The 72,089-nt window shown below is 38.6% G+C and overlaps 1 protein-coding gene across 1 annotated transcript; it reads left to right on the top strand.

Annotated features, from left to right (window-relative positions):
• The first annotated feature begins 34,594 nt into the window (after window positions 1–34,594).
• OPRK1 (opioid receptor kappa 1) lies at window positions 34,595–61,186 on the top strand. The gene is made up of 3 exons (XM_008706685.1): window positions 34,595–34,851; window positions 49,850–50,202; window positions 60,654–61,186. Exons 1-3 carry the CDS (start codon window positions 34,595–34,597, stop codon window positions 61,184–61,186), a joined length of 1,143 nt encoding a protein of 380 aa, XP_008704907.1.
• The last annotated feature ends 10,903 nt before the right edge of the window (window positions 61,187–72,089 follow it).

The following is a 72,089-nucleotide window of genomic DNA, read 5'->3' as shown; positions in this document are numbered from 1 at the left end:
GAAATGTTTTCTTTTATTTCTAGAAAGTTTTGGATGTTATTCTTTTATATTTTATATTTTAAAACATAATTTCTGTTCCATTGTCTTGTTCATCTTCGGCAGGGACTCTGTGCATAAATTATGTCTTCAGTTTAAGCACTTTCTCTCAGACACGTTTTACTTCTTATTTTGTCTCGTTTTCATTTTTTTGAATATGCTCCCTGCTTATTTTTAGTGCCCTGTATTAACTTTTCACCTAGAATTAATCATTTTTGGCCACCTCATTTGGCCCTCATAATTTTTTATTTATTTTATTTTTTTTATTATATTATGTTAGTCACCATACAGTACATCCCTGGTTTTTGATGTAAAGTTCGATGTTTCATTAGTTGCGTATGACACCCAGTGCACCATGCAATACGTGCCCTCCTTACTACGCATCGCCAGCCTATCCCATTCCCCTAACCCCCTTCCCTCTGAAGCCCTCAGTTTGTTTCTCAGAGTCCATAGTCTCTCATGCTACATTCCCCCTTCTGATTACCTCCCTTTCTTTATCCCTTTCTTCCCCTACCGATCTTCCTAGTTCTTATGTTCCATAGATGAGAGAAATCATATGATAATTGTCTTTCTCTGCTTGACTTATTTCTCTTAGCATTATCTCCTCTAGTGCCGTCCATGTTGCAGCAAATGTTGAGAACTCGTTCTTTCTGATAGCTGAGTAATATTCCATTGTATATATGGACCACAACTTCTTAATGCAGTCATCTGTTGAATGGGGCCCTCATAATTGATAGGATTCCACCGTTTTCTTCTTTTTATGTTCTGCATTCAAAGAACTCTCATTGCTTTTCTTTTTACATTTTTTCCATTTTGATTCTTGCTTTTTTGAATTTCATATTCAAGATGTTTTCACATGCCCCAATTCTCATATGGGATTAGTTAATTCAGTTTGGAGTAGATAGTTATATTTTTTTTTTCTGATACTGTTTGGCGAATGGATAGGTAATTTCTATTGAATGAATTATTTTAAAAAATCTTTCTCTGTTTTATTTTTATAATCAGTTTGAATGTATATGATGCTTGCTTTTATTTCTACATTTCTGCTAAGGGAACTGGGTTGCTTAAGGGTGGTTTATAAGATTTTTAATTTAAGAATGTTCTCTTTTTGTCAGTGTAGCAAAGTATGGTTTCTTTATCCGATGGCTTTTGGGGAAGATTTAGTGGTGGAAGGAATTGTGTGTCCTTTACTAAGAATGTTTTTCCTTGAGGGATCCTACATTTCCTCTGGTGCTTTAATTTCTCATTACCACACTGTGTCCAAAGGTGCTTCTCCCTTCCTTTTTACATTCTCTCTAAACTTTTTCTCCCCCAAAGTGTTCCTTTTTCAAGAATTATTTATCATGTCCTGTGTGCGTGGTTTTTTTTTTTTTTTTGAAGATTTATTTGCTTGTTTAATATCTATCTATATATATATAAAGACAGAGAGAGGGAGTACGAACTGGTGGAGGGGGAGGGGCAGAGGGAAAGGGAGATAAAGAATCTCAAGCGGACTCCCTCCTGAGTGTGGAGGCTGCTGTGGGGCTGGATCTCAAGACTCTGAGAACATGACCTGAGCTGAAATCGAGAGTCAACCGCTTAAATGACTCTGCCACCCAGGCGTCCCCTGTATGCACAATCCCTTCTCCATGGTGGATTCTAACCTATTAGAGTTCTTTTTCAGCACTTTCACAATGAGGGTTGCCTCTGTCTGTCTGGTGGGGATTTGGGATCACTCTTAGGCTTGTCACTACCTTTCAGTCTTGTCTTTTTCTCACAGATATTCCCAGGCTACCCTTGCTTTCTGAGTGTGGTAGGAGCAGTAGAGTTAAACTACTGGATTTATTGTTGACTTCTCTGCTTTCAGGTGATTTGAAATTTGGATGTTCTTCTAGTTCAACTGAGGATGTAGGTTGTAGTCCTACTGGTGTTTCTTGTTGTCATCGTTGTTATTGTTCTTCCAGCCACATTGGGATATTTTAATTTAAGAAGTTGCCATTTCTTTGGCTACTATTTATTACCTTCCCTTTTTAAATTAAAAATTATTCATCAGCTCACATAGCTTATAGCATTCAGATATATGGGAATATAGCACCATTTTTTCTTTTCCCTAGAAGAGTTTACATAGAACCTAGAGCCAGGGTTGGCAAACTTTTTCTATAAAGAGACATATATAAATAGTTTTCACTTCACAGGTCATATGGCCTTCATAACAGTTATTCAAATCCCACAATGTGGTGTGAAAGCAGCTGTAGGGTAGCACCCTCAGCTGACCTGCAGACGTGGAACTGTAGATGGTTTCCACCAACCCACAGATGCATGGTGTGTTATACTAAACAATTCTTGTATTAAGTTACTTACTTCTTTTTGGGGTGATTTGTTTATAGCAATAGATAACTGGATAAGCCCATTAGAATAGATATATTCATAATATACATAATATATTTATATTTATACGTAGATCCTTGAGCAACATGTGTTTGAACTGTGTGGATCCACATATATGTGGATTTTTTAAAATATACACAATATAATACTGTAAATATATTTTCTTTTCCTTATGATTTCCTTACTAACACCTTCTTTTCTCCAGTTATTGTAAGAATACCATGTATATTACATATAACATACAAACCGTGTTAATTGACTGTTTATGCTATCAGTAAGGCTTCTAATCAACACTGAGCTATTAATAGCTAAGTTTTAGGAGAGGCAAAAGTTATACACAGATTTTCAACTGTGCAGGGATTTGGTACCCCTAACCTGCTTTGTTTAAGGGTAAACTGTATACAACACACCAGGTTGGTGCTAGAAAAAAGGAATGCCATTTACTCATTTTTTTAATTCATTCATTTCTTGTTAGAACTTCTTATATATTAAGGATTGGCTTTGCATTTTTTAATAATACTAAACAATCTCAAAAGATACAGAATTCATATGTCAAAAAAGTTTCTATTCATTTTGAAGTTGAATAATGTATTATTCCAATAAAATATTTACACAAAATTTAGTTATTTCTAAGGACATATTCACTTTGCATGACTTTCTGAAATGATCACAGAAATTTCAGTATTGGAAGGGAACTGGAGGGAACTTCAAAGTCAGTAATGATGAATATTTTCTTCATTCTTTGGACAATTAAATGAATTTCTCTTTCCAGAAAGAAAACACTGAAATTATTTTGCACACATCTAAGTTGGGGGGGGGGCATTGTGGAGCTCCTGAAGCTCATGTGTGCACCATGGGTTCAAACACTTTTGGTTCAATGACTAGCAACACAGAGCCCCTTTTTACAGATGAAACCAACATTCGTGGAAAGTAAGGGAAGTACACAGCTGTCCAAACAAACAAAAAACCCATAATAGGTGATGAATTTGAACTAAGTAGATTATTGGTTTTTGATTATTTGGGCTAAACTCTTCTTTAGTCTGAACTAAACATAATTTCTTCAACTCTCTGCTGCACTTCAGTGGCATAGATAAAGTTAGAGAGCTACCTTAAGGTTCATTTAATTCCCTCTGCAAAGAGCCAGCTCATAAAATAGAGTGATTCTTCACTCTCTTCAGAACACTTTCTCTGGCTTACATTTTTCTTTCTGACAATTTCCTGGGCAGTAACTTCATGAACATATAGAGTGCTGCAAAGGTGAATGTGGGTGAGAATCTATGTGTGAAAATCCCAAATGACCCAAAATATTGTTTGTAGCCAGAGGAACAAATTCAAGAGGACTTGGCACCATCCAGACGTATCTTATCAGATTTTGTTGTCATAGTCAAACCTGACATAATAAAATATCAAAGGTCTGTTATTTGAATAAAACATTTTACTTTATGATTTTTGTTAATATTGCCTAATTTTCATGTTTTATTTCATATTTTTGATATATCGTGGAAAGGGGAAGAACATGTAAAAATAGAGATTTTCTTCTTGGAAGAAAAAAGGAAATCCGTGGATAATCATTTCCCAGGGCCACACAGTGTTTCACAGATTTAATGCAATTGTTCTCAACATTAGACTGACTTGGGAATGTTTAGCAATACGTCCATACTCAGCCCCACACAGACTCAGCTCTTACTAGGTATGAGACATTATGCTAAACTCAAAGATAGAGGAACAAGACCTAGACACTCTTTTCAGAACATCATATTCTAGGCCAGAGGCCATAAAATTGGCACCAATTTGGCCTGAAGATGTCCATTATGTTAGCCCATACAGAGTTAGACTCCCAAAATTTAAATTAGTGGCAAATTCATTTCATGTTAAGCTACAGTTTTCAGCCTTAAAAAATCAGAATATATAGCAACATTAAGGCCATGTTACACATGACAACTATCAGCTGGGTGGGACTGCTCCTTTAGAAGGTATGAACCCTTGCCTAATTCTACCTGATCCATACATTCATGCTGTTTGTGGGACCTTGTAAGCACTTGAGTCTGAGACATGTGGTCAAGTTGAAATAGAAAAAAATGTAGACCTGTCAGTAATTAACATTGTGTGAGAAAGGCTATAATAGATGCCCTTATACGAATCCACAGGATATGGTATATGGTGTTTTGGGGGAGTATTTCTGGAAATATTTTATTGACATCTTATGCTAAGTTTCATTTGTTTGTGAGATTGATTTCCTGGTCATCTAACAATATCTTAAGAAGAAAACCTCATAGCAAACTGTGAACTCCATCAAGCATAATATAGGCACCTGCTCCTTTATGTTGCCAATCCATAATTCCATTCATTGTTTCCTGAGTACATATAATGAGCCATCCACTCATTTACACACTGGATTTTGAGGTCATTCTGGTGATTGGTTTTAGTGACATTCTCCTCTCTGCCCAAGTATCTCTCCAGTTCTCATATCCATGGTCTTACTCAGGTAGGATCACTTTTTAAGTGGTGGTAATGATTTTATCTCTTGTTACTATCTCAGAGGTCTATGAATTTTTACTAGGGGGCACTTGAAGTCTGAAATACCTGCACAACTGAAAAGATTAGAGTCCTAACAGTAAAATGCTCTTCATTATAAGAAGCCAATATTTAGAAGCAGGTATCCATTGAATTATGTCATATAGACTTGAATGTTCATCTTACTTTTGAGATAAGCCTTGACTGAGTACTCAGAAAGCATGATAGATGAACTGAGGGAGAGAGAAAGGAAAGCAAAAGAATAACTAGATTATACAGTGCTCTAGGATGCTCTGGGCTACCCTGGGACAGGGGGCAGCAAGATGCATGTGACTGTGCAGCTGTGATAATGAAGAAAGGACATGTGGGAAGAAGGAATTAACAATTTAGACTGGAACTTCACCTGCACCTGACCTTGTTCTGCTGTTCTTGGCATTTAACAAAAGCGATCATCTGCACATTTGAGAAATACAGTGGCAAATAAGATGTTTGCTTGCCAATAAGCTCCATGTATATTTGTGTCCTCAAAAAACCCAAGTAATTAACTCTGAGGTTTCAATCCAGGAGAATCATTTAAATGACATGATATTCATGACTATGGAATGAGATATTGATGCTTCATATGAAATATAAAAGGCCCCAGGAAAATAAAAGCCAAAGCATTTTCTTATTTTCCTTTGATACCAACCAGATTAATGTAAGCAAAATAAATGAATAATGGAAATAACGAATTATGCTGTTTAAATCTATTTCCATTAAAGAAAAATGCATTGCGTCAGAAACCTGAGTATTCTAGATGGATTGTCTATATTGGTAAAAATCATTACATTACTGCTTGATTCTACATTTCATCATACCTGTTGAAAAAAGCCATGTCACAAACAGCCACATATTTAGTCCTGCTTCCCTTTTCTTTGTGATTTATTATTTCTCTGCAATTAGTCTATTTTATACTGCCATTAAAAGAAAAAAAAATACAGAGAAAGGACAGTACTTAATTTCCTGCATAGGCAGGTGGTGTTGACTGCCAAAGATGAAGGGCCCTGCAGGAATCAGCTTTAGACTTGAAATTTAATATCTCTATCAATTTATTAGTTACCTTGAAAAAGTAGCATATTGCCTTCTAATTTCAAAATTGCAATTACAAAGGATAATCGATTAGCAATGGAACAACCGAGTTGAGAACAGCTAAAATGCAAAAAAGGCAAGAATTTGTAGGCATATCCAGAGGGGAAAAAAGTTTATACAGAATAAAAAGGTGAAAATTAATTCTAGATCTCCACTGCTTAGAAAATTAAAGAAAAAATATAAATTTACAACCTTATTCATTGTAATGTCACCAAATAATGATAAATAAATGTGATTTTTCAGTAAGACAGGGGGACAAAACATCCTGAGATGTGCTTCTTTCCACTGTCCCTAATCTACCCGATGATTGATTGGGATGCTTTAGTTTTTAGTCCTGAATTCCATCTTAAAAAGTAATTACTCTCTGGGTGCCTGGCTGACTCAGTCGGTAGACCATGTGGCTCTTGATCGCAGGGTTGTGAGTTTGAACCCCATGTGGGGCATAGAGCTTACTTAAAAAAAAAAAGTATAGAGGATCCTTAAAAAAAAAGTGATTACCCTCTCTTTTGTTATGACAATTCCTGTGCCAGAGATACTGTATGGAAACCTTAAGAAGATACTGCTGAAAAGTAAATGATCATCAAATCCCCCAAAACACACCCACACACACTTGGGATGGGGGGAGAAGAGAGGAAGAGAGAGAGAGAGAGAATTCATGGCAACTGCCTTAGCTTGGGTTACCTCCCCAAAACAAAGCCTAGGACAAGGGTTTGTATCTTTGGAAACTTGGAAACAGTTCCTGAGGTGTAGATTTGTGCTGAATGGGTTTTCCAAATGAACAAGTATGGGAGAAGCAGGTTTGGACAAATGGAGAAGTTGAACTGTGATGTCCTGCCAATAGAGGCCTCAGCCAATCCTATAGACGGCTCTGAATCTGAGATGGCCTTGCAGAGTTGTTCCAAACCAGGGAAGGGGTCTAGGCCTTTGTACTCCAATACCGACCAGTCCTTGGATATTAAGTCACCCCAGGAAAGTAGGCTAGCCTTGAGTAATGCAGCTCTTTCAGTGAGAAGTGATTCTCAGAGAGCCATCAAAAAACAATACTTCCAAGATTGTGACTTGAGTGCCTTTGATCTCACAGGAGGGCTGGGCGGAGCACTATAGCAACCAGTGTAGCTTGCCTGAAGGTAGACTGTTTTGGAAAGAGATCACAAGGAGGAAGATGGGGGTGAGAGGCTGTGAAGAATAAAATGGAGAGGAGGCATTAGTTCATTATTGAGCTAGCTGGTCACAGCTGTGGACAACTGGGGCTCCTGCTGAGAATACTCCAAAGAACTTTGTGGAATGCACAGAAACATCCATCTGAGACACAGAAAATGGGAACTTTTATTGATTGGCTTTATTCCCCAGTGGGCAAGGGTTGCTGCAGGGCTGTTAACTGTCTCACACTTCTAGTTTTGTGCTTGTGCCAGAATAGCTGAGCATTCTCCTGCAGGAATTCCACATAATGGTAGCTAAAACATCATGGCAGAAGGCAAGAGCCACGTGGTGTAATTGAGGTAAGGTGCTCTCAGGCTACACCTGATGGTGGCTGGTTGCCAGAGCAGGGGCCAGAGCAAAAGGGTGGTAGGCTGAGATGATATTCAATGGAGAGTAAATCATAGTAGCTTTGCCTTTTCCATTCTTAATAGCTACCTGTCATAGGATCTTCAGTCTTTCTTGCTTATTTGGCAAACTCATACCTGGGTATCAATATTTATTGGCTTTATGTCCACTTGCATTTCGCCACATATATTACCACCAGGAATAATCTGCCATATTTGGACAAGCGTGATGAAAATCTTTAGAACAATGTTGAACTGCAATCTAAGAGCTTTAACCTTTTTTCTCTTTAGATCAAAGCAAAAAATATTAAGCTTTTTATATTGCTTTTTATAATGAGTTTGGTAGTATGTGTTTCCTCATTTATTCAGCAGCCTCAAGAAAGTATGCAATACCCATACATTCTTGAAATTTTTCAAGAAATTTCTAGAATCCTAGAAAGGGATGTCATATTAGAGAACATCTAATGAAATTCACCTTGTTTACAGTAGATTGAACTAATGCCAACCAGAATAAGTCACCTTGATTATGGCACACTATTCATTAGTGACTGGACTGAGTAGAGCCCAAGTTCACACCTGCAGTCCTGCAGTCCAGTACCTCTTCCATCCAATACTTCATTTCCTCCCAAACTACATGTTCCCCACATTTTTACTCCTAACTATGACTAAACACATTACTTGGCTCCTACACTTTTTAAGCAGAATACACTGAACATTATCTATTATGTAAAATGTTAATTTCATTACAAGACTGTGAATGAAGTATAAGCTCCTCTTTTCTCTCTAAACCAAATCAGAGAAATGATTCTTGTTTTATAGAAAGTAAATATAAAGCTTTGCTCAGAAATAGGAGTTTTTATCTGAAAACCAGGAGACTTTCATCTCTGAAAGACCAGCGTGGGTAGGATTGGGCCGCAGAAGGAGACAAGGGCGAAGGACGTGTAAGAGAGCAGAGTATAGCCACAAGTGTGGAAGTGCCATCAGGGGAGGGTCAGATCCGGGTGGCCATAGAATAGAGAGTGAAGGAGGGCCAACGACACCCTGAAGCAGGCAATTAGTTGGGGCACCAAAGCCAGAGCAGGTGCATTATGCCCACTGCCCACTCACTCAGCCTAGCTTCCCAACTGGCTGCCACAGAACTGTTGCCTCCAGGAAGCAGAACTCAGGACAGAGGGACAGGCAGTGTCTTGGGACAGAAGAAACCTGCCAGCAGGCAAAAGGAGCTGACAGAATAACTTGCCTGTTTTGCCCATAGCTCTAGATTGAAAAATACTTTTTTCTCTGGAGAATTTGTACCCTGAAAATGCCCTTATATATTTTTGGAATTTAAATTATGTTACCTTTGTGGTTCAGATAATTATAAGCTAAGGATAAATTTAAAACATGCTTAGAATGATAATATCCTGGATACTTGTAGAAGAAAACAATTGCATGGTGAAAATATTCTCCATTCAGCCTCCTTCAGGAGTTAGTTAAGTTCTGTTGGGTTCCCACAGTAAAAATTACAGGACACTGCAGCAGAGACAACAGTGATAGTGGAAGACTCTAAGAAGCACAGACATTGGGATTATTTGCTAGAGAGCACTAAAAAAAAGCAGCACTAAAATTGGTTGATAAAATGAAGGAGGAAATACAAATATCAGAAAGAAAAGATATTGTCAAATAAGAAAAGGCAGGGGTGCCTGGTGGTGCAATCAGTTGAGTGTCTGTCTCTTCGTTTTGGCTCAGGTCATGATCTCACGGTTTTGAGATTGAATCCTGCATTGGTCTCTGAGATCAGCAGGGAGTCTGCTTGAGATTCTCTCCCCCTTTCCCTCTACCCTTCCCAGTCATGCTCTCTCTCTCTCTCTCTCTAAAATAAATAAATAAATAAAATCTTAAAAAAATAAGAAAAGGCAGATTTGAAAAGTAACAGAATAAAAACATTACAAACGAAAAACAATCCTTGTAGTTAAATGCGCTGCTGTTCAACAGCAGATTAGATACAATTTAGAGGGAATTAGCAAACTACGAAAGTGGTTTGAAAGTACTTATAGAAAGTACTTATAGTAAGAAAATATGTCTAAGAAGTTACAAGACAGAATAGGAAAAGTTGTCCTAATAGGCACTCAACATTCCAGGAGGAAAAAATAGAGAAAGTGAAGAGGGAACATTTATTGCTGAGAAGTTTAAAAAATTGATAGAAGGTCTACAGAATTATAATCAAGAGGAACATGGAATATTCTCAGCAAGGTAAATTATTTTTTCTCAAAAGCCTCAGATAGTTCTTGTTACAGAGCTGAAAGAGGAAAGAAAAAGATCTTACAAGCTGGTCAAGAGGAAAGACAGATTTCACCAGAGGAATGATGTTTAGACCAAGATGATGGAACAAGGAACAAGAGTAATCATATCTACAAGGGGCTCAGGGATGATAACTATCACTCTACAATTATGTGGTCAGCCTAACTTTTGTTGCAGAATTAGTACAAAAAAAAGACATTTCCAAACAAAAATTGAAGGCATTCATAGCCACCAGCCTCAGTGAAAGAAGTTGTGAAGTAATTTGATGAAGAAAAACAATGGTCCAGAATAGAAGGTCTGGGGTACAAAAAGATTCTTTCCACTGTAGAGAATATAGTCAATAATATTGCAATAATTCTGTATGGTGACAGACGGTAACTAGACTTAGCAAGGGGGTTATTTCATAATGTATAAAATATCAAATCACAATGATGTTCACCCAAAACTAATAGGATATTGTATGCTAGTTATACTTCAATTAAAAACAAGATCCTTTGAAACCAATAAATGGTTAAAAAAGAAAGTACTGATGTTTATTTAGAGTGATTAAAATACAAAGAAAATGCTGATAGTAATATTACATAAGTTACCATGGAGTCATATTGAATGTGCTCTAGTTTGTTTCCATATCTTATCTGAGAGAAAGAGGTGGATTTACTCTAGAATTCAAATATGCATGTGTGCTAGACACCCCCCATTTACCACTCAGCCATCTCTCCATCATCCTGCTCTTTGCCTGGGAAGGGGACCCTTGTGGCTGCTCCATGGGTCCCCTTGCCCTTTGGATTTCAGTTGGTTTAGAGGTGACAGAAGAGTGAAGTGGAGATATTTATTTGCCTGGCTCCCTCGCAATTGGGTCACAGGTGGGCTGCATCCCTTTTCCAAAGACAGAGTCTGTTGGACAGGGCTCTTTTAATGCTCTTATGGCTGCATCTCCCCTTCCTGGGCTTGGAAACCATTATACCTCCCTTGCCCTTTGAAACCTCCAAGAGCTAATGACCACTCACCATTCTTCACAAAACCCTGCTATACCCTACTATACCTCAGGAAAAATCCCTTTATTAAGATATCCTCATTTAAGTGTTTAGTTTCCTGAAAGTGCCCTGACTTACATAGCATGCTGACATTATATGGACAACTGCTGAGTAAATAAGAACACAGTGTAAAACTTGTGAAAGAGTAGAGGTTGAAAAATATCTAGAGGGGCGCCTGGGTGGCGCAGTCATTAAGCGTCTGCCTTCAGCTCAGGGCGTGATCCCAGAGTCCTAGAATCAAGCCCCACATCAGGCTCCTCCACTAGGAGCCTGCTTCTTCCTCTCCCACTCCCCCTGCTTGTGTTCCCTCTCTCACTGGCTGTCTCTCTCTGTCAAATAAATAAAAAATCTTAAAAAAAAAAGAAAAAAAATTTTAGTAACCAAGTCAATCTGAAAGAAGAAACAAAACAGAAGAAAATATTTAAAAATCTGGAAATATAGAAAGACAAAATGATAGCACTAAATTCAAATATATCAATAATAACAAAAATATAAATGGACTAATCCCAACAATGAGAAGATACAGAATGTCATATTGGATAGAATAACAAAATACAGCTCAATATATTCTTACAGGGCATACACCTATAACTTCACAAACATTTTTAAAATAAAAGGCTAAAAACAACAAAGCTGTCATTGCTATATTAATAAAAGACAAACTAGGCTTTTGGTCAAAAAATATCATTAAGGATACAAAGGATTCAATAAGTAATGATAAGTAAAGGATCAAATATATGGAATATAAAAAACAATTTTGAATTTGAATGAATTTATAATATTACCTCAAAAGACCTAAACTGAAAATGAATAGAGGGGCACCTGGGTGGCTCAGTTGGTTAAGAAGCTGCCTTCAGCTCAGGTCATGTTCTCAGGGTCCTGAGATCAAGCCCAGATTCAGGCTCCCTCCTCGGTGGGGAGCCTGCTTCTTCCCCTTCCTCCTCCCCCCCGCTTGTGCTCTTTCCCTCTCTCTCTCAAATAAATGAATAAAATCTTTTAAAAAAGAAAATGAATTGAAGCTAAGGAGAAACTGATAAATTTAACATCAATTTCAAAAACTGATAGATTAGGTAAGCAAAAATAATTAATAATAGTATTGATGATGTGAACAACACAATTAGTGAGTTTAATATAATGGGTGCATGCAGAATCCTATATTCACTTGTTAAGAATATACATTTTATAGAACATCTGGGCTGTTCATATAAAAATGGACTGTGTACTAAGCCTTAAAAAAACTGTCAGCAAATTTCAAAGTCTTGATATTAGAGAGACTGCATTCTGAAATCAAAGTTGACTAAGTTGGAAAGCAATTATAAACATATAACTAGGTTGCTAGCCATAAGAAATTAGGTAAAATCAGATTTATATCCTGTCCTAAACAACTATTAACACCTGGAAAAATATATTTAAAAAGAACCTCTTTCAGGCATTGGAAAGCAATGGAAAAGCAATTACAAGCAGGCTTGTAATGCTGGAAACACAGGGGTACACAGGGTGAACTGCAAATTCACCCAGGCTTGCATCCTGGGGACATACTTCCAGGCCATGATTCAGGGAAAATGAGCCCAAGAAGGAAGCAGTGGTCCTGCTGGTGGAAGTGACAGAGAAGAGTTCAAAGTACTAAGGTGACTGAGATTTGGGGGACAGATTGACAGAGGGTGGGCCTAATATGAGTGGAAACTCATCTTAGGTCCGTGGATGACTTGTAGCTGTGTGAGAACATAGAAGAATGCAGCCGCTGGGAGGCCAAGAACTAAGTGAAAGTTCTGAAAAGCATACATTTCTGGGAAGGCATTAAAATTCAAGCTTAGAGTGGAGAGATTTGGAGGGAGGGATATCTCTCCCATACCTTCAGAAAACCCAAAAAGACCACATATTATGAGAAAGGATAACACCCTAGCAGTAAGGGCTATGCCTTAAGAATAAACACAGAACTACAGTTAAAAATGCTCTCTTAAATTTAAATATAGTTGATACCTTACATTAGTTTCAGCTGTACAGCTTAGTGATTTGACAAGTTTATACATTACGCTATGTTCACTGCCAGTGTAGCTATCATCTGTCCCATTACATCGCTATTACGATATCATTGACTGTATTCCTTATCCTGTGCCTTTTATTCCAGTGACTTATTCATTCCATAATTGGAGGCCTGTATCTCCCATTTCCCTTCCCCCCTTTTGACCATTCCCTCACTCCCTCCCCTCTGGCAACCATCAGTTTGCTTTCTGTATTTGTAGATCTAATTCTGCTCTTTGTTTATTCTTTTTTTTTAAGATTCCATTTATAAGTGGAATCATATGGGATTTGTTTTCTCAGTATGACTTATTTCATTTAAGCATAGTACCCTGATCATAAAGATATTCACTGGGCTGGAGAAAAGAGTGGAAGAACTCAGTGAGACCTTCAACACAAAACGACATTTCAAGTGACAGCATGACAGGATATAGATGATCTACCAGCAATTTATCTACCTGTCAGAACAAAACCCAGACTCTTGAGAAGGGGCTAGCGTAATTCCCAGTGTTTATAACATATCATCTACAATGTCTAGCATTCAGTTACTAAATACTTAGATACTTAAATAAGCAGGAAAAGGAATCAATAATCAAAAGATAATTCTGCCAGTATAAGGATGCCAAAAATGATCTAGATTTTTGAAATAATATAGAAGGCTCTAATATAACTATTATTACAATGTTAAAAAAAAGATAAAAAAAAAAAACCTGGACCAAAAACGGATGAAAGAGGAGTATTTCAACAAAGAATTAGAATTTATAAATAAATCCAATGAGTGTTACAGAACTAAAATATAATATCCTAAGAACTCACTCAATAGGCTTAACAACAGACTGGATGCAGCAGAAGTTAGCATTAGTAAACAGGAAGGCAGGCTTATTGAATATATATATCCAAAAGGAAGCAAAAAGAGAAAGCAAACAAACAAAAAACAGGACAGAGTATGCAAAAGATACAGTGGGGTATGATATAAAGGTGTAACATATGTGTAATTGGAGTCCTAGAATGATAGGCAGGAAAAATGGAGGGGAAAAATTTTGAAGAAATAATGGTTGGAATATTTCTAAAATCTCATAAAAAGTCCAGAGAAACACAGAAAGTCTTGAAAATAGGACAGGAAGAGTATTAGCAGCAAATTTCTAGTGTAGTTTTTCATGTGACAAATGCTCAATGTCTCTTCAATTAGTGCTCTGCAATGCACCCATACAAAGGAGATCAGACATGGGAATATCTGTCTCAAATGTTCTCCATGAATCCCTCAACCAAAAGGATTTTATGCTGAATTTTTCCTACAAGCCAATCAAGCTCCTCCCAGAATGACACAAGCTCTATCTGTGCTTTCTCTTTTGTCTAATCCTGTGGCTCTGCATTACCATTTAAGTGTCAATGACCTCTAAATGTATCTCTCTAGTACTCCCTTCAGTGATTAATAGAATTATTTCCAATTGAATAAAATACTTTCATTTGGATGCTTAAAAATGATAGATAATTAGCTTGTCCAAAGCATCATTAATGACAGCTCAGCTCTGAAACTCCCCTACATTAGTAAACTGGCACCCCAGTTATTCAAAACAAAAATCTAGAAACTACCCTTGATTTCTTTCTTTACTTCATCCCCTACATTCATTCTATTAGCACTTTTTGTTAAGTTCTACATAATCTTCAAATTCATTCATTTCTGTCTATTTCCACCACTAGCCCATGGTCCATACCACTGTCATCTCTGCCTGGACTACTACAATATCTTCTTAGTTTGCCTTCCTACATTCACTCTTGTTTCCCCATCACCATAATATTTTGCAAATACAGCAGTATGAGTAATGTTTTTGAAAAAAAAATGAGATCATGCCACTCTTTGGTTTAAATTTTCTACAGTTTAAGGTTTAACTTTTCATTATACTTGGGATAAGATTCCTTAGCCCTCTCTGAGACCCTGTGTCATCAGGCACCTGCTTTTTCTTCAGCCTCATCTCTCATCCTTCCCTCCTTTATCATTATAATGCCTCCAGCTACTGCTTTTTTTTCTGTTCCTTGGAGCAATCAGGCTGCCAGGCTGGCCCTGATGGCTGGCTCCTGGCTGTCCTTCAGACCCCAATTCGAGTGTGGAGACTTCAGACGCCTTGCTGAACAGTCTCTCTCTCTCTCTCTCACAGCCCTGTTTTATGTTTATTTATGCGTTTACTTGTTTATTGCCTGTCTTCCTCATTGTAAGTTTCATGAGGCACAAGATGTTTTTCTTCCCGGAGACTAGAATTGAGCCTGCATGTAGTATGTGCTCAATTATCTGTGGAACAAATGAACATACATACAGAAATGTCGACGTCCAAAGCAGTCTTGTTTTCAAAGTTCCATGCTAGGGACATTGAGCAAGCATTTACTAGTTTGCTGTCTGGTACATTCCACACATGACATTTCCTCTATATTGCAAGGAATATATTTCCATGCTTTGTCACATTCTGGCTTCCCAGCAGTTTAACCAACAGGGGGCCCAGGAGAAGTTTGGGTTTGAGAGGAATGAGAGGCCAGAATGTTCCTTTCCCAGGTTCCCTGTTTCAAGGGGCATCTTTAGCAGTAGCTACACTACCCTGTGGCTCCAGCTGCACCAGGGCGGCAGGTTGGGGTGGAGTGGAGAAGCAGTCCTTCACAATGGGGTCTGAGCTCCCTTTGGGCAGCCCCTCCTGTTGTTTTATCTCTTGCCATTAATATATTCCCAGATCCTGCCTGGGCTCTACGAATCTCATTTCCCGAAGTCCTTCAGTCTCAAGCTGGTACAACTTCATTCTATTCACTGGTCCCCTGTCTCCTGTTTGTCTCTTCATCTATGTAACCAGTTCCCAGGATTAAATATTCTTGTTTGCAATACCTGCAGTGGTTTCTCTTTTTTGAGTGGACTTATACTGATCCAAGCACATATTTCCAAAATGCTGTCATTGCTAAGAACACTTTGGTGCTCCTCTTATATAACTGTTATCATATCGTGTTTTATGAACCATCCAAAACAATAGTTTGATTAATTTGATTCACTGTACAAGCCTAGAAGTCACTTTGACTATTACCAAATATCTGAATGATATTTAAATTTTTAAAAACCCACTATTTCCACATGTACTAAAGTTTCTGGATGGAATTATAAAAGGGACATGTAAATTTTTTTTAGAAACTACTATATTGTTGGCATAACCATATCCTTCTAAACACATCTATGTATTCTGTGTCCCTCTCTCTCATTCTTTCTCTCTCTCTTCTTGCCCCTTCTTTCTTTCTTAGATCAATGATGGTACTTTAAAGTTATAGCAACTCACTTTTGCCCTTACAGATCCAAAATAGTATGGCCTGTGGTTAGATATTGGCATATGTATGATAATTTTAAAAGTTGATTTATCAGCAATTCTAAACAAAGAAGTGAAGAGAGACGGGAAATTTCAATTGCATTTTATAGTCTATATGTTCATTACATTTTTATATTGCCTATTGGATGTCAGTTTCATGCTTTAGCTTCATTCTACAAGTTGTTTATATGGAAGGTATTCTATCTCTGTGCAAGATATTCTATCTTCTCATGAAACAAGCATAAACTTGAGAAGTTTTATATATTTAAGATAAATGAAAATAAATCCTAAATTTACAACTAAATTTATATTGATGTCTCTCCCCCTCCCCCAAAAAAGCCAAGATCTTCAGTAAATGACTAAAATGAGTGTCGGTCATTTGACTTTCAAAGTATGAGCTGAATGCATCCCAAGCAGTATTGGTGCCTGCGTCTCCAGATGAGCCTTCTCCAGGAAGGTGCACACTTCACAACAGGCTGGTCAAGGCCCAGAGACAGTGAAAGTCCCACTGTAACTCTTGTTGGAAAAACACTAATTCACATCCAATACAATTCTTGTAATTGAATTCTGGTATGAGTAATGTAATATTTAATTTACCTTTACAGAAGAAACTATTCATCAGATCAAAATTTGATATAGTATTGTTCGTAACTTCTATAAAAACATAAACAATTAATTTGGTTTAGTACCTGTCACCCACTGTGTGGTATAAACAAACTGAAATGCATTCTTACCTTTCAGAGCTAAATGGTGCTGTTTTTGTGGAGGCAATCTCTGAATGTCAATATGAAATATTTTTTTTTCAAGTTCTGTCATATGGGGGAGCTTTACAAAATCTTCACAAAATCTTGTTTTGTAGTACATGTATCAATGAAATTTAATGTTTAAATTGTATAATAAAATATACTTATTCATTTGTATTTTATATCAATCTACCAATGTAACAAGAATTGTGCATGCATCAAAATCTCTTTTCTAGGGGTGCCTGGGTGGCTCAGATGGTTAAGTATCTGCCTTCAGCTCAGGTCATGATCCCAGGGTCAGGGGATCGAGTCCCATGTCAGGCTCCCAGCTCAGGGGGGAGTCTGCTTCTCCTTATCTCTCTGCCTCTCCCCTTGCTTGTGTTTCTCTCTCTCCAATGAATAAATAAAATCTTAAAAAAAAAAAATCTCTTTTCTGGCCTTTCTTACTTCTGAATCTTCCAAAAGGCTAGTCATAGTCAACACCACTGATAAAATGCTTAGAGAGAGAAAAAGTGGATTTAATCCTGAGGATTAATTGTATTTTAAATATATTGAATTTGCGATACTATGTGGTTAAATAGCACGTCTAAAATACCTAACCCTGCTTGATTCTGGCTCCAAGGAGAGTGGCTGGAGACTTAAATACTCCCTCCTATGCAAGTAACATGACCAGATGACTACTTAGGTATTTTATCTTTTGAGTAGGCCATAGAGTATGTCCAGTATAAGAAGGAGAGAGTGTGCTAATGTCCCAGACACCTTGTGTGTGTGTGTGTGTGTGTGTGTGCCCATGCATGCACAAAGAAGGATGGAGAAGAGGAGCACAGGAAGAGGTGGGAGTGGGGAAGCAGTCTCTAGTCCTATTGCTTGGGCTTCCTGCTACTTCAGAAAATGTTTCCTGGTTTATATCTTTATATTATCCCATATAATTGTTTTGTTTTTCTTCAGTTAATTATACATTTTTACTTTTCATCTGTGTATATCATTTCCTCCCAATCTCCTTTTAAATATATTTTCTTTTCATTTTTTCACTTTGATTATTCATCAATGACTGATTTTTATTTTCCTGGAGTATCTAGTTGTAGGAAGTTCTTATAGTGAAAGGATGATGTCAAGATGACATTCCATGCTTCAAAATCTCTACAAAGAGACTGACTTCTACATTCTGAAATGATAAGCTTTGTACCACAAAATTTGGTCTGAAGTGATCAACATTGAGAAACAACTAGGTAAATTTATTGGACCTTAAAAAATAATGAAAAAATTCTGTGGGCTGTTGAGAAAAACGATCCAGTCTATAAGAGTAACACAATTAAGCTGGTTTCATTTCTCCATGGGAGTAATTAAAGCCATAGACAGTGAAATATTTAATATTTACAAAATACTCAAGGAAAGAAAGTGTGAACCAAGCATCTTATATCTAGTCAAACTGTCTTTTATGTGTAATGACAAAGAAAAATTTATTTGAGTATGTAAAAGCTTAGAGAATAAATTTTATAAAATTGTAATCATAAATACAACCACCTTAACTTTATAAATATTGTTACGGATTGAATTGTGTCCCCACAAATTCGTATGTTGAAGGTATAATCTTTAATGTGATTGTATTTGAAGATGGGGTTTTTAAGCAGAAATTAAAGTTGAAGGACTTGTATCCTTATAAGAAGACGAAGAGGCACTAGCTTTCTCTCTCTGTACACATGCCCACAGAAAAGGCCATATGAGGACATAGCAAGAAGGCAGCCATCTATGAATGAAAAAGAGAGCTCTTACCAGAAACCAGCCCTGCTGGCACCTTGATCTTGGACTCCCAGCCTCCAGAACTGTGAGAAAATAAATTTCTGTTCTTTAAACTCCCCAGTCTGTGGTACATTGTGATGGTAGCCCGAGCTGACTAATACAAACATATAATCCACCCTAAATAATGGAAGAATTACATACAAAACACAAGGAAAAGAAAACAACCTATATTAAGAAAAGTTGTAAGAAAAAAAATTCAGAAAGCAGAAAACTTAACACAAAATAATCTGAGATAATTGAGTCTAAACATATCTGTGAGGTTAATAAATATAAATGAGCTTAATTCACCTCTAAGCATAAAGAAGATTTTCAAATTGAATTAAAAGTCAAACCTCAGTTCTGTGCTATTTGTAAGGGACATTCCTAAACTGAAGTCACTTGGAAGAGTTGCAGATAAAATGACGAAAAATTATCCTAGAGAAATGCAAAGGAAAAAAAAAGCAGGGGTGATATTGTGCTAACACATAGGATTCATTTTTTTTTTTTTTAAGATTTTATTTAAGGGCGCCTGTGTGGCTCAGTCGTTAAGAGTCTGACTTCGGCTCAGGGCGTGATCCCAGAATCTTGGGATCAAGCCCCGCATAGGACTCCTCTGTTGGGAGACTGCTTCTTCCTCTCCCACCGCCCCGCTTGTGTTCCCTCTCTTGTTGGCTGTCTCTCTCTCTTTCAAATAAATAAGTAAAATCTTTAAAGAAAAAAAGATTTTATATATTTGTCAGAGAGAGAGAGAGTACAAACAGGGGGAGCGGCAGGCAGAGGGAGAAGCAGGCTCCTTGCTCAGCAAGGAGGGACTCAATCCCAGAACCCTGGATCATGACCTGAGCCAAAGGCAGCTGCTTAAGGGACTGAGCCACCCAGGCACACCTAACACACAGGATTCAATCGTGACATATGCTATGGCTTACTCAAAAGATAAAAATCTCTAAGTAGGCATGTGGTCAACTTACTTGCATAGGAGGGAGCAATGAAGTTATGAAATGCCTCCATTATATCTCAGATATACTTAATTTATGTGTTATTTTCTAGGAAGCTATGGCTCATACACCCAAAGATTCTTAAGTTATTTACCACAAACAATCTTAGGCCAGGAACATCCTGNTGAAAGCATTTAATAAATAAGGATATTCATTCTAGCTATTTCCATTAGTTTATTTTCTACAGCATCTATTATGGCATGCTTACAAGTAATCAGACAACCACCTGTCTCCCTATTACACAGGAGTAACCTCTAAATCCTATTAGTGAAGAGAACTGAATTGCAGGCCAACTGTTTAACTTCTTTCTTCCTAGATATTAGTATCAGACAACATGAAATACAGGACAGAAAGAATTATATTAATGTTAATAAGTTAAATTTGCAAGGAAAACATAACAGTTATAAATAATTATGAACAGCAATTCATCAAAAATATGGAAGTAATATCCATGAAGCAGAAAGTACAGAAGCACGAGGAACAGAAAGAAACACACTTCTGCTAAGGGAATTTAATTCACCTCTCACATAATACATCAAGTTGACAGTAAGTAAATGAGAATATAAAAGACTAAAACAACACAATTAGTAAGGTACATTTGATCGACTTTTACTAAAGTCTATGTTTTTACATTGGAGAAAATATTTTTTTTCAAAAGATCGAGGAACATTCACATTTACCTTCTATTAAGTCCAGACATTGGAGATGTAAAAACTTTTTCAAAAGATCGAGGAACATTCACATTTACCTTCTATTAAGTCCAGAAACAAATTTCAACATGTACTGAAAAGGACAAAAAAGAAGAAAGAAGAAAAATTTCAGAAAACACTTACTCTACTTTTTACATTTTAATCATGATGGTATTAATAAATAATTATTTAGGTAGGTAGTAAATTTTCTTCAAAATCCAACTTGATATGTTTCATTCAAAATTAAAGGAAGCTTATGGAGCAAAATCATTTTACGTAATACTTGTATATTCCTTAAATATTATTCATAATGTAACTATGCAAGTCCCTTTAAATTGGACAAAGAGTAGAAGACAAAAAGTGGATCTTACATTATATGTTTTGTGAGACTATTTTGGCAATCCTCTGGATGCAAGTAAACTATATTTTTCAATTTAATTTTGTTAAGGATTTATTTATTTTGGAGAGAGAGCACACATGAGTGGGGGGAGGGACAGAGGGACAGGGAGAATCCTTGAGCAGACTCCCAGCTGAGAAAGGGAGCTTACATGGGGCTTGATCCCAGGACCCTGAGACCATGACCTGGACCAAAATCAAGAGTCAGCTGCTTAACTGACTGAGCCACTCAGGCATCACTCAATTTAATTATTTTTTTACTAAGGTATAATTGACAAATAAAATTTTAAGATATTTAAAATACAATATGATAATTTGATATACATATACATTTTGCAAGGACACCACCACATCAATTCAACATATCCATCATCTCTTTTAACTTTTTTGTGTGTGAAAACACTTGAGTTCTACTTTCTTAGCAAGTTTCAATTATAAATTACAGTGTTATCAATATGGTCATCATGTTATACCTTGCATCCTCAGATCTTCTTCATCTTATAATTGGAAATTTGTATCTTTTACAAAACTCCCTATTTCCCCACCTCCCAGCCCTTGGCAACCACTTTTCTACTCTCCACTTGTAAGAGTTCAACTTTTTTTTTTCTTTTAAGTTCCACAGTAAGTGTAATTATACAGTATTCATCTTTTATGTCTGACTCATTTCACTTAGCACAACACCTTCCATGTTATCACATATGGCATGGTTTCCTTATTTCTTAAGGCTGAATAATATTCCACATTTTCTGTATTCATTTATACATTAATGGGCACTAAAAGTTATTTCTATTCCTTGGCTATTGCAAATAATGCTGCATTAAACATATGAGTACACATATCTCTTCAAGATAATGGTTTTATCTCCATTAGATACATACCCAGAACTGGGATTTCTGGATCATATGGAAATTCTATTTTTAATTTCTTGAGGAACCTCCATACTGTTTACCATAAACAAATTACCATAGTTGTAGTTATTTTTTTTTCTTTAGAGAAAGCGCACAAGCAGGGAGGGAAGCAGAGGGAGAGGGAGAAGCAGACTACCCGCTGAGCAGGGAGCCCAATGTGGGGCTCGATCCCAGGAACCTGAGATCATGACCTGAGCTGAAAGCAGCCATCTAATCAATTGAGCCACCCAGGCACCCCAGCCATAGTTATTTTTAATAGTTTTTTCTTTTAACCTTCACACTAGAGTTATAAACCATTTACTCATCACCATTACAATATTAGAGTATTCTGAATTTAACTATATATTCACCTATCTCAGTGTGATTTATAAGTTCATAATATGTTTTTCTGTTACTAGATAGTGTCCTATCATTTCCGTGTGAAGAACTGCCTTTAACAATTTTTGTAAAACCAGTCTACTGCTGATGAATTCTTTCAGCTTTTTTTTTGACTAGAAAACTATCTGTCCTTCAGTTCTAAAGGACAACTTTGCTAGGTTGAGCATTCTTGGTTGGCAGGGTTATTTTGTTTTGTTTTGTTTTGTTTTCCTTTCAGCACTTTGAATATATCACCCCATTTTCTTCTGGTCTGCAAAGTTTCCACTAAAAATCTTCTTACAGTCTGTGGACATTCCCTTGCTTGTAGAAACTGTTTTCCTCTTGCTGCTTTTAAGATTCCTTGCCTTTAATTTTTGACAATTTAATTATAGTGTGTTTTGGTGTGGGTGTCTCCAGATTCATCTTGTTTACAACTTTCAGGGATTTCTTTATTTGGATGTCTATTTCTTTTCCAAGGTTAGAAAAATTTTCTGTCATTATTTCTTTGAATAAGCTTTCTGCCCTTTTTCTCTCTCATCACCTTCTGGAACCCCTATAATGCGTATATAGGACCACTTCCTAGTATCCCTTTACCTTTATTCTTTTCTAATCTTTTTTTCTTTTTGCTCCTTTAGTTGGATGAAATCTACTACCTTGTCTTCAAGTTGGCTTATCTTCACTTGACTTACTTTAATTAAATTGAAAAATATAGTTTACTTGCATCCAGAGGATTGCCAAAATAGTCTCACAAAACATATAATATAAGATCCACTTTTTGTCTTCTACTCTTTGTCCAGTTTAAAGGGACTTGCATAGTTACATTATGAATAATATTTAAGGAATATACAAGTATTACGTAAAACTATTTTGCTCCATAAGCTTCCTTTACTTGACTTACTTTGCTATTTAACCTCTATATTGCATTTTTCCAGTTTAATTATTGTATTCTTTAGCTCTGTAATTTCTGTTTGGTATTTTTAATATATTTTCTATCTCTTTGTTGAAATTCTCACTTTGTTCATGCATTGTTCACACTCTGGGGTGTCTGCATGACCTCTTCTGGGACAGCCAAGGATAAGGCAGAAAACAGTTGTTCACAAGTCAAAGAGTACCTCGGTTCCTGGGAAACTAGTTATCTTCCAAACTAGCAGTTGGTCAGCTCCTCAATGGACAGTGACTTTGTAAACCTACCCTAATGTCCTTGCTTGCTAATTTATGCATGATTAGTTATGGTTATTCCTCAATTAAAATCTCCTGACTGTCTCTCTCTCCTTGAAACTCGTGTTTTTATACATAAAGTGAAGCCATAAAACAATAAGATTCTTATTGAGTTCATGCAAATAACTATATTGCCATGAAACGGACGGAGACTCAATAAAATAAGTGAATTCTGTGGACGGTGAGAATCAGATATCAATTAAAAGTATTTAATATCAGTTTACCAAAGTAAAGTCTACAAAACTGTTATAGATCACAATTAGATTAAAGTCATCAATGAGTGGTATGCAAATAAATGTTTAACAACCAACTCTCTGGTAAGCACTAAAAAAACCATGATTTGTAACATTTGCCAGTTTCTGAGGTGTAAATATTCCTACCATTGCTGATTTCAGCTACAAGTATAAGGCTACTGAACCTGAAGTTGGGAAGAGATTGGCAGTAGTGGCTCATTATATAATTTCCCCTGTACTGATACAACAGCCATACACTCCAAAGCATGGATTGTAGTAAAACATAAAAAAATAATATGAAGTGATTCATTTTTAAGTATCTATTACCTTCAATTATAATATAATTTATTTAACTGTAAGTTTATGTGATGTAACTTTTAGTAATATCAGTTTTTAGCAGCTGATTAGATATTCCTAAAATGTTAACAGCTGATTTCAATACACCACTCTATCTCACTTGTGATCAAATTATTCAACCTCTGGGAACTTATCCTACCTGTATACATGTATAATGACATGTAAACACACTTGCAGTATTGTTTCTGGTAGAAGGAAATGAAAACAATCTAAGTTTCTATTTGTGAGGACTTGTTATATAAACCCTGGTATATCCACAAAATGGAATGCTCTGAAGAAATTAAGACAATTTTTAAAAGAATAAGAAAACTGTATTGATATAGAAATATCTCCAGTGTATATGCTACATGAAAAACACATGATTCAAGACAATGAATATTTTTTGTGTAAAAATGTAGAGAAAGCACTTTAATTATATTTGCATAAAGGAGTAAAAAATAGAACACAGAGGAAACTCAAAAAGTAGTTTACTTGTACAAGATAGGGATAGAATAGGGGAGATGGAGATAGGATGGGAGGGAGCAAAACTTCTCAATACCTTGGTAAACAGTTTGGATTTTTGGTTCATATTATCAAAACAAGTAATCTTTTTAAACCAACGAAAAAGAATCTTTTTCTATATTAAACAATAAATGATATTTTCTTGATGTTTACCAACTAAACTCAATAAATTGTACTATATTTTTAATTGTATTACTTTCACATGTGTGATACAGTCCTGTTAATATCAATTACTTTTCTTCAAATAAACATATTTGCAGTATGACACTTAGCGTCTTTCTTCAACTTTTCTGTGGAACGACTAGTCTTTCACTCTACTGACTGTAGTTGTCTAAATATAACCCTTTTTTAGGGGAGTTTAACGTACTAACATTGGTGAAAATTTTCTAAATAATTCCCATTGTGACCATTTGTCTCTGTTTCATAAAATATATTAACTAGCTCTTGCACAAGAGACAATGAAGCCATAGTTCATACTTCAAAGTTAGAGCAAACACTTGACATTCTTCTCACATTTTAATTTTACTCCTATGACTCATCTCTGCTTTCATTCAAACTAAAATTTTTGTGCATCCTGAAGAGGTGAAAAGATCACTGGGTGGGATGCAAAAGAATGATTCTATTTCTGGATCCTCCACTTACTAAATGATCATGGCTATGTGGCTTGAGACCTTGGATCCTGTGTTTTAATTATAAAATAGAGACAGAGTTATTCTGCCTAAAGTACAAGGAAGTTATCACATTCGAATGAAATATTATCATATGAAATACTTTGACAAAATCAAAGGCTTACTCAAATTTATGCTACTGTTATAGCCATCAGTACAAAGAGATGCTTTGATATACTGCAAAGATTTTGAGATCAGTAAAAATAGTACATTTGAAGTCAAATTGGGTTTCAATTTTGCTGTATTGTTGAAATTTTTTATATGTGCCTTCTATTTTTATTTACTTTTATTTCTTTACCCAAAGTAATATGTTATAGCACCTACTCCCTCTGCTGTTCAAATGTTTTTGTTTTCACTTTCTGTTAAGCTGGGGTCTAGAGGAGGGAGAAGAGGAAATAGGGAATAAAAGCAAACAAAATTCACCTCTGTGTCACCTGTTATATTACTGCAATTATCTCTTTCTTAGGGAGGATTATTCAAACATTCTGTACTTTTTTTGTAGTTTGTAGAACTAAGCTTTGATCTTCTTTTCAAGTATCACTCTTTGAGTGTAGTCTACAGCCTTTAATTTTAATGGCATATGTTGTAAAAATGCTAGAAATTGGAAACCTTTTTTCTTATAAAACAAAAGAGTCAGTCAGGGATGGTATTATTCGATGTCAGGAGTTATTGTGGCTTTGCCACTCAGGAGATTTTATTTCTAGACTGAGTGCTAACTGAATAATTGTGAAATTTATTGCAAAACACGTGACATTTTTGGCAAGCACTGCCGTCAAATACAAAGCTTATTCTGAGTCTAAACTCTTTGGAGTCATGAACTTCAAAATTTTGTTAAGCTCAGTGGGTTTATTGATCTTAGTAAATGTACACAATGCTACCTAAGATTTAAATGAAACTACCAGCTTATTTTCTCCAGATTTATTATCCCTTGAGTTCTGTCACTTTGCTCATAATTTTGCTTTAAGAAGTATGTAAGAAAAAGGGACAGAAAATGCTATTAAAGTATTAATATCACCAAGGTGATATTAAATCAAATGTAACCACTGTAACAAGTTAATGCTACCTTTCAAACATGGTAAGATTCTATCAGCACCTTTTCTGGTCTCAAGTCCATCCATCCACTTTTGCTTCTTTATTGTGAAATGTAACATATAACCTGCCATTACTCTTAATTCATTCAGTCAATATATTTTTTGTAGATGCCAGATACTGTATTGGGAATATAGGTAGTAATATCGTTATGAATACTTATTAAATCAAAATACTTTCCACTCTTTGCATATAGAACAGTGAGTTTGGTGAGGTTGAGTGAGCAAAATGAGTGAGGAGGATGAGGGTTTGTGTTTGTGGCATGTACTGGCTACACTCTGGGTAGCTGTCTATACAGCTTATCCTGAGCCATTCAAGGGGAAGACAGAAAGTGGCTATTCCAGGATCAAAGAGTCCCTCAGTTCCCGGGAAACTAGCTATCGGTCAATTCCTCAATTGACAGGCTTTTATAAACCTGCCCTAAATGTCCTTGCTTGCTCTGCTGTGCATCAGTGGTTATGATTATTTCTGAATTAAAAACTCCTGACCTTCTTGCTCTCCCCTGAAACTCATGTTTTTATGCATAAAGTGAAATCATAAGATAATTGTATGAACGATGAGCAATACAAATAATATGCTCATGTTTTTAAAATGGCTCTTCTGATTCAGCTCGCAGAAGTTGAAGATCTGAAGTGCCTCCAGCTGTACTCCAGACCAGTGTTTTCAAGTAGAGAGGGGGCAGTAAAGATGGAAATGGAGAGGCACCCTCCTCTTCTCTAGACCCATTTGGGGTGGATTGCATCAGAGATGAAGAGATGGTCCAGGAAATATCTATGAAAAACGTCCCCTGGGAGGAGTCCCTTTTTACTATGCATCTTCTAAGCCAAACATAATTCCCAGAATAGCAGTCCTAGTAACAATTAACATAAGGTGTTAATTGGGGCTGTGTTAGGGATCCGCAACCCTATTGGTTTGACAGAAAACACACCAAACAAAGAGAAAAAGAGAAAAGATTCTCTTAAAATTCTAACATGTTTCTGCAAAAGGTTTTAAACAAATAATATATGAGATATGATATTACTGGGAGTCACATGAAAATTTTCTAATTTCTACAAATAATTCATATAGTGTCTAATGAGCTGAGACACAATGTGGCTTCCACATGTGTGGTTCCATGGCCTGGCAGGGCTGGATCAGTTGGCCATGTCTCTCTACAATAGCCAGTGAGGACACCCTTGGTCAATATCCATTCTGGTCATGACCTACAGTGCGTGGAGTTGAAGTATGTTTTAACCTCCATGGAAAGACACACAATGTTGATGATCAAAAGGGAAAAGAAATCTCTTCTTGGGAGCCTTTGTGTTGATGTTGTTTTGTGGCACTAATGCATAGTTTCATCCATTCTAAGACAACTCAAAAGTGAGGCAAGAAAGTCAGGGCTAGGCAAGACAGTATCTTTTTAGTTAATTAGGACATTGGGGAAGGCAGATTATCAAACACAGAAGTATAATGTTTGAAAACAAACTGAAAGAAAGTCACAACCAACTTCCTTCTCTGTGACTGTAGGTCAAGGGTGACCAGGTTAACATATGAGTTGCTTCTCCCCAGCTCCCTCCTTGCAGCAGGGTAAGTATAATTAGCAAGGATCCTTGTGAATCGGGAATGTGGGTCCTGAGAGTTACCGTAAACTTGGTAACTGAGAGAATTTATTTTTTAAGTTTTTGTTTTAATTCCAGTTAGTTAACATACAGTGTTAAATTAGTTTCAGGTGTGCAATATAGTGATTTAACACTTCCATACATCACCCAGTGCTCATCACAAGTGCCCTCCTAATAAAAAGATATTTATAAGGTGTGGAAAGAGCTGAGAGAAATCAGGAAAGGATGAATTGAGTACCTCAGCGAGAGAAGCAAGAGGGAGGGAGTTCTTCCCCTTTTGGTATGAAGGACAAAGGGAAGGAGGAATTCTTGCAACTCTTGAGAGGGCAGCTGCATAAAGGGGGCTGCCAAGCATGAGCTGTGCCTTCACAGGGGAAACAAGCTGACATAGGACTCTGGTGGGAGAACCTTGGAACAAAAATTGGACTTTACTCTCCACCTGCCCTCTGGTCTCTTGCCCGGCTGCCTCCCATACCTGGACCCAACCAGTACTTTCTAGACACAGAGCAGGATGAAGAAGGCAGAGAGTGGATGTGTAGGGGCAAAAAGATTTTCTGCATGGTTCTGGGGAAACAGGAAAGCTGGTGTTCTCCTGCCTCAGAGCTGGGTCCTTGACTCCTGAACATCACATAAGCTGACAGTCTGGAACCTTGTCAATACAGAGAGGACACCCCCCACTCCGCAGTGTGCACCTTTCTCTCGCCTGGTGACTGGCCCAGTAAGGGCCCTTTCTGTGCCCACAGTGAGATCCAAAGTGAGGAATGGCCTTGGGCAGGGCAGAAGGCAGGTCTCTTTTCCACTAGCCAGCTGAGTAGTCCTCATCTCCAGAGTAAGAGTTCCTTAACAGAGAACCCTAATATCAAGTGGCTCTTCTGACTTTCATTACATTTTATTGTCAGTTCACTTCTGTTCTAATGCTCAAATAGAAAGCACAGTTTTAATTATAGATAGTGCAAGGCCCCCAGTGACTTTTTGTCAAGCGTATTATTTTACATTGTCTGTCATGTGGACACTGTTGATGACCTTTCCTTGAAATTTTCTCTTATCTAGATTTCCCTGACTGTGTTTCTCTTTCTCCTCCTTTGTTTATGCCTGTTATCAGTGGTCTTTGTGAGATCCCTGTCCCTCTGGTGTTGTTTCTCAGCATTGTCTCATCAGTTTGCCTTTCTTTTCATCCTCACCCTGGCACCCTTATTCCTGTCCTTGGCTTTAACTGTCCTTCCTCTCTCCAACACTGACTCTCCCCAGCATTAGATGATCCTGCACCACATGCACAAACAAATGCCTCATGGGCACCTCAAACACAGCTTTGCAAAACCTGGACTCATTATGTTCTCCTCCAAGCTTGCTGTGACTTCTCCTAGATTTTTTTTTTAAGATTTTAGTTATTTATTGGACAGAGAGAGACACAGCTAGAGAGGGAACACCAGCAGGGGGAGTGAGAGAGGGAGAAGCAGGCTTCCCGCTGAGCAGGGAGCCCGACGCGGGGCTTGATCCCAGGACCCTGGGATCATGACCTGAGCCGAAGGCAGACGCTTAACCACTGAGCCTCCCAGGAGTCCCTTCTCCTCTATTTCTTATTTCAGTTAATGGTGCCATCCTCCACTTGGTCAGCCGAGCATAAGCCTAACGTAATTCCAGGCTCTTCCTCCTCCCTAACTTCTACATTCACTTAAACTACAAGTTTTTGCCAATTTAATTTCCTAAATGGTTCTCAAAACTATCATGTTCCCTACTTGCTCAGCAATTACTTTGTGTTAGGGTTGAATCATCTCTCACCTAGACCATTACAGTAGTTTTACTACTGTTTTCTCTTCAAATACACCCTCTTTAAATCCATCAACCACCACTGCCAACTTGCAATCTACTCAAAACCCCTCAGTTTGTGCACCATTGTCCTTGGGACTCTCCACTTATGTCTTCCTCCATCCTCCACCTGGCTCTCACCTCAGTACCATTGGTGCTGCTAACACTGGGAACATGCCACAATGTGCTATTTATTGCCTTGTGTTGCCATAATTTCTCTCACTCCCCAACCTAGCACCTGACATGGGACTGGCCCTGAATTTTCAAATCTTTGGATTCAGTTTGATCAAGTGGCTTAGTGTAAGCAGTTTCAGGTTTAAGACTCAGCTCCCTGACCATGGGAAAGTCCTTATTTTATCCATCATTTAAATAATACTAAGACGACTTTTAGTGTTAATGTACATGATACTGATTCAATATGGGACTTGTCACACATGCTCCTGTCCCTTCCAATACAGTCTACAAATTAAAGATAAGTGATTTTTCAAAAATCCCAAATCTGAGCATACTACTCTACTGTCTGAAATTCTTCATGTCCCTTCACATGTCTTACATTAAAATCCAAAACTTTCACCATATATTTGTTAGGGCTCAGTGTAATTTTTTTCAAGATTTATTTACTTATAAGAGAGAGATTGAGAGAGAGAGAGAGAAGTGAGCACAAGCAGGAGAGGGAGAGAGAATTCCAAGGAGACTCCGTGCTGAGTGTGGAGTCCACAGGGCTTGATATCATGACCCCAAGATCACCACCTGAGTGGATACCAAGAGTCAGGTGCCACCCGGTGCCCTAGGGCTCAGTGTAATCTTGACCCTGACTGCCATTTTATCTTGTGCCATACTTCCGTTGGCCACCAGGCTCAGATACCTTGGACTCTCCTTAGCTCCATAAATGTGCTCCTCTCCTGCTCATGCACGTTCTTCACATATGCTAGAATGTCCCTGACTAGAATGTCCCTTTTTTCCTCCTCACCTGGAGAACTACCTTGCAGTCTTTAAGTGTCAACTTCAACACCACTTGGTCCTGAGGGAGCTCCCTGATGCTTTTGTTGGGATGAAAGTTCCCTGACATCTGGTCTTCAGCCCCCCCCCCAAACATGTGCAGGCTGTACACCTGGAATAGCTCACAGGATGTCTTCATGACAAAGACACGAAGGGGACTTATATCTTTATTAAGGCAATTTGCAGATAGCGTCTTGAAGAAGAGAAACCTTTTATTCGCACAAACTTGTTGCATTGGTTATTGACTACCTTGTTTTATTAAACACGTTTCCTACAAAACACTTACTGGTTAATGGTACTTGTTATTAATTAATTATTCATAAAACTTTTAAAAATTTAGGTTCTGTCTCTCACACTAGATTGCATAACCTGTTTGGGAAAAGATTGCCTTTGCTTTGTTACTCCCTTGAGTCCTGCCTTTCCACCTGCCACCTGGGGACATTCACAATATCTGATGAGTAACCTGACCTGGACCCTGCTGCATTCTGGCTCCTCTTAGGCTGTACTGGCCACATCTGGGGTCTTAGGCAAACGTAACTGCTGCCTTCAGCTATATACTTATTGCAGGTTTATGTCTGTTTTTAGAACTGCAAAAAAGCAAATTGATCACAGTTTCCTGGCGGGGTCCATAGTCTATACAATAGAAATACCAAAGCACCCACCACCCAAGACACTTGGTAGCATGAAGCAGTAAGAATAACTGAAAACACATTTTCAGCTTTACAAGTACTTTACTTGTAGTTATAAGCATAGTGTTAGCACTGAGCAGAATGGCAGGTAGCAATAAAGTGAGAGTAAGTTTATATCAGTGCATAATAGTGTACAGCATTTTAGCACTTTATTTTTCCTCTCGATTTTATATGCTTTTCTCCAATATTATGATAAAATCTCATACTCCTGACAACCTGACTCCACATAAGCACACTTCCGCACTGTGTTCAGAGACACAAGCCAGATTCCCCTAACAACTACAACTGCCTGAAGGTTTCTTAATGCTCTGCCCATTTTGGCTTCACTTTATTTTGACCATTAGTTTGGTAAAAAAGAAAAAAAAAGGAGTACTCAAATGAAACAAAACTGCCTTTATCATAATTAGTAATTTTTTGCCTTCAAAAGACTGTCTCAACTAACAGAGGAATCTTATCAGTGATCAGAATGAGAACATCATCTTATAGTTTAGAAGTCCCAGGCTGAGTTCTGCATTCTGTTTTCATTATAGAAGTATCTGACAAACCTCTCCATAAACATACACTATGTGTGTGTATATATATGTGTGTGTATATACGTGTGTGTATTATATATATATATATATTATATATATTATATATATATGACATAGAGGGAGATCAAAAATTCAAGTTATTGGAATTGTACCAACTTGGAAACTTCTTTATAGTTTTTTATCTCTTGAAAACTGTTAGGGTGCCTGGGTGGCTCAGTCTGTTAAGTGTCTGCTTTTGGCTCAGGTCATAATCCCAGGGTCCTGGGATCCAGCCCCACACTGGGCTCCCCGCTCAGGGGGGAGTCTTCTTCTCCCTCTCCCCCTCTGCCCCTCCCCCAATGCTCTCTGTCCCTCAAATAAATAAATCTTAAAATAAAACCTTTACTTAAATCTTTTCAAGTAATACCTTTTGTGTTCCCCCTTTTTTGTCCTTGCCAAATAACCCCTTTTATATATCTTTTGTCTTTTGGGGAAGAGAGGCTCTACATTTTCTCCCTTACATGAAATCATTCTGTGCAATTAGCATATGGTAAGAACCAGAAACACCTGTGTTTGAGCCCAACTCAGTAATATTACCAGCTGTGTGAGCCACCTGTGTGCTAAATACAACAAAAAAATTAACCAGTGTGGTAAGTGCAAAAGGAGGATAGATCTTGTAAATACCCTTTCAAAAGTGTGTTGCACAGAGATAGTTGTATGTATTTTCAATGCATGAAATCATAAATAAATAGGTAGTAGACAGAAAAGATAGACGGATAATTCTGTCTTTCCTAGCTATTTTCCTTTAACATACTATTTTTACTTTCCTTTGCACTTGGGATACTACTTAGTTTTCAAAGAAAATGTCTTCCTGGGCTCGTTTGGTGGTAGTCTGGGATCCCTCTGGCAGGAAATGAGCCCCCAGACATCTGGAGAGGATTCGTCTCCCATCTTCCTAGCAGAGAAGGACCCTCAGACACATGGAGATCCCACCATTCTGATGTTTTGTCATCTTCTAATGAAAATCTGCAATCAAAACCTAAAAAATTAAGATTTGATAATAATTTTCAAAATACCAATGGTCTCAGGGTTGGAGGGATTCTATTGGGTAAAAGAGAGCTTTCCTGTTGTTCTTTGAATCAAATTGCTAAGAAGAGCTGTGCATTTTGAGGTTATTGTTAAGACTGGTGGTTAAATGCCTCTTCGGGGGGTCACAATATCTTGGACAAGATAGGAGCTCTCTTCTGCTGTCAGCTGATGAATGGAATGACTGTATCAGCATCCTGACTCCTATACCCAGTGGGGAAAGGGGAACTTCCCCACTGTCCTTCAGGGCCCTCACTTCAGTGGCTTGAGTCATGGCTCCCCAGTACAACTTACCTTAGCCTTCCTTCCATTTCCTCATTTTCCCCTGGGTCTCTTTGCCTGAGGGTGTCTTTCACCCAGCAGAATCTGACAGGGATCCTTGGACTTGCAGAGTTAAACACAGAAATGATTTCTCTATGGGGGTTCAGGTTCTTGGGGGCTTCATAGAGAAGGCACCTTAGGGACAGGAAAGTGATGATTGCAGGAATTAATAAAAGGGAAAGAGACATTGTTAATTACCCGGACAACACTGAGGCCTGAGTAAGGAGAGCGTTTTACTTATTCGCAGGTGAATGCGTGATTCTGGATACCACGAAACACAGGTAATACCCATAAGGTGCAGTCTGTTTGTTATCCCAGAGAAGACTAGAAGGAATAGGATGCACAGGAATATTTTATTTATGTATATGAAATTATAAATATCTTATGACCCGGTCTTATTCTAATTGGATTATTTTGCTACTTTATTTGGATGGGACATTCAAATAAACAGAAATACGCTTTTTCTCCTCTCTTGAAAGAAGGTCTGTCTCGAGAACGATGCCCACAGTTGTTCTAGACTTTATTATGAATATAATCCAGATGCATATTCGCAGTGAGACACACCCTTCCTTATTACTAAAGCTAAACGGCACAGGGGCTCAGTCTTAGGGCCATCCAAGAGAAGCTGACTGAGGCTCTGGGTAGTTGGTGCTCTCTGAGCCTCAGCTAGGGGAGCGGAGCTGGGCAGCTCCCCCCGCCCCCCAAACTGGGTTTGGGTGGGCGGGACGGGGCGGGGCGCCCCTGAGCTCTCCGGCTGCCAGGCCAGTGCGCCCACGGAGTCCTAGCAGCAATTGCCTGGCTGAGCCTCCGCGGGTCATGGGAGCCGCGCACTGAGCCGCGGCCACCGAGCTTGGCTGAAAAGGTGCCTTCACCAGAGCTCTGGACTGCGGGTGCGCGGCGACTCCGAGGGCTGAGAGGCCCCGGGAACGCGAGGTTCTGCAGGGGCCAGAACGTCCCCTGGACCAGTCTCCGGGTCTCAGGGAGGCGGAGGTGAGCTTTGGGCTTTCGACTTTCGAGGAGCAGTCCTGGGGAGCGAGGGCTCTGTGCTCGAGAGCTTTTTGTTCCTGGGGGCTCAGAGCAACAGTCTGGGGACAGTTCCACCAGGGGACCGTGCCTAGGAAAGGGTTGGAGAGGATTTCAGGAGCCCGGGAAGAGGAGCGAGCGCTGTCCGCCTCACCAGTACCCAGCGGCCCCTAGAGGTCCGCCCTCCTTTTCCCGCCGCTGGGGACGTGCGCCGGGGTGGGCATCAGCGGGTACCGGGTTACCCGGGCTACTGGCCTCCGCGCGCTGGCCCGTGTGCGGCCAAAGTTTGCCTCTCCGGGTGCAGCTGGTTCTCTCGCTCTCGCGGCCCCGCAGGTTCTGCCTCTGCTTGCCCTCCAGCTGCAGCCGACTGAACATGGAGTCCCCGGTCCAGATCTTCCGCGGGGAGCCGGGCCCCACCTGCTCCCCGAGCACCTGCCTGCTCCCGAACGGCAGCGGCTGGCTGCCGGGCTGGGCCGAGACGGATGGCAACAGCAGCGGGGGCTCCGAGGGCGCGCCGCTGGAGTCCGCGCACATCTCACCCGCCATCCCTGTCATCATCACAGCGGTGTACTCCGTGGTGTTCGTCGTGGGCTTGGTGGGCAATTCTCTGGTCATGTTCGTGATCATCCGGTGAGTGCGGGGTCCAGGCGCCGCAGTGGCTGGGGTCGGGAGGGAAGGTCTGGCTCTGAGGCCGGGACGGACGGTTGGGGCTCCAGCCAGGCGGCGGGGACCCCTTGCCGTCGATGCAGGAATCCGGAGATTCTCAGAGGGTGGCCTTTTTGAAGTAAAGGATTTCCTGGAAGAGTTTTGGGTGGGGAACCGCGAGGTTCACACCGGGCGAATCGAACAGCTAGGGGCGTTTTGAGGATTTGAATGACCCTCCACTCCCCCCTCCCCGCCCCCGCAAGCCCCTACTGAAAACTACGGTATGGAAAGTACTAGGGTGTGGAGGAAGGTCAGTGTCTTCTGGAAAGGAAGCTAGTTCCTTTGCCTGGCTTTCTTGCTTGGTTGCCTGCGCCAGATTGGAGCACTTTGTTCTGTCCTTTGCAAATATTTCTTAAGGTAAAATTCAGGCCCATCGAATACACTGGAGATAATTCAGAATTTTCTGTGACTCATCAGATTGGTATTATGGTTTATGAGCAAAAGCCAATATACTATTTAGGGTTGTTGGTATCCATGCATGAATCCTTTTAGTACTGAAATGTTATCTCATTTATTTAGAATATCAGTGATTTTTGTAAATAAGCCATCCAATATTTATGCTCTAAAGTGTGGGTTGTAGAGGTTTTAAAAAATTGCTTTACTTTTTATTTTCCACCGAGAGAAACTGAAGGTTCTATTTTATTGTTCTTTGGTGGCATTACATCGAGGTCAGCTTCTAATTATAAATAGCCAAATATGCACCTATTTTCACTAATTTTCTGGTAAGTGAAGTGATTCTTATATTGGCCTCTTTGAACAAAGAAAACAAGAAAAGAAAAAAAAATCCCAACTTTTCACTCAGTCCCCTTTGATATATATATATATTTCACTTTCTGGGGGAGTTAATGCTTTGGAAATACACCTTTGAGAGTGAGTAAGGAGATTACATTCCTATGAGAAGTCCCTGTGAAATAAAGGACACAAGACACTCTTTTCAGGGACATTGAAGGGATGAAGAAAAACTACGTTTTTGTTTTTTAATTCTAACTTTAGTTTAGCTCTTTATTTATTATGAACCTTAAGAACATTATCTATAGTAGCATGAATCTTGGGAAATCGTCATAATAAAAAATGCCCATTTATCTGTCTATCTAGGTTTGAGAATATCAGGTCTTTTATCTTCATCTGTGCTCTGGAACTAAAACCCATCATTTAAGCCTCCAAATACATATTATAAATCTCATTTCACCTACAATTGGTGTTTGTAGCTTGGTAGCCTTGGTTTCCATAATTGTGTATTGCATATTATAGGCATTCTATCTGTAATGAGTAGAGGCTACAGAGGGAGGAGATATTTTAAAAGCACATTGTTTTTCTAAGTCATTAGTAATTTCAGGGCTGCTCTCCATTAGAGAGAAGATTATAGCAACCAAAAGAAAAGAAAAGACAGCTGTGTTCTCAATTACAATTAAAATTTTTAGGAGCTCTTTGGTTCAGAGGCTGTTATTTTGTAATAAAACATTGTTACACAAAAATAAGATGCTAAGAAAAAAGCCAACTCTCTTCCTACTTATATCATATTTAAGTGCATGAGCAAAACAAGTACATCTTATTGTTATTTGAATGAGCACCTGAAGTTTTGAATTTGAGAAGAGCTTCTTAGTTGCTTAACAACTGTTTGTATAGCCCCGCGGAGTAGGATCAAAAGGAATGAAGAATCCTAAAATATGTGCAAAGACAACTCCATGGGGAACAGTAAACATGTCAGAATGAAAACAGAATCCTAAATTAACTAGGACTTTTAATGGCAAATATGAATATGAAGAAATAGAAATAGAAATGAAATATAAATATATATAACAATTACATGTAATTATACATAATGAATAATCACCATTATAAATAGTAATATAGTACACTTACTAATTATTCATATATTTATATAACATATACAATATATAATTATATATGTGTGTGTATGTGTCTCTGCGTGTGTGTGTGTATCCAAAAGGTATCCAGGACTAAAATTTGTTAAAAGGAGATAAATTCAGCTAAAAATACAAAAGAAGTTAGCTAGTTCATGTAACATCATCCATCCTCCCACCCCACTCCCAACTACTTGGAGATGAAATATGAAAAGTGAGAAGTTATACTATCATCCTGGAATGCCAATGTACTGAAACATTAGTTTGCTTACATATATAGCTAAGAGGATTAAGAAGTATTTGGAGTTGGTTAAGACTGAGAGATGGTCAAAGAGCTGAAAAATAAATCCTCAAAAGAAAAGTTGGTGGATGTGGGTTTATTTCACTCAGAAGAAGGGACTGAAGACTAGAGAGAGGTGGCTATGGTGTACACATCAGAACTGAGAGCAGAACCGGAGTGAAGAATTCATATGCAGCTTTTATAATTGATGTTGAGGTCTGAGCAACACTGCTTGAAAAGATGGAGGATCACTTTTGAGAGGGACACTATTTTAAAATATTACACATTGAAAAGGGCCATGGTTCAGTCATCTAGGACATCATTCTAAAGATGGGATTTAGAAGTTTGGATGTCGGGGCAGGTGCAGGTCTGAGATGGCCAGCTCAGACTTGGGGAGAAAGTTATGGTTGTCGAAAAAGCTTTGACTATTTTTAGACCTATCTTGCAACAAATGCTGAGATGCCCACCCACACCAACATCCTGGATCTTGCCAGGCAGTCTCACCTGTGATATCTTAAACTTTTCCTTCTCCTGCAACTTCCATGCATACAGCTGTCTCCTCCCCTAGCAGATATGACTAAAACTTAAGGGACACTAAATATATGCCAAGCCAGTAAAGCTCCCTACTTCACGTGAATCATTTTATTTACTCTTCCCAACTATAGGTGTATTACCATCTGCATTTAACAGATGGTGAAATGAAGGCAAAGTAAGATTAAATAAACTAAGGTCACACCTTGCTGATTGTGGAGCCAGCCTGACCCGAGAGCCTGTGCTTTAGTTCACTGTTCAATTCACTGCCCACTACACCACTTCTGCAGACCTGTTACCCAGCAGCCCTTCATTTTTTCCCAGATTCTCTTTTTATCTTACCTGACTGGACACCATAAACCATCGCCACAGCATCTCTTGACAATACATTCAGCTGCCTTGCCTTCTTGTCCTTCTGCCATTGTCTTCCACCGAACCTCAACGCTGGATCAAGCCAGTACCTTATTTTCCTATTCCTATTCCTGGCAAATTGAATGCTGCTGAATACAATCAATTCTATCTTTGTTAAGATACACTTGAAGGCAAAGTCACCGCCTTCAAGTGTATCTGACCCCAAGTCTGCCTAGTGTCTCTGTGTCTCTCTCCTATTTCCAGAAAAAGCCAATTCCTTTTCCCATTTGTCACTAAAAAAGCAAAAACAAAAACAAAAAAAACAACCAAACAAACCAAAAGCAGCAATAACAACAACAAAAACTAGTTTAATTGGCACTAATTTGTAAGCCCTCTTCCTGACCATATTTCATCATGCTCAGGGGATGTTCTTAACCCAGTAGTTCATTGTGACACTAGAGTCTAGCTGCTGGGAATGCTCTTCCTACATACATGCATTGGCATCCGTCCTCCCTTATATCATTCCATCTCTTTGGAGATGTTTCCATATTTGTATGCAGGGCAAATCCCTGCTCCTGAGAATTGAATCTCATCACCTCTGGCTCTCCTGAGGTCTCTGCTGTGTTAGCTATCCCCTTTCTATGCTATCTGTAATGTCTCCACTCTTTTTGTCCTGTAAGCATCTGGACATACTCAAGCATCTGTCATCTTACAGGTAATCAATATCCACGACCCTTCCATTTTTCTGAGTTCCCTTAGCTAATGTCTTTTCATCCTCCTGTGTGTTGTAGGTAAGCTTCTTGGAGGGATAATCCTTTTTCTTCATTTTCTTGTCTTCCACCTGTTACTCAGCCCCAAGCACTTGGGTTCCCTCCCTGACACTCCTTTACCAAAACTAGAGAGCATCATGTTTCAGCTGCTCATTTTCGGCTGACTGTCCCTTGATTTCTGTGGAGATTTGGCACGCTAAACCAGTCTTACACCCCTCACTTTCTCTGATAGCACCCTGTCCTTCACTTCCTGACACATCCTTGGGGTTTCTCATCTATAACACAGACTCTTCTTCCACTTGTGTTTCTTAATTGGTCATATTCTCCAGAGCCTTCTCAGCAATTCTGTCCCACTTTTCACATTCTCTGTATTAGTCAGGATTCAATCAGAACAGCAGAACCAGTAGGAGATGTACATGTGAAGAGATCTATTGCAAGGATTTGGGTTATGTGACAGTGGGACTGGCTGAGCAAGTCTGAAACCCGGAGGGCAGGCATCAGCAGAGGCAGGCTGCTGGCCACAGGTGGAACTTTTTTCTCAGGGAAGCCACTGCTCTGCTTTCTATTAGTGTGCTAGGGCTGCCATCACAAAGTGCCACGGACTGGGTGGTTTAAACAACAGAAATTATTGTCTCACAGGGAGGCTGGAAGTCCAGAGATCAAGGTGTTGGCAGGGTTGGTTTCTTCTGAGGCCTCTCTCCTTGGCTTTATAGATGGCTGTTTTCTCCCTGTGTCCTCACATGGTTTTCCTTCTGTGTGTGTCTGTGTCCTAATCTCCTCCTTTGATACAGACACCAGTAAAATTGGATTAGGGCCCACCCTCATGATCCCATTTTACCCTGATTTTACCTCACTTTGACTCTTCGAAGGCTCTATCTTCAAATACAGTCACATTCTGAGATACTGGGGTGTTAGAACTTGAATGCATGTATCTGAGGGGACATAATCCAGCCCTAATCGCTGCCTACCCCCTTTCTGTTCTCCTTAAGAAAACACTTTCCTCAAGCTTCAATTTTCTTGATAATTATGTACATATGTTCTCTTTAGTTTGAAGAAAATCTTTACTCTTGTAAAGGCATGCTTCCTTTTAAGTTAAATGTAAGAATAAACAAGGAAAAAATTATTAGGACAAAAATAACAGGAATCAAGATTACTTGGTTTTTGGTCTTAAGTTTTACCTTTTACATTTCTCATTAGTTTTCATTAATTCATTGCTACCACAATAAAGACTTCTAGGCGGTCAGTCTTTTGCTAACCTTGCCCTGAGAGTAGAAGATTTGCTTCCCCATAGTTCAGCCTGGGCAGTGTTGAAATTTCCTAAGAGGGACAACTTTACAAGACGCTTAGGAAACAAACAAAACAAAACAACAAAACAGAACCACAAATATACTCTGGAAATGGTTCCATTTCCTGAACTCAAATTTCTTCTCCAAAGGCAGCCAACCCACCTGAGCTTTCTGGGCACAGAGATTGTTTTTTGCAAGGGTATCTGTTTTCTTCCTCATAAATTGGGGGACAGAGTGTTTCTTCCCCAAGCCACTGACAGAAGTCCCACTCTGCAGAGACCATCTTAGACATTGCATATACGGACTCAGGTCTCCCCTGAGTTGGTCTGAGTCCCATGGTTGAACTTGTGACCATCCCAGGAAACTGTGTGGCTATCACTGAATTGGGTAGATATGGGAAGAAGTGAGTTGACCCAATCAGAGTGTCCGATGCAGTGCCTGCCTCTTTTCCATCCAGAGAAAAGAGTGTCTGTTCTTTCTGGAAGTTCTCATTGCAGTCATGGCAGTTGTACGTACACACATATTCCATATTCTCTCAGATGTCACTATAGCCTACCTTGGATAATACCGCCAGACTACACCTAGTGAGGTATTGAAAAAAAGGCAAAAGCTTAGGTATAATTAACCTTTTGCTGCTCCCTCTCTGACCTCCATCTTATCTCAGGCCTTGATTGAAAAATATGTTCTCATTTATCCTGAGTTCTCTTTTTGGAATCAATGTTGAACATTTCCTTAAAAGTAAGCATAGTGAAGATCCCTCCAGAAATTATTTTCAAAAGTGCCTATCTTGCATTTTTCCAAGTAATTTTATTATTTCATAAGCTCTCAAAAGAGAGAATTGGTTTCACTGCAACTGGTGATATGGATTAGCAAAATGGAACTATTTTCTTCCCTGTGGAACGTGATTGCAGCTGAAATCCAAATCCTTGTGTTTCACAGATCAGAGACTAGCCAGCTGCATCTCCCTCCCCCCAAAAAAAATGAAAAGAAAGAAAGAAAGAGAAAGAAAACCAATTTGGTCATCTGGTATAGAGCTCCTAACCTTTAACAGACTCCAGGCAAAATCCTAGTTTTCCAAATCACTTCTTGATTCTATTGACTTTATGAGACTTTAGAATTTTTACTGGTGCCTGTCTTCGACTTAGGTTGAGGAGGGACTTATTTCTGGCTGGGAGATGATTGCCCCTCTCCATTGATCATTCAGCTGTATTTCTTGAGTAGCAGTATCTTCCTGTGAGCTGAAAAGTTGGCGATTTTTTCACTCCAGATTAACTTCTGGGTGCACTCAATTGTTGTTGCCCCGGGGGCTCTGTCCTCAGTGCAAAAACCTAAAATTGTATGGCTGCAGGACAGATTTTTTTCTAAGGCTTGACTTATGTGGTTTCAGTGGTGCAAGTAATGCAGGCTCAAAACTGTATTAACAAAAGATTTATTCTTCCACAGAAAATCAGCCAATTTTTGTTTGTTTCTTTCTTTGGAGGGGATACTGGCTTATGTCTGAGATAAGGAAGACTGATGTAAGAGAGGAGATTTTAGGAGTGGGGATAATATTGTAAAAGGCTTGTGTGTGTGTGTGTGTGTGTGTGTGTGTGTGTGTGTGTTTAAACACCCCTTCTCTGGTCCAGCAAGTCGGAATTTAGAAGAAAGATGAGAAAAACAGAAAGCACGTGATGACTATGTGATGAATTGAGAGACCCCAAAGAACTGGTCTGAAGGTGGAGAAGGGAGCCTTCAGATTAACAACGGCTAGAATTTGGAGCATTTAGAGACAATTGGAACACTTTTCTGAGCTCCTGCTAAGTATTAACTTACTTAACCTCACAAGACAACTAAACTCGGTCTGTTTACCATGTTGCTTTCCACCCAGTGAAGGGGCCATTTCCTTCTGATAGAGTACAGAGTGGAAGGGTAAACTTGTCTCCTCTCTGCCAGCATCCTGTGGCTCCCTTAGCTATGTCAGTTTTCTGTATAAAATTAGAAAAATCATTTAAGATATCTGTGTAATTCTAAATATGCAGATAGTTGTTGGCTGAGAAACAACATGTCAATCACATGAGATTTATAGTTTTTCTACTGGGTGTTGTCAGGCATGATAAACACTCACCCTGTGTGCACAGTTGAACACACTAGAACATTCATTCTGGGTGTTAGGACCATGCCTACAGAGGACAAATCTATCCTGGGCACCAGCTGTTGCAGTGAAATCACTGTTCTGCTTTCTTCCACTGCCCTTCATGGACAGTCTGCCCACCCCCATGGTATGTGTTGCATGTCCACCGATCCGGCTGTATATCACTACCAGCTTGGCCACTGAGGCTGTGACAGTCGTGGAACTCAGGGACACATTCTGCTCCTCTGTTCTTTCTATAGCTTTTGCTCTTTTGCGTATGGGAGAATAATTCTGGGGAACTGAAGGGGCTTGACGTCTGTGTGAATCTGTAGATTCACACAGTGAATGTGAATATAGTGAATATATTCAATTGCAGCGTCAGATCATTGGAGAAACAGTGACCGAATTTCCTTTACTTTCCTTAAAAATTAATAAGCTATTGCCCTTTAGTAAAGAACCATAATTTCAGGGGTGCCTGGGTGGCTCAGTCGTTAAGCCTCTGCCTTCAGCTCAGGGCGTGATCCCAAGGTCCTGGGATCAAGCCCCGCATTGGGCTCCCTGCTTTGCTGGGAAGCCTGCTTCTTCCTCTCCCGCTCCCCCTGCTTGTGTTCCCTCTCTTGCTGGCTGTCTCTCTCTCTGTAAAATAAATAAATAAAATTTAAAAAAAGAACCATGATTTCAATAGTAAATAATCCAAAAAGACATGGCAACTTAATTTCGAGATGAACTGAAAGTTATCTGGAGAATTAATGAAGCAAACTCATTGTTTTCAAATAAATTCTTCTGAAACTTCACATCAGTAAAGCCATCATTACTGATCGTTTCAAATATGAAATTTGAATGCTCTGTATCTGGAAAATATGCCCAGGAAAATGAATAAATCATTCTTGTTGGCAGTGCAGAGAAAAGAGTGTCAAAGCATGTCTCTCATTATGCTAGTCCTCCATTGTTGGTTTAAAAGGACTGCATTTTCCCAGGTATCACAGAAATTTCCTTCTACTGAGCTTGGTGTGCTAGGGGTCTTCAGACCTTAGCGCAGCTCCAGTCTTGTAAGATAGTGAGTGGCCAGCTTCCTGTGGGTCAGGAGTATTTGGTCACACTCATTCTTTTCACCAGGACCAAACAGCAATTCTTCAGGTGTATTCTGTAGGCCTGTAGGTATTTGCTATACTAAAGGGGTATATTCAGAAAAATGACCGCTCATGTGTTTATTTGTTTATTTCATTCTGTTGGACCTATAGTTCAATGGCTACAGATTTTACCTCCTAATGTCTCACTAACTTGTGGTCTGAGGCAAGCCATTTACTTCCTCTTTACTCTTTTTCCTCACCCAAGCAATGGGTATTGTTTGTGGAAAAACTGCAACTTTATAATGTACATGACAGCCTTTGTCCATGGATGGGCAGCGTGCTAGTGTTTAATATTAGTATTCCATTCCCCATATCAAATATTTTTACCCTCATGATGCGTACTTCACCACACTTATTAGAATGGTTTTCAATCTTTAGCTGGGGAAGAAGCAGAACTCACAGAATCACATTATTTCTCTGATAAAATTTCTCCCTCCTTAAAAAATTTTGGAATGAAAGCCCTGAATGCCTTTACTGATTAGCTATGGAGTCTGAGAACCCCTGAAAATCATCTCTAAGACTGTTTACTCTTCAGAAGAAGTGGGGGCAGTGGTATCATATGGAACTGTCAGGCAGGTTGTTAGGACCGTGGCAGGGAGTTAGTAACCACAGTAATGATACTAGCAGCAGCACTGATGACTGCAAGGGCTGGCATCCAATGAGCAATCATCAAATACCAAGTCCTGTGTTGAGTACGTTGAGGGATTGTCTCACTTAGTCATCAAGACAACTTTGCCAGATAAAGTTCCCAAAACAGAGTCTGCCCCACAATAAACCCTTAATGCTCCACATGGTTTGCCTCTTGGTATTCCAGGTCCTCTGTGGCCTGAGACCCCATTTCCCAGCTCAGCCAGGTTTCCATTACTGTAGCCATGAAAGCCTCTCTCTCCAAATCCTTCTCAAAGTGCAAGAACCTGTCCAGGTTATGTCTCTTTTAAATGTGTCCTGATCTCCTCACTACAGGCTGATCCTGCCCTTCTGTCTATCCTCTAGTTCACATTGTAATTTTGACTCTGTCAGTTGAAAAGCTCCCAGGGACATGGTCTGTATATTGAGTTTTTCAGTCATCCTCAATGCCTAGTATATTGCTGTGTATGGAGCAGGCACTTAAAAATGTGTTGAAATAATGAAATGATGAAGGCAGCGGGGTGGGGGGGAAGCTTGACTATAACCAGAGAGAAGAGAGGGTGTGTGTGTGTTGTCAGCATGGGGGACAATTGCAGGTAAGAGCTAAAAATAACTGAAATCAATAAAATGGAAAACATGTTTGTATTTAAAGCTATATGGTGATTACCCATCAAGATTATGGGTTTGTTATGCTGTCATAAAGTTAAAAGGAGCTCCTGATTAAAGAAGAATCATTTAAATTTAAAATAAAAAAGCACTTGGGCAATCAATACATCTCAACAGCAAGGGATGCTAATTGTTCAAGAATGAGCTCTTCTACCTGCACAGTGTCTGAGCACAGCAGGCCCTTGGGAAGAACAAGAAGATGTGAGACCGCTGTGGTTCAAGGTCAATGTCCTCCCCACCATGCCTCATTTTTCGTGTGGCAAGTGCCATGCTCTCCCAGAAACCCTGCCTGGTGACACTGATTCCTGATAGTTCAGCAGATAACCTTGTGTGTATATGGCTGCCAATCCAGAAGCCACCCCTCAATTCTCGGTAAAGAGAACTCCAGTAAGAAGGTCTTGAGTTAACATATGAGGAGGAGCATTTCTCACTCCCGGAGACACCCTCCACCATGTAGCCAGGTGATGACCTTCCTCATGGCTGGCACCCTGGGTTCTCTGGTTGACCTCTCTTCCTGGCCTGCTTCCTGCATCTCCTCCAGTACACCTTACCATTATTTCCAGGTTTGTAACATTGACAAGTGTAGTGAGGACAGCCCACAGATTTTGCTCTTTTAGTGCCATATGCTCCTGTGGTGTGTACGCTAAAAAGTGCAACCACTTGCTGCCAGCCCACCTCCAGCTTCTCTATACGAGCCAAAACTTCCCACCCAGATGGTGCCATTTTACTTGAAATACTTGCACATTTTTGTAAAGCAGGGTGGATGAAATGGAAAATAATTCCATATCTTATTGTAGTAAGAAAGCTTACTTTTTTCCCCCTTCGGGGGATATTTGACTGAAAGGACTAGCTACTATCTCCTTTTGATTAAATGAACAATACCAGATTGTGAGGGTCTTATTATCACACTTTCACAGGATTCGGTCCAGTATAGCACATAAAAGACCCTCAGTAAATATTTGTTGAATTCATAGTTTATTCACTAGTTTGAATTACACCTGTCAGTTCTCCCTTTCAGTGTGGTAGGTTTATAAATATGTGTCTTCCAGACCCCTGGAGAGAGGCCTTGCCCTGCTGCCCCTTCCAGATTGTCCCACGGAGGTCTGCCTTTGCCAACATTAGAAACATCACTTTAGAGTGCCTGGGTGTCTCAATCAGTTAAGCATCTGCTTTTGGCTCAGGGTCTTGATCCCAGGATCCTGGGATTGAGTCCCGAAGCATTGGGCCCCCTGCTCAGCGGGGAGTCTGCTTCTCCCTCTGCCCCTCCCCCCTCCCCCGCTCCTGCTTGTGTGCCCTTGCTCTCTCTCTCTTTCTCCCCAAGAATCCCTGATATTAACAAAGATTGTAGCAGGTAGTGCCTTTGACTTCTGCTCTCATATTTAGTGACTCTAATATTGCAAAGGCACAGGTAACTAGGGAATTTATTATCACAAAAATAAATAAAACCTTAAAAAAATTTAAAAAAAAACATCACTTTACTCACCTGAGTCTAACTTGCTTCACTAATATTAGGGAGAAGACTGGCTAAACTCGAGGAGCAGTTGTCGTGAGAATCAGATAAAAAACATGGAGATCAAAGCACGGGCCTTTGTAAATTATACAGTGCTTGGGGGGTTTTAAGAATGCAGAGGTTTGAGACTTGCAATGCCGTTTATAGCCATATGACTTTGAGAAATGCACATTACTCCCGTGAGTCTCAGGGGCATCATCTGTAGAAAAGGGATACTGATACCTACCATGTGATGTTGTGGCAAGGACTGAATGGGATAAATATGTGGGATGTACAGCAGAGTCTGACACAGGGAGTGTTTGAAATAAATGGTTACTAATATTGTCATCATTAACATGAACCATCTCAAAATGAGAGTGACGCCCTGACACTGGGATGCTGGCAGATCTGGGGGTCTCTATGGCAAGAGGGTGCTGGTATGTCTCTAGGTCTCTAGGTGTCTCTGGCCCTGGGGGCTGGTGACAGTGGTAGTTCTTACATGAATGGTCTGGGCAGAGCTTGTTTCTCTGGGAGCAAGAACTTTTGCTACAATTAGTATTGTTAAAATTAGTGTAATTTGTAGACATTTCTGTTATAGGTGCTAATCTCTCTTATTCTGAGATCTGATGACAGGATTTGAATTCTTTATAAATTCAAGGCTTAAGCAATTTCATGTATTTATTTGTTAAAATATTTTTGAAAAGCTAAGAGAAATTGACTTATCATTTTATGATTAAAGATGTGTATTATATATATAATATGTATATATATATTTCCATCAATTTTTATTTACATTCTAGTCAGTTAATATATAGTATAATATTGGTTTTAGGTATAGAATTTAATGACTCATCACTTACATATAACACCCAGTGTTCATCACAACAAATGTCTTCTTTAATGCCAATCACCGATCTGGCCCATCTCCCCACCCACCTCCCCTCCAGCAACCCTCAGTTTGTTTTCTATAGTTAACAGTCTCTTATAGTTTGCCTCCCTCTCTTTTTTTTCCTTCCTCTATGTTCATCTGTTTTGTTTCTTAAATTCCACATATGAGTGAAATCATATGGTATTTGTCTTCCTCTGACTGACTTATTTTGCTTAGCATAATATACTCTAGCTTCATCCACGTTATTGTAAATGGCAAGATTTCATTCTTTTTTATGGCTGAGAATTATTCCATTGTGTATATATACCACATCTTCTTCATCCATTCATCAGTTGGTGGACACTTGGGCTCTTTCCATAATTTGGGATGATTAAGATGCATATTATATTTTATCATAACTCATATTTCATTCCATTCACATTCTTCTAGCATGTAAAGTTGCAGGCATCATTTTTACTATTATCTTTCATATTCAAGCTGAACCATGGCTCTAACCAAAAACTAGGTTCCTTTTTTTCTTCTTGTGGTGACTGATGGCTTCCACATACATAAGGGAAGGAGAGGAGTTGAAGACCATGAAATAAATTAGGCATATTCTCTGGATTAGGAGCTTTCCATTAATTATTTCAGGAGCTCTATGAGATAAACATTATATTTCCCATTTTATAGTTGAGAAACTGAAGCTCCGTATTTAGTGACCTTTCCAAAATCTAACAGTTGGAGGGAAAAATAAGAACTGGAACCCAGGTCTACCCAACTGTATGAGACAGGGAACATCTGTCTAACTTCATAAAGTAAGAGGAGAATATCAGGGTCACTAAATATGAGAGCGGAAGTCAAAGGCACTGCCAGCTACAATCTTTGTTAATATCAGGGATTCTTGGAAAGAAAGTTGACAGAATAGGAGGTTGGCTTGTAAGATACACTTTTCAAACATAAAACCATACCCTAAAGAACACAACATTTGAACAGATAGCATTTCAGTCTTGCTCACTGGAAACATTTGCTTTGTCTCAGTAAGTGGACTTTCCTAGGTATCTGTGTCTTTTTAATCACTATTTATTTATTTATTTATTTACTTACTTACTTATTTATGAGAGAGAGCAGAAGCAGGGGGGAGGGGCAGGGGGAGGAGCAGACTCCCCACTGAGCAGGGAAGCCGACATGGGATTTGATCCCAGGACCCCGAGTTCATGACCTGAGCCGAAGGCAGATGCTTAACTGACTGAGCCATCCAGGCGCCCCACATTTAATCACTTTCTAAAACTTGTAGGCCACTTAATATTTGAGTAAAATTGTAAAGGTAAAACTTAACATATTTTAAAGTAAACTTCTCATTCTCCAGATTAAAGCACTGTTTAGATAAAAGAGCATCAATTGAAACCCACAGATACTGACTCTGTGCCATTCTTCACCATGCCTCCATCCAAGCACAGACAAACCATTTTGTAGCAAGAAGGAAAGAGAGGAGGGGAGGATTTGAGGGGAGGGTGAGTGGGATGCTGAGAGTAAAGTGTGATCCTATGTGTAACACATTTTGAATCAGGTCATCTACTGCCTTTACGTTGAGTATGGCCATTTGGTTTTATTATCTTTATGTGACAGGACCTGAAACTCAGAAAAGTCATACACTGAATCCAGACTCTGGATGATCTGACTTCATAGAAGACCATTCTGCCTCCCAGGAGAGCCAAGGCCGTTCTGTCACTACATGTTAAAAGACATTTCTCATGTAGAAGTTTATGTATTGAAAGACATCCTAGCAGTGATCAATAAAAACCAGTGATATTGATTTTACAGACAAAGCGTAATTTTCCATAAGGCAGCTCCTTATAAACGACCTTTAATAACAGTCAAAGCTATATCATTAAGAATGTACATGGGGCATGACTGATTTAATTACGATAAGGTCTACAAATCTGAGGTGTGTAGAAAGTAGTTAACGTGGATTTCTCCTACATATTCAGAGGCATTTGGCCTCTGAAAACCTGCTGATACTGTTTGGAATGTTTCATGCCCTATAGATCCCTCAGGGAGCATTCTCTAAGTAAAACAATCCTCTTAATTCAGTTGTAGTTGAAAATGGAATTGTTCTAAACTTGATGTTATGATGGAAAGAATAATTTAGGCTTAAAGGCAATGTTTTTGACCTGTTTTGAAAATTACTGTCCCCTTAGTTGGAAGAGAACAACTTATGTGCTTTAAAAATCTCTCAATATGAGAGTAAAGAAAAACTGAGTTATTTCTCACCTACTGTGCTAGATTACATTTAGTGCTGTGATGTGTATAAGGAAGAACTCAGCCTGCTTTATTTACATAATGCATGTAAGATGAAAAACTAATGGCACACTGGCAAACAAAAATCAACACATTTAGCTGTGTTTTAGCCATTGAAATTGAATGTATTTAAAAAATGAAAACCAGTTTGAATTTTCAAAAGACGTAATTACAATGATGGGTTTCTCAAAATGACCCTGAGGAAAAGTTGAGTAAGCTTTATCTTTGTTTTACACAGTGAAAGGGAAGTAATAAAGTATGTAAAAAAATGCTTAAAGGCAAGCAACTCCAGATAGGATTAAAATGAATTGTCAGTCACAAAATAAAGACCTGTATTATGTGCGAGTCTGTCAAAAAGATCTGTATGTATATTTATCTATTTATCTATGCTATTTTCTTTGCCTTTTTAAATTTAAATATATTTTGAAAAAAGCACTAGAATAAAAGCTAAGTCAAGTCAGAGATTTTTGTCCATTTTTCCTACTACCCCTAATATCTAGAACCATCCTTTTACATATTAGATGCTCAATAAATATGTAAAGAATAAGTGAATGAAAAACAAATTTAATAAGTCAAAGGTTGTTACAAACACATTTACCTCATGGACTTGACACAAAGTTGAAGAGAAATGATCTTGTTTCTTGTCTTTTAGATACACAAAGATGAAGACAGCAACCAACATTTATATATTTAACCTGGCGTTGGCGGATGCTTTAGTTACTACAACCATGCCCTTCCAGAGCACGGTCTATCTGATGAATTCCTGGCCATTTGGGGATGTGCTGTGCAAGATAGTCATTTCCATTGACTACTATAACATGTTTACCAGCATATTCACCTTGACCATGATGAGTGTGGACCGATACATTGCTGTGTGCCACCCCGTTAAGGCTTTAGACTTTCGCACACCCATGAAGGCAAAGATCATCAACATCTGTATTTGGCTCCTATCGTCATCTGTTGGTATATCTGCGATAGTCCTTGGAGGGACCAAAGTCAGGGAAGGTAAGGGCAGCCATGTTCATTTCATTTTTAACAACCCTAATTCTAATTTTATGAACTTTTAATTTGCAAGTGAGTAGAACACATATCCAGGGGAAAAACCAATTGCTAGTGGAAATACAATGCTTAAATCCACGGAAGATGAGAAACACAACAATTTTGTGCTTTCCATATTTAAACAGAGGATGGGATAAAGACATTACCCAAACACAGATGCCCAACCTATCTGCTATTCTGGACGTGCTTATCAGAATCAAGAGGGTTGGAGATGAAGCAGGGAACCATAGGCATGTGGATTTTTAGAATACAATCCATTGCATGCTGGCAATTGTAAGATATACCTACTTGCTCCTCTTCTTTCTCCCTAAAAAAAAAGGACCCTAAATCATTAGAAACCTATGCTGGCTCTTTACTCTTTTTCTTTAGGGGTTAATCTCCAGGTCACTATCATAACAGCTTCATTTGGCTGTAGGACATTCAGAATTGGGTTCACAGATGGATGATAATACACATGAGCAAAACTTAGATTTTGGACATACTAGTTCTTATCCAATGCAATCAGGATACTTGACGTTTTCCCAATATTGCTAGGCTAGTGGTTCTCACCCCAGGCTATGTGTTGGAATTACCTGGGCACTTCAGAAAATACAGATGATCCTTGAATAATGTGGGGGGCACCAACCCCATGTAGTCAAAAATCCTTGTATGACCTTTGACTCCCCCAAACTTAACTACTATTAGTCTACTGTTGATCCAGAAGGCTTACTGATAAAATAAACAGTTGGTTAACACATATTTTGTATAGTATATGTTTATATGCTGTATTCTTACAATAAAGTAAGCTGGAGAAAAGAAAATGTTATTAAGAAAATCATAAGGTAGAGAAAATACATTTATAGTACTGCTCTGTAATGAGAAAAATCTACATAAAGTGGACCTGTGCAGTTCAAACCCATGCTGTTCAAGGGTCAACTCTACTGCTGCCTGGGTCCCACCCTGGGAGGCTCTGGTTTAATTGACCTGAGCCACAGTCTGTGTATCTAGATATTTTTAAATATTTATTTATTTATTTATGAGGAGGGTGAGTATAGGGAAGGGAAGAGAGAAACTCAAGTGGACTCCGTGCTGAGCGTGGAGCTCAATGTAGGGCTTGATCCCAAGATCCTAGCCAAAATCAAGAGTCAGGTGCCTAACCATCTGTGCCACCCAGGTGCCCCTGCATGTCAAGATTTTTAGGATGTCCCCAGGTGACTCTGACCTGTAGCCATGGTGAGAACTACTGTTCCAGCAGTTTTGCTTTACTATTAAAAGTAAAGCAATGAAAATATCTTTGGTCTTAGTAGAAATTCATTGAGAAGAGGGGAAGAGAACCATCACTTTGTGCTTTATAAATGCTATTTATTGCTGTAGCAGTTCTCTAAAATGTCTAGTTTGTAGGGAGGCTCATGATACCTGTAAATACAGATAGTTGAATATGTGTAGTAGGGACCTGCCAGATCATAGAAAAGGCAGGTGCTAAAATCATAGCTTACCTGGCATAGTCCACATTTGTAATGAAACACAATCTTTTCCCTCTTAAACTATAAAATGAATTTCCAGCTGAGCCATGGAAGGTGTTAAGTTATAATACTTGGTAAATTTTAAGATATGTCAAACTTTATCAGAGAAGCATTTTAAAATATAATTAATTACACACAGGATGTTGTTTCTTCGTGCATACAACAAATGGAAATAGAGTTGCAAGAAACTCTTCCAACCCTAGGGTGTTGATGCTTAAGAACTGGATTCAAGAGGAGAGGCTGCATATACACCATGAGGACTTGAGGAATGGGCCAGATAATAAAAGAAGATGGTGATTTTCCCCAGGGCAAATGAAAAACTGATTTTGAGATTTCATGACATACTTGCAGACTTAGCCACTACAGTCTTCTCATCATTTCCAGAAAAATGACATCCTAGAAGCAATGGATTTTAATTTGGTTTTTGAAAGATGAAATGAAGATAGATGTAGGTTTTCCAGGAAGGAGTTGCTGTAGATGAATGTGTGCAGATGCCGTGGAAGAAAGGATCCACCAGCATCGGGAGATTAATTTGTGCAGCAAATAGAGGGGAAAATGGGAGAAAATTAAAGTAATCTTGTAGACGGTTCCTTCCTTTCTTTGTTTCTTTTATTTTCTAAAGCAGATTTTGTTGATGTGATGAAATATTGTCCCTGAACCATCTAGTATGCTCATTTTTGACACTCCATGTCAAGGCTCTTGCATGACCAAGAGGAGTATTTTAGACATTCTCTATGCCCTGAATCAGAGCTGAATGGCATTGATAGTTTATAGTGTCGTGTTTGTGGAGAATGCTCACTGAAGGAAATCAGGCATCAATTGCATTAGAACACATCCACCTGGATGAGAAATTTCAGCTAATGCTTCTGAGTGTCTTTCTGGTATCTTTTTGGTTAAGAGCACAGATTCTGGAAGCAAAATGCCTGGGATTGAATCCTGATTTCACCATTTAGGGACAGTATCCTTTTGGAGACATTACTCAGATTTCTGTGCCTCAATGTCCTTCCTTATCTGCAAAATAGGGGTAAATAATAGTGCCTACCAGTTAGGGTGTTTTCCAGATCTAATGAGTCAGTGCATGGAAAGCTGAAAAGCAGGGCCCACATCTAGTGAGCCCTTGATAAATGTTAACTAGCATCTTTATGTGACATGGTGATTTTAACAGGTCCTGCCTTATTGCTTATGTTTATCAACATCTGTAGGGTATTCATTCAATATTGAGGGCTCGTGTGTACAGCAAAATTTTCACTTTATGGGCATATGGTGTTAAATATAACATTTTACATAGTATACATGTGTGTACTGTGCATATTACATGTGAACAACTCAGTGAATTTAGAGATAAATATACACCAGTGAAACCATCACCCCGTCAAGACCACAGACAGTTGGTCTGAAGTTTCTTCCTGCCCTGTTTATTATTTTTCTTATATGATAAGAAAATTTAACATGAGATCTACCCTCTTAGCAAATGCTGAGTATGGAGTACAGCATCATTAGCTATAGAACCTATGCTGCATAGTAGATCGACAGAACTTTTTTACTTGCATAAGTGTACCCTTTGACCATTGCCTCCCATCCCTCCTGCCCCAAGCTCCTGGAAACTACAGTTCTACTCTCTGCTTCTATGAGATTCCATGTATAAGGGAGATCATATAGTATTTGTCTTCTGTGTCTGCCTTATTTCATTTAGCATAATGTTCACCAGGTCTATCCATGTTGCCACAAATGGCAGGATTTCTTTCCTTTTAAAAACTGAATAATATTCCATTGTGTACGTGTATATACACCCCATACACCACATTTTCTTTATCCATTCAATCTTTGGTGCACATTTAGTTTTTTTCCCCGTATCTTGGCTATTGTAAATAATGCTACAGTGAATGTGGAGTGCAGATATCTTTGAGATATTGATTTCATTTCCTTCATATATATATATATCAAGAAGTGGAATTACTGGATTATATGGTAGTTCTATTTTTAACTTTTTGAGGAACCTCCATACTGTTTTATAGTGGCTGTACCAATTTGCATTCCCATCAACAGGGGTTCCCTTTTCTCCACATCCTTGCCAACACTTATCTTTTTTTTATTTTTGATAACAGCCACCCTAACAGGTATGAAGTGATATCTCGTTGTGGTTTTGATTGGCACTTCTCTAATGATTAGTGGTGTTGAGCACCTTTTTTAATCCCATTGGCAGCTTGTATGTCTTTAGAGAAATGTCTATTTAGGTTCTTTGCCCATTTTAAATCAGGTTATTTGCTTTCCTGCTATTGAGTTGTATGATTTCCTTATATATTTTAGATTTTAACCCCTTATCAGATACATGATTTGCAAATATTTTCTTCCATTCTGTAGGTTGCCTTTTCATTTTGTTGTTTCCTTTGCTGTGCAAGAGGTTTCTTTGTTTGTTCTTGTTTTTTGTTTTTTTGGGGGGTTTTTTTGTTTGTTTGTTTTTAGTTTGAATTAGTTTGATGTAATCTCACTTTTTAATTTTTGGTTCTGTTGCTTGTGCTTCTGGTATCATATCCAAAAAAAAAAAATTGCCAAAACCAGTATCAAGAACCTTTTCCCTTATGTTATCATCTAGAAGTTTTATGTCTTTATTTACATTGTCTTTAATCCATTTTGAGTTGATTTTTATGTATGGTGTAAGATAAGTGTCCAATTTCATTCTTTTGCATGTGAACACCCCATTTTCTCAGCACCATTTATTGAAGAGCATATCCTATCCCCATTTTCTATTGTGGCACCCTTATTGAAGATTACTTGACTATGTATGTGTGGGTTCTTTTCTGGGCTCTCTATTCCATTCCACTGAAATATGTGTTTGTTTTTTAGTCCAGCACCAGACTGTTTTGAGTATTATAGCTTTGTAATATAATTTGAAATCAGGAAGTGTGATACCTCTAGCTTTGTTCTTATTCAAGATTGCTTTGACTATTCAGGGTCTTTTGTGATTCCATATGAATTTGAGGATTGTTTTTCCTTTCCTTTCCTTTCCTTTCCTTTCCTTTCCTTTCCTTTCCTTTCCTTTCCTTTCTTTCCTTCCCTTCCCTTCCCTTCCCTTCCCTTCCCTTTCCTTCCCTTCCCTCCCCCCCCCCCTCTCCCTCTTCCCTTCCCTTCCCTTCCCTTTCCTTCCCTTCCCTTCCCTTCCCTTCCCTTCCCTTCCCTTCCCTTCCCTTCCCTTCCCTTCCCTTCCCTTCCCTTTTCCTTCCTTCCTTCCTTCCTTCCTTCCTTCCTTCCTTCCTTCCTTCCTTTCTTCCTTGAGAGAGAGAGAGAGAGAGGGGTGGGGAGGGGCAGAGGGAGAGGGAGAGAGAAAATCTTAGGCTCCACGTTCAGTGTGGAACTTGACATGGGGCTCAATCTCACAACCCTGAGATCACAACCTGAGCCAAAATCAAGAATTGTACACTTAACTGACTGAGCCAGCTAGGTGCCCCTGAGGATTGTTTTTTCTATTGCCTTGAAAAATGCCATTAGGTTTTGATAGAGGTTGCATTGAATTTGTAGATTGTTTTGTGTAGTATAAACATTTTAACAACGTTAATTCTTCTGATCCATGAACGTAGGATATCTTTCCATTTATTTGTGTCTTCTTAAGTTTCTTTCATCAATGTTTTACAGTTATCAGTATACAGATATTTTAGATTTATTTACAGATTTATTTCTAAGTGTTTTATTCTTTTTGATGGTAACATAAATTGTTTCGGATAGCAGATAGCTTATTGTTAGAAATGCAACTGATTTTTGTATGTTGATTTTGAATTCTGTAACTTTAGTGTTTTTGTAATAGTGCTTTAATGGAGTTTTTAGGGTTTTCTATACATAAGATTGTGACATCTCCAAACAATTTTATATCTTTCTTTCTGATTTGGATACCTTTTATTTCTTTTCTTGCCTAAGTGCTTTGGCTAGAACTTCCAGTATTATGTTGAATAAAAGTGGTGAGAGTGAGCATCTTTGCTTTGTTCCTGATCTAAGAGGAAAAGCTTTCAATCTTTCACCATTGAGTAGGATGTTAGCTGTGGGCTTGTCATATATGGCCTTTATTTTGTTGAGGTACATTCTTTCTATACTTAATATGTTGAGAGTTTTAATCATGAATAAATGTTGAATTTTTGTCAAATATTTTTCTGCATCTATTTAGAGAATCTTTTGATATTTAATCTTTCATTCTATTAATGTGGTGTATCACATTATTTGATTTGTGTATGTTGAGCCATACTTGCATCCCAGGGATAAATTCCACTTGATTATAATATATGATATTTTTCATGTGCTGTTGAATTTGGTTTGCTAGTATTTTGTAGGACTTTTGCATCTCTGTTCATCAGAGATATAGTGGTGTCCTTGTCTGGTTTCTGTATCAGGGTAATGCTGGCCTTATAAAATGAGTTTGGAAGTATACTTTCTTCTTCAACTTTTGAAAAAGCTTGAAATGGATTGCTATCCTTTTTAAATGCTTGATAGAACTCACCAGTGAAACCATGTGGCACTTGGTTTTCCTTTGTTAGGAGGTTTTTGCTGTAATCTCCATCTATTTGTTATTGGTCTGTCAGATTTTCTATTTCTTTATGATTCAGTCTTGTAGGTTGTATGTTTCTATAAATTTATCCATTTCTTCTAGGTTATCCAATTTGTTGACATGTGATTGTTTATAGTAGTCTCTTAAGATCCTTTGTATTTCTGTGTTATCAGTTATAATGTCTTTTCTTTCATTTAGTCTTCTCTCTGTTTCCTGGTCTAACTAAGGGTTTGACTTAGTTTATCTTCAAAAAACCAACTGTTTTTTTTTTCTCCTGTTTTTTTGGTCTCTATTTCATTTATTTCTTCTCTATTCTTTATTTCCTTCCTTCTAGTAACTTTGGGCTTTGTTCGTTCTTCTTTTTCTAGTTTCTTTTTTTTTTTTTATTTTATTTATTCATTTGACAGAGAGAGACAGCCAGCGAGAGAGGGAACACAAGCAGGGGGGTGGTAGAGGAAGAAGCAGGCTCATAGCGGAGGAGCCTGATGTGGGACTTGATCCCAGGACGCTGGGATCACGCCCTGAGCCGAAGGCAGACGCTTAACGACTGCACCACCCAGGCGCCCCTCTAGTTTCTTAATCTGTAAAGTTAGGTTATTTATTTGAGATCTTTCTTTCTTTCTTTTTCTTTTTTACACCTTAGTCCACAGATTTTATTTCTCTACATAAGCAGAAAACATTTTATTTATTTTTCTTATAATTTTTATTTTGTTATATTAGTCACCATACAGTATATCCCCAGTTTTTGATGCAATGTTCCATGATTCATTATTTGTGTATAACACCCAGTGCACCATGCAATAAGTCCCCTCCTTAATACCCATCACCGGCCTATCCCAATCTCCCAACCCCCTCCTCTCTGAAGATCTTTCTTTTTTCTTAATGTAGGTGGTTATCACTATAAATGTCCCTCTAAGGACAGCTTTTGCTATATCCCATAGTTTTGGTATATTGTATTTCTATTTTCATTCATCTCAAACATTTTTAAATTTTCTTTGATTTCTTCTTTGATCCATCGGTTGTTCAGGAGTGTATTGTTTAATTTCTACAGATTTGTGAATTTTCCAATTTTTCTCCTGTTTAATGTCTATTTTCATGTGGTCAGAAAAGATACTTGATATGATTTCAGTCTTCTTAAATTTGTTAAGACTTGCCTTGTGGCATAACATATGTTCTATACTGGAGAATATTTCATGTGCACTTGAGAATAATGTATATTCTGTTTCTCTTGAATGGAATGTTTTGTATATGTCTGTGAAGTCAATTTTATTTTTTAAATTCATTTTTTATTTTTTAAAATATTTTATTTATTTATTTATTTATTTATTTATTTATTTATTTATTTATTTTGGTGGGGAGGAGCAGATGGGGAGGGAGAGGGAGGAAAAAAGAATCTCAAGCAGACTCCACACTGAGCTCAGAGCTGCACCCAGGGCTCAATTTCATGATCCATGTAATCATGACCTGAGCCAAAACCAAGAGTCAGACACTTAACCCACTGAACCAGCCAGCCCCCCCCCCAGTTGATTTATAGTGTTGTTCATGTCTGCTGTTTCCTAATTGATTTTATATCTGGATGATCTATCCATTGTTGAAAGTGGGATATGAAAGTGCCCTATTATTGCTATCTCTGTCTCCTTTCAGTTCTGTTAATATATGCTTTATATGTTTAGCTGCCCCAATGTTGGGTGCATATATACTTAAAGTTGTTACATCCTCTTGAAGGCTAGGTTCTTTTATCATCATATAGTGACTTTGCCTCTTATGGCAGTTTCTAAGTTGAAGCCCGTTTCATCTGATGTAAGGATAGCTATTTCTGCTCTCTTTTGGTTTCCATTTGCATGGAATATCTTTTTCTATCCTTCACTTTCAACCTGTGTGTTATTAAAGCTAAAGGTGCATTTTTTTTTCCTGAAAGAGAACATTTAATAGAAATGGTGCATGTGGACTTGAATTTCCTCGATGATCGCCTCAGCACTCTCCTTTCTCTTTGTTGGTATAAGCTTAGCTTCACTGACATATCTGGAAGATTTTTCTAACTCTATCAGTGAATGTTTTCCAAAGTCTTGTAAAAGTAGCTGTAGTTGATTATTTCAACCATTCAGCAAATATTTATTGAGCTCCTACAGCATACAAGACAATTTGTTAAAGAGGAAGCTGATTAAACATCAGCTCTTACATTGCCTTACTTATCTCAGCAGATTGCTCTTCCATAAGAACTACTGTAATCAGTCCCCATTTTCAAGGGTTTCCATGTAGTATTCATTTATTCACTTATTTAACAATTTGTATCCCTTAAGCACCTTATGTTCTTATTTAACGATTTGTATTCCTTAAGCATCTTATGTTCTTGCCACCCTATGTGGCAGGGATTATATATTGGATAAAGCAGGCTGGTTATCCACTCTAAGGTAGTTTGCATTCTGGTTGGAGAGAAAAATGCCAGGAAAGGTAACACATTATTAGAGAAGAGCTTCTGTCTAGCTTCTGTCATTATATAATGATTAAAAAATAAGGTGAGTGTAATATATAGAGAGAAAATAAGTTGCAAGGGAGACAACTATTCAAATGGATCAGCCTCTGTATAAATATCTCTGATGTGACATTTAAGGTGAGGCCAATCTTAAGAAAGAGATAATGTTGGAGTACACAAAAGCTAAGCATGGAAAAGACAAAACAAAACTAGACATGTTCCCTACCTTCAAGGAGACTAGATTCAATAGACAAATCAAATCCAGACTAGTATATTTTTTAAATTCAGATTTTCACAATGTGCACCTGTCAAAAGTTGTTTAATAAACATTTTTTGCAATGATAATAGTGATGATTTTTTAAAAAATGATTTTAACTGTTAGTATTCCCATAAACACTAAACACACAAACTAAAAAAAATGCTCGTTTGTTTTTAATAGTCTTTGCAGTAATAGTACTTTAAACAACGATTTTTTTAGAGAATCAAAAATTACGAGTTATTCTGGAAGTTTGCATTTACTAATGACAGGTTTGATCTGGTATCTAGTTGATAAAAGATATGTTTCTAAGATAGTCATCTTTATTAATTGGACAAAAATGATTATATTCTTTGTATTGTAAGTACGTCTAATTAAAATTCTAAGATGGTACATTTTGTTTTTACTAAGAGATATTTGATTAAGATCACATTAAAATGTTTTAGAAAATATAAATAGAGATGTTTCACTACTTAAAAATATTCTTGTTCAATTTTTGAAGTAGATTTTTCCCAATATCAGAAGAAAATATCATTATAAAAATTATGCTCTTATTATTGCACATGATTACTTTATCAGTAAGGAAGGATCAGGACAAAGAGTTTTGCCTGCTCTGTGTTCAATGACTTCTCAGAGGGAAGAGGAAAAAATGTGAACTGGTTGATGCTTGGGGAAGAAGGGAGACCCAGAGGGGTGAGCAGGCCCTCAAGGAAGGTATCAAAAAAGTGCTTATCCTGGGTCTCTGTTCTTTCTGGTCTCTGCTTTTTTCAATACGAGGGTCACTCCAAAAAGAATACTATCCAGCAAAGAGAAGCAGAGCAAATAACACAATTTTCCAAGTAATCAAATAAAATATTTGTTTTATCTGTTACATAGTCAGTATTGGTAAAAATGAAAAATATTTCTCACATGAATTTCCTTGATGATGGTGTTAATGAGGATGATTTCCTCCTCCTTTTCCTCCCTTTCCTTGCTCTGTTTTTTTTTTCCCCTTTCTTCCTCTTTCTCTTCCTTCTCCAAAAGTTTACTCATGTTTCAACAACACCCTTAATCAATCGATTCCATTAAGTCGCAACTCCTGGATCATATTTAGACACATTTTGTAAACATTTTTACTGACCCACGTAATGCTTTCTTGTAAATCACTTGATGTTTTCAGACAGGTTGGCTTTTCCTAAATTGAATGGCTAGATTTGAAATATTTAGTTATTTATTACAAATAGTTACTAGCTTTTATTGTCAGAGGCTTAGGTCTGGGAGAATTGTTAATGAATGGAAATGAAAGTAAGGACTTATGCTATAAATTACCAGTTTAGCTCTTCTGAAAGTCATCCACATCAAACTGGTTTCCACAACTACATAATTCATATTGCTAGCTAGTAATATGTATTTCATAGCATTGTGTATGTTACCAATAAATGGTGACTTTCTGGTTTCATTGATCTAGGCACTGATAGGATGGTTAATATACATAGCATTCATTCCTAACTTGGTGATCTGCTTCAGGTAATATCATCTCACCATAATTAGACCTTTATACCCAAACATATTAAAACTCACTTTCAGAATACTTTGCAGCCACAGTAATAAGAAAAAATTTTCTTTTTGTGCTTCTGTTTTGTTCACCTTGTCCAGACATGGATATCATTGAGTGCTCCTTACAGTTCCCGGATGATGATTACTCCTGGTGGGACCTCTTCATGAAGATCTGTGTCTTCGTGTTTGCCTTTGTGATCCCTGTCCTCATCATCATCATCTGCTACACCCTGATGATCCTGCGCTTGAAGAGTGTCCGACTCCTTTCTGGCTCCCGAGAGAAAGATCGCAACCTCCGTCGAATCACCAGGCTGGTCCTGGTGGTGGTGGCGGTCTTCATCATCTGTTGGACTCCCATTCACATTTTCATCCTTGTGGAGGCTCTGGGGAATGCCTCTCACAGCACAGCTGCCCTCTCCAGCTATTATTTCTGCATCGCCTTGGGTTACACCAACAGCAGCCTGAACCCCATTCTCTATGCCTTTCTTGATGAGAACTTCAAGCGGTGTTTCAGAGACTTCTGCTTTCCAATTAAGATGAGGATGGAGCGACAGAGCACTAGTAGAGTCAGAAATACAGTTCAGGATCCTGCTTACATGAGGGATGTTGATGGGATAAATAAACCAGTATGACTAGTCGTGGAGATGTCTTCTTACAGTTCTTCAGGAAGAGATGAGTGTAATGATCTCGGGTTAACTCAGATTAGTACTGAAGTCTGAGATGGAAAGGTAGAATTTTTAACAAACTTTTAGAAATCTCATGGTCTGAAGTCATAAGGTGCAGGCTGGGTTAGCCACCCAGGTCAGTGGGAGCATCAAGGCTGTAAGGATGGAGTACAAAAGATTGGAGTAAGCAAATACAGCCCCTTTCTAAGGCAGGAAAGCAAGGCTGACTCCCAGTTCCTTTGATGAACAAAGAAATAAACCTCTTTCTTCTGGTTACTTAGATTTAGTCCAGGACCCATCTGCTGTGGCTTTTCCATGCAATGTGGTTCCAAAAGCTCTGTTTATTAAAAAAGGACAAGGAAAAAATTATTGGTTTCAGAGCTTAGTAGACGTCCAATCCATTGCTTTGCATTGACAACAACAACCTGAATAAGAACAAGAACAATTTCCAGGGCATGTGCCCAGCTCACTTTATGCTACGTGGACACACATTTCATATGGCTCTGTAGTGACGATTCCGGCTTAAGTATGGCTTGGACCCACACCTGAGGTGTCTGATGTTCATGTATAATAGGAAATTATCTTGATATTTATGAAGTTACTTAAACGTGCAAAAGGTGGTTTCCAACATAATTTAATTTCTTAAAAGGCACAGTTTGTTTTGCAGCATGCTATTCATATAAATAATTTCATGATAAAGCATGTCCTGATGTCAAGAAATATAAAGTGGCTTAAATATCACTGTAAGTATATATATTTCATCTGTAAATAATAGTATATGTGCAAATAAGGACTGGGCTTGCCTTCCAGCCAGGCACTTTCCCAATGACACACTAACAAGATCCCCTGAGTTATTGACAGTTGATGTGGGGACATTTTGTGGCAACATGAGTTTCTCTCTGGGAATCGGTCAGACAACATCTCTTCCAGACCCCTGAGCATCATTTAGGCCTTCAATGGTGCTCATAACTCATGTGCTAAACAACCACAAAATATTTCACTCATTCCCAGGTTGTTGACTTGGCAGAATCTAATTTGTATGCACCATCTCTTCATGACTATATAGCTGTTACCAAATTTTCTCTATCTGTGGAGGGAGGGCATTTTGCTCATGTTAATCTTGGGCTAGGATTTTGTGCCTTTTGACAGGAAGTAGAAATGTTCCTAATTGTGGGCTGAACAAGGATATTATGTCACCCGTGGTGCTTGGACATACCTTGCACTGTGTTCTGTGAAGAGCATACCAGCTGAGGATAATGCCACGAGCAGCACATTTAGGATAATTTTGCTAAAACTTCCAGATGATATATTCATACCCTCATCTTTCCCCTGAAACTTATGATTTCAGAGGTAATGGCTTTTTCTGTAATTTGCCTCTGCAGAAGAAAGGGATAATTTAGAAATAACACCTGTCTCTTCTCTTCCTTAAGCCTATATGTTTTCAGGGCAGCACCCCCTGAAATTTAATGGGAAAATCAAATGTATAGACCTACATACTCATAGACATCATTACATCTATAATTTCTGTTCACTGTGTACTTTCTGTCTTGTGTATATACGCTCTCCTTTTGGAAACAAACCTTGTATTGAAGGCTTTATATATGGCTTCAGAATTTTACTATGATGATGTTTGTCTACATTTCAGATTTTCATGACATCTAACAGATGACTTAAGGCAGAAAGGCAAAGTTCTTCCGAATGAACCCAAATGTTCTTTTGAGCATTTCTTAAATTTCATTGATTTTCTTTGGTGTCTTTGTATTCTTATAACTAAGTGTAGATAGGAATGGCTTAAATATTGGTTGACATTCACCCCATGGTTAAAAGTCTTGGCTACCATATAGAAGGTATATTTATACAGAGAGTAGTTTCTGGAACAAGCCCTACTGATGTGAAAAATATGCAAATCTCTTTATGGAACAGTAAGACCCAGGAGATTTTCTTGAAAGATTCTTATGCAGTGTAAAAATACACAATCATGGAATAAAATTATAGTAATGGGTTCTCTTTCACTTAGCACTCCATGTGCCCTTATGGCATCTGTTGTCATTGTTGGAGTCTGAACTTTAGCCAGATTATCCTGCATGTCTTTATGTCTAAGTCTTTATGTCAGCCCATGGAGAGAGAGAAGTAGCTCTGAGTGCCCATGAGAGATGTTCTAAGTTCTCTATTATTGTGGGCATCAATTTCCCCAAATTGGAAGAAGAGAGTGGGTTTGTCATTTTAGGGCACTGCTTTAAGGAATGAAAAAGCAAGTCATATATGTTAGAGAAAATACTACTTACACAAAAGTATTCATGTCAAAAGTGTGCACATGTGTGCATGCATATGCAAGTTAATGTGTCTGTGTGTGCATAAGTATGCGTGTGTGTGTTCATGGGATCACGTGGGCATGCATATGTGAAAGTGTGAACATATGTCTTTCTGTGTGTGCATTGTGGCTGTGCATGCCTGCATGTGTGTGTGGATATATGTGTGTGATTGTGTATGTAAGCACATGTAAGTATACATGTTTGTGCATGTGAGTGTGCTTGAGTATGTGATTGTGTGCGTATGCATGTGTGAGTGTAAGTGTGTGCATATGTGTGATTGTGTGTGCACATGCATGTGTGTGTGAGATGAGGTATGTCTGTGTCCCATGTCTTGATAGTCCTGCACTCTCATCACAGCAAGGAGGGCACACTGTCTGCTATGTCTCTTTGATACCAGAACTGTGTGTATCGAATCTCAAGATCAACCCTACATATATTCCATCTTCCCACCCTGGTGACTTCTGGAAGATAAGATCTAGTGAGGGGTCATAAAAAGACACAGAGAAATGAAACAGCCATGCAAGAGGCAGCAATGAAGATGAAAACCCATAATTCTAACTGGGAGGAGATTGACATTAATATCTCAGAAATACTCTTAAGAATCTAAAAGCATCCCCTATGCCAAGAGCTTAAGTCAAAACTCAAAGCGTAATGCTGCAAAAGAAACACAGTTTAAGAAGTTATTTTGAAAAAATCAAGGAATATTCACACAAATCTTAAGAAAGTGGTTCCATTCTATGATGTATTGCTGAGAGATAAAAGTTCTTAAATGTGTAGAACCATTATTGGACAATTTATAGAGGTTTCATCTAGTATTGGGACATAATAAGATGAATAACTGGAATAAAAGGAATACATTTTATTGGTATTCTTATTGGCTGGCTTTAAATTAGACCTTTTTAGAAGAAAACTATGACAAGGCTGTATGTCCATCCAATGAGATTTATTTTCTAAACAAGAACTGTTTGGAAAATTAAGCATAAATATGAAAATCCCATCCCAAAAAGGCATAAACCTGTTTGCCCTAAGGCAGTTTTTTTCTCTGAAACAGAAGTATACTCATATATTCTTTATTATATATATTTATATCTCGTACTTTTGGAAGGTGATAATTATGCATTGTATATAAGATTGTGTGTCTTGCAATAAAATAAAAACTGCACCTGCTCAATTTGCAGCAATCTATTACTGTGGTAAATCATGTATTCTTTAATGCTTTGATGATGCTGTACTTCAATAAGAACAATGGTAACTGTTTCTCAAAACTAAAAACAGTCTCCTTGATTTTTCATCCATGACAATGTTGTAGAGGATTAACGGAAAAAAATAACACATGTAAAGATCTAAACCATGATCTTAAATTCCAAAACCTACCAATCACTTAGGAAAATTCACGCCTTTCCACAGTTATGCTGTCTAGATCCCAGAATCGATGTTACATGCAGCCTTCCCTATGGAAAACCATATTTTCATTATGGAAAATATTCAAAATTCAAAGTGAAGCTGTCCCAAAAATAAAAACATAAAGAAATCAAACTCTCCTGCCCTTCCTCCAGTACAATATAACTGCATTACCACCATGAATTACCTGTTTCTAAGCCTCATGGTATTTGTACACAGAAAGAGTAATTTAAAAACCAGTATCTTGACAAAAGAGAGATTTTTTTTTTGTAAGTAGAAACAAAGTTAGGAAAAGGAAATTAAAGAGGGACTCCTCTTGCTAATTGGAGAGAGCACGCTAGCAGGTCCTACTTTCATTTAAAACAACAAATTTCCTGTTGCAAACTTTACCTTTTACCGATAACTCAATTTCATTGGGGATTGGATATCAAGTATGTTATAAATTGGACTGGAGAGAAAACTCAATACGTAGCAAATTTTAGGCATTATGATATCTTCTTCTCTCTGTAATTAATTTGCTGCACTGTACATTCCTACAGATAGCCTCCAGGTTTGTGGAACCTAGTGATAACAATAAAAAAGAAATTTTTTAACTAAATTTTCAATAGCTGTTGCTTGAGAGGATGTTCAATCATATTTATGTCAGTACTTATGCCAGATTCTGCATAGGTAAACAAACCAGATACAATTTTAATACTTACATCTAAGAAAAACAAGCAATAAGGAAATGATTACAATGTATAGCAATGAAGGCATAATTTAGTGGATGCAACCCATTCTAAAAAATTTATGCATTTATGTAGACATACTTTTAAAAATGCTTGATCTATGTCTATACATTGCACTTGAAACTGCTAGAAAAGTTAAGAGTAACAGTATTCTTACATATGAAGATAGTTAAAATGACAGCTACTAGTAAATAATATGGACATTGTGGGTTTTAAATAGTCAAGGAAGGCTATATGTTGAAAGCCAAATAATTTAGGAAACACAGCCTTGGAATTACACCAGAGGGTGAGACATTGATAATTATAAGCTGTGCTGTGAAGGTGTTTGTAAAACACAGACCAAACTACAGGGTCTAGTGTAGTTACTTTCAACAATTTTTAAAGGAACTAGGGAGGAAAGAGTTAAAATAGCTGGTGCAACCAGCTTGTGGAGGAGCCCTCTTTACAGGTGGGACAGGAAAAAAGACTGGTAACTGCCTAATATCCTCAAGTGGGTCTCTGATAAATATTGATTTTTGCCTGATGGAAGAGACATTATCTATAGAACGCCCTTAGCAGGATGTCCCTGGCTAGAAGATTACTTGTAATAAACAAATAATCTACAAGTTTATGGTTTTGAAGGGCATAAAGAGAATTTGTTTCTAATGTAAACACTCTCCTTACTGTTTGAAGTGGCCTAGAATTTCATCAGAAACTTCAACTGTTATTTAGGGGAAGAGACTCCATGTTGGATGTGGGAAAGAAGGACCAGGGACCACCCATGTACTCTTGGATGCCTCTCTACTTCATCAAAGCTGTAGAATTTCTGTATCCTTGAAATTACAAATAAAACTTGATATTTCTGTGTCATAATGTGCCTCAACCAGAAATTCACGCTAAAAAGATACTATTTAAGACTGAGAGTTATTAAGAAAAGTATCAGGTGAGTTTTGATTTAAAATTAACAATGCTGAGGGAGTTAAGATGGCGGAGGAGTAGGGGACCCCTTTTTCAGCTGGTCCCCTGAGTCAAGGTGGATAGGTACCAGACCAGCCTGAATATCCATGGAATCAGCCTGAGACGCAGGAAGATACATCTGGATCTCTACAAATGAACATCTCCAGCGCTGAGTATTGATGTAGGAAGCGGGGAGCCGTGAAACCGCGCACAGATATTGGAAGATAAACGGAAGGGGGAGGGAGCCGCAGCGTTCAGGTGCCAGGAAGCGGTTGCCACCTGCACGGGGGAGCGGGCGAACTCGAAGACCGGCACCCACGAGAGAGCGAGAGAGCAGACTGTAACCGTGAGCCAGGGAACGCGCGTGACCAGACGGAAACGGAGCTCCGGTGTGCTCACTGGAACCAGACTGAGACCGGGAGCTCTGAGAGCACGTGGGGGCAACTGGTGGCTGGCGGTGTTAGAAACATAAAGGACAGAGTCATGCCAGCCCTGGAAGTGAGGGCTGGGAGGCCTGGTGTGGGGCGCACACCCCAGGATGCTGCAGGGTTGAGCAACACCAACAGAAACAGAGTTAAAGTGGCCAGAACATCAGTGGAGAACCGTCCATTATCCCTCTGTCCTGAGACAGAGGCTGAGATTCGGCCACTGCTGCTCTCTCAGAAGAGGCACAGCAAATTGCCAGAGAAAGCCACCAGAGAACAAAAGCCTGGAAATACCGGCTCACAGTGTGCCCACCCTCACCCCCCTCACAGGGGACATGGAGACTCTACCCAAACAGGGTTGCCTGACTATGGCCACAGCAGACTCCTCCCCCAGAAGGCAAGCTGAAAAATCAAGAAGCCCAGATTCCTAAGATCCCTATAAAACAAGGGCACATGGCCTGGGTCTCGGTCAATAATTTGGGCTCTGGACAACCCCGTAACCTCTCCTCATCGGAATGACAAGAAGGAGAAATCCCCTCCAGCAAAGAAAAGACAATGAGTCTGTGGACTCTGCCACAGAACTAATGGATATGGATATAACCAAATTATCAGAAATGGAATTCAGAGTAACAATGGTAAAGATGATGTGTAGACTTGAAAAAAGTATTAATGAAAATGTTGATGAGAATATAGAATCTCTAAGGGCGGAAGTGAGAGTGAATCTGGCAGAAATTAAAAATTCTATGAGCCAAATGCAGTCAAAACTAGAGGCTCTGACGGCCAGGGTGAATGAGGCAGAAGAACGTATCGGCAAATTGGAGGATGGGTTAGTAGAAGAGAGAGCTAAAATAGAATCTGGAGTTAAAAAAATCCACGCTCAAGAACGTCATAGGTTATGAGAGATCACTGACTCAATGAAACGTTCCAATGTCAGAATCATCGGCATCACTGAGGGGGTAGAGAAAAAGAGAGGTACAATTTGAACAAATTGTAGCTGAAAACTTCCCTAATCTACCAAGGGAAACAAACATTCGTGTCCAAGAGGCAGAGAGGACCCCTCCCAAGCTCAACCACGACAAACCTACACCACGTCACGTCATAGTGCATTTCTCAAATATTAGATCCAAGGATACAGTATTGAAAGCGGCCAGGGCAAAGAAATTTCTCATGTATCACAGCAAAGTTATCAGAATTGTGTCAGACCTGTCTACACAGACCTGGAATGAGAGAAAGGGTTGGGGGGGAGCATTTTTAAACCTCTTTCAGAGAAAAACATGCAGCCAAGGATCCTTCATCCAGCAAGGCTATCATTCAGAATTGATGGAGAAATAAAGACCTTCCAGAATCGCCAGTCATTGACCAATTTCATAACCATGAAACCAGCCCTACAGGAGATATTAAGGGGGGTTCTATAAAGGTAAAAAGCCCAAGAGTGAAACAGAACAGAAAGTCACAATCTATAGAAACAAAGACTTTACTGGCAACATGGCATCATTAAAATCATATCTCTCAATAATCAGTCTCAATGTAAATGGCCTATGTGCTCCCATAAAATGCCACAGGGTTGCAGATTGGATAAAAAGACATGACCCATCCATTTGCTGTCTACCAGAGACTCATTTTGAAACTAAAGATACATTCAGACGGAAAGTAAAGGGATGGAATACCATCTTTCATGCCAATGGACCTCAAAAGAAAGCTGGGGTAGCAATTCTCATATCAGACAGATTGGATTTTAAACTAAAGACTATAGTTAGAGACACAGAAGGGCACTATATTATTCTTAAAGGATGTATCCAACAAGTGGATATGACCATTATAAATATACATGCCCCCAACAGGGGAGCAGCAAGATACACAAGCCAACTCTTAACCAGAATAAAGAGACATATAGATAAAAATACATTAATAGTAGGGGACCTCAAACTCCACTCTCAGAAATAGACAGAACACCCATGTAAAAAATCAACAAAGACACAAGGGCTTTGAATGCCATACTCGACGAGTTGGACCTCATAGATATATATAGAACACTACACCCCAGAACCAAAGAATACTCATTCTATTCTAATGCCTATGGAACATTCTCAGGAATAGACCATGTTCTGGGTCACAAAACAGGTCTCAACTGATATCAAAAGAGTGAAATTATTCCCTGCATATTCTCAGACCACAACACTCTGAAACTGGAACTCAACCACAAGGAAAAATTTGGAAGAAACTCAAACACTTGGAGACTAAGAACCATCCTGCTCAGGAATGACTTGATAAACCAGGAAATCAAAAATCAATTTAAACAATTTATGGAGACCAATGAGAATGAAAACACAACAGTCCAAAACCTATGGGATACTGCAAAGGCAGTCCTAAGGGGGAAATACATAGCCATCCAAGCCTCACTCAAAAGAATAGAAAAATCTAAAATGCAGTTTTTATATTCTCACCTCAAGAAGCTGGAACAGCAACAGAGGGACAGGCCTAATCCACGCACGAGGAAGCAGTTGACCAAAATTAGAGCTGAAATCAATCAAGCAGAAACCAGAAGTACAGTAGAGCAGATCAACAGGACTAGAAGTTGGTTTTTTGAGAGAATCAATAAAATTGACAGACCTCTGGCAAGACTTATCCAAAAGAAAAGAGAAAGGACCCAGATTATTAAAATTATGAATGAAAAAGGAGAGGTCACGACGAACACCATTGAAATTGGAAGGATTATTAGAAATTTTTATCAACAGCTATATGCCAATAAACTAAGCAATCTGGAAGAGATGGAATCCTTCCTGGAAACCTATAAACTACCAAGATTGAAACCGGAAGAAATTGATTCCTTAAACAGGCCAATTAATTATGAAGAAATTGAGTCAGTGATAAACAACCTTCCAAATAACAAAACTCCAGGCCCGGACGGTTTTCCTGGGGAATTCTACCAAACATTCAAAGAAGAAATAATACCTATTCTCCTAAAGCTATTTCAAAAAATAGAAACAGAAGGAAAGCTACCAAACTCATTCTATGAGACCAATATTACCTTGATCCCCAAACCAGGCAAAGACCCCATCAAAAAGGAGAATTACAGATGGATTTCCCTAATGAATATGGACACTCAAATCATCAACAAGATCCTGGCTAATAGAATCCAACAGTACATTAAAAGGATTATCCATTATGACCAAGTGGGATTTATCCCTGGGATGCAAGGGTGGCTCAACATTCACAAATCGATCAGTGTCTCATATCAACAAGAAAAGACTCAGGAACCATATGATCCTCTCAATCGATGCCGAAAAAGCATTTGACAAAATACAGCATCCTTTCCTGATTAAAACCCTTCAGAGTGTAGGAATAGAAGGTACATTTCTCAATCTCATAAAAGCCATCTATGAAAAGCCTACTGCAAATATTATTCTCAATGGGGAAAAGCTGGAAGCCTTTCCCTTAAGATCAGGAACACAACAAGGATGCCCACTCTCACCATTATTATTCAACATAGTACTAGAAGTCCTTGCAACAGCAATCAGAAAACAAAAAGGGATAAAAGGTATCCAAATTGGCAAAAAGGAAGTCAAAATGTCTCTCTTCGCATATGACATGATACTCTATATGGACAACCCAAAAGAATCCACTCCCAAACTATTAGAAGTTATAGTGCAACTCAGTAGTGTGGCCGGATACAAAATCAATGCTCAGAAATCAGTTGCATTTCTATACACGAACAATGAGACTGAAGAAAGAGAAATTAGGGAATCCATCCCATTTACAATAGCACCAAAAACCATACGTTACCTTGGAATTAACTTAACCAGAGACGTAAAGGACCTATATTCTAGAAACTATAAATCACTCTTGAAAGACATTGAGGAAGACACAAAAAGATGGAAAATATTCCATGCTCATGGATCGGAAGGATTAACATAGTTAAAATGTCCATGCTACCCAGAGCAATCTACACTTTCAATGCTATCCCGATCAAAATAACAAGGACATTTTTCAAAGAACTGGAACAAATAGTCCTTAAATTTGTATGGAACCAGAAAAGGCCCCGAATCGCCAAGGAACTGTTGAAAAGGAAAAACAAAGCTGGGGGCATCACAATGCCGGATTTCGAGCTGTACTACAAAGCTGTGATCACAAAGACAGCATGGTACTGGCACAAAAACAGACACATAGACCAATGGAACAGAATAGAGAGCCCAGAAATGGACCCTCGGCTCTTTGGGCAACTAATATTTGATAAAGCAGGAAAAAACATCCGGTGGAAAAAAGACAGTCTCTTCAATAAATGGTGCTGGGAAAATTGGACAGGTACATGCAAAAGAATGAAACTGGACCACTCTCTCACACCATACACAAAGATAAACTCCAAATGGAGGAAAGACCTCGAGGTGAGATAGGAATCCATCAAAATCCTAAAGGAGAACATAGGCAGCAACCTCTACGACATCGGCCAAAGCAACCTTCTTCATGACACATCACCAAAGGCAAGAGAAACAAGAGATAAAATGAACCAGTGGGACTTCATCAAGATAAAACCTTCTGCACAGCCAAGGAAACAGTCAAAAAAACTAAGAGGCAACCCATGGAATGGGAGAATATATTTGCGAATGAAGCTACAGATAAAAGACTGGTATCCAAGATCTACAAAGAACTTCTCAAACTCAATACGCGAGAAAGAAATAAACAAGTCATAAAATGGGCAGAAGATATGAACAGACACTTTTCCAATGATGACATACAAATGGCTAACAGACACATGAAAAAATGTTCAAAATCATTAGCCATCAGGGAAATTCAAATCAAAACCACACTAAGATACCACCTTACGCCAGTTAGAATGGCAAAAATTGACAAGGCAAGAAACAACAATTGCTGGAGAGGATGTGGAGAAAGTGGATCCCTCCTACATTGTTGGTGGGAATGGAAGTTGGTACAGCCACTCTGGAAAACAGTGTGGAGGTTCCTTAAAAAGTCAAAAATTGAGCTACCCTATGACCCAGCCATTGCACTACTGGGTATTTACCCCAAAGATACAGATGTAGTGAAGAGAAGGGCCATATGCACCCCAATGTTC

Source organism: Ursus maritimus, unplaced genomic scaffold (assembly GCF_017311325.1).
Source record: "Ursus maritimus isolate PB19 unplaced genomic scaffold, ASM1731132v1 scaffold_9, whole genome shotgun sequence".
NCBI classification, from domain to species: Eukaryota; Metazoa; Chordata; class Mammalia; order Carnivora; family Ursidae; genus Ursus; species Ursus maritimus.
This window is presented reverse-complemented; position numbering and strand designations above follow the sequence as displayed.

What these genes read in the sequence shown, in the direction of transcription:
- OPRK1 (XM_008706685.1), top strand. Translation starts at nt 34,595, where the DNA reads ATGGAGTCCCCGGTCCAGATCTTCCGCGGGGAGCCGGGCCCCACCTGC. An exon ending in GTCATGTTCGTGATCATCCG is followed by an intron (nt 34,852 to 49,849) that starts GTGAGTGCGGGG and finishes CTTGTCTTTTAG; the next exon opens with ATACACAAAGATGAAGACAG. An exon ending in AGGGACCAAAGTCAGGGAAG is followed by an intron (nt 50,203 to 60,653) that starts GTAAGGGCAGCC and finishes CACCTTGTCCAG; the next exon opens with ACATGGATATCATTGAGTGC.